The sequence below is a fragment of the Helianthus annuus genome, chromosome 11, assembly GCF_002127325.2.
Source record: "Helianthus annuus cultivar XRQ/B chromosome 11, HanXRQr2.0-SUNRISE, whole genome shotgun sequence".
In the NCBI taxonomy this organism is placed as follows: domain Eukaryota; kingdom Viridiplantae; phylum Streptophyta; class Magnoliopsida; order Asterales; family Asteraceae; genus Helianthus; species Helianthus annuus.
In genome coordinates this window covers 31,131,886-31,203,974 of record NC_035443.2, presented here as the reverse complement: position 1 = coordinate 31,203,974, position 72,089 = coordinate 31,131,886, and the positions used below count along the sequence as shown (strand labels likewise).

Genomic DNA, 72,089 nt, shown 5'->3' with positions numbered 1-72,089 from the left:
ATGCTGAACCAGTTTACACACATTATAGATCAGCACATATAACTTTGGATCAAGCCATGTTGTGCTAGCAAGTCGTGTAACAAATTGGTGCTAGTGTTTTGCTTTCATCTAAAACCGAGTGTCAAGAAAATATAACTTTTACACAATTTAACAATGTTCTCGCAAAATTTCCTGACATGCCTACTTTGGCACTTACACTTGTAAATATGTGTATATATTCACTATATACATTAAAGAATACATAGAAAATATGAACCATATTATCATCAAACTGTATGACCATAACAAAAAAGCCAAAAATATTACAAATTATACCCGACTCTGCAACTCCGATAACAATTTCTGCATACTCTCCAGTTTCTGCGCAAGTTGTTCTACACTATCAAGGTGTTGTTTGGAAGATTCAGTTCTGCTTAATTCGGCAGCAAGGGCTGCGCAATTCGATTTTGAATCTAATAAAGCAGCTTCAAGTGAACTTAGTGTTGGATCGGGGGATGAAGCATGTCGGTTATCTGAAGCCAAAAGAGAAGAGGGAATCAAACCGACACTAGAACCGTTACTGTATCTGTGTGAGAAGATGTTGTCAAACCCTTCACTTCCTGCAAATTTTCAGTTGTATTGAGTTACAAGTACTTTTTAATCAAAAGAGTAAAAAGTACACGGATGGTCCTTGCAGTTGACCAAAATTTTGGATTTAGTCCCTAGTTTTTTAAAAGTACACGGATGGTCCCTGTGGTTTGCACTTTGTGACGTATTTAGTCTCTAACTTTTGCCAAAAGTACACGAATAGTCCCTGTGATTTGCACTTTGTAACGCAATTAGTCCCCAATATCTAGTGACTAAATGCGTTACAAAGTGCATACCACAGGGACCATCCGTGTACTTTTGGCAAAAGTTGGGGACTAAATGCGTTACAAAGTGCAACCTACTAGGACCATCCATGTACTTTAAAAAATCTGGGGACTAAATCCAAATTTTGGTTAATCACAGGGACCATCCCGTGTACTTTACTCTAATTTTGATTCAAGAAAATTTGTTTTTATATGTTACTTAAGTGAATATTTATATTACCGAGGTTGCTTAGCTGATCCATTGCCGTCTGACCAACCGATCCTTCTAACTTTAACACGCGCAAAACACCCGCAGTTATTCGCCCCATTGAATCTACTTCTGACTTACATAGTTGAGCAACATGTTGCAGTTCATCCTTCGTTACAATTGCCTCAACCTACACAGTAGCCATTATCAGTATATCTATACTTGCTTGTGCAAAATAGCAATCAAAACAAGTGGTGGCCATTCTGATCCATTTATAAGTAAACTACTGGGATACCACCCGCGCTCCGCGGCGGTTTCGAAACATAGATAAAAAATAAGCAAATCGCGAATGTAACGATAAAAAAACGTGTCACGACCGTATATTTGAAAGTCATGGAAAAGTTACGTCATATAAGAAAGCCAAGTTATCCGAACAAAATTTACACCAAGCCGTGCATTACCGCATGTTGGTTTAAACGTAGATAAATAAACATGTCACAATAGTGTATTTAGAGATGAGCGCCGATCAGTTTAAAAAACCAAACAGTTTAAAAAAACCGTTTTAAACAACCAGTCGGTTTAAAAACAACTTACAGAAATTAAGGTCGATACGTAGATAAGAATAATATAAAAAAAACGAAACCCATAAAAAATCACGTAACAAAAATTCGTTAAGAACTCAAAATGAAAACTTTATTAAAGTTCAGGAGTTGTGTAAAATGGCTAAAGAACAAGGAAGAAAAAAAATCTAATTTTGTTAAAGTTTAGGGGCAATGTTAAACTTATCAAAGATCAAGGGTTGTAAATGAAAATTAGGCACTAGAAAACAAAAAAAAAAAAACCCACTATTCATAAGCACTCATAAATGTTATCTTAGTAATAATAATAATGGGTCAATGTGGGTTGCATTTTATATATCAAAATAGGTTAAATGGGAATTTAAACTCTAAATAAAATCATTAAAGCAAGTTCGGATGTAATTACCGGATGTTTCACGGAAAACTTTAAGCTTTCCACTACCCATTTGATCGCCCCATTGGCACCATCATCTTCATTTAACACTATGTCAGCTTCGAGATCAACCCCACCATGTGACTCGACAGCTTGTGTGTGCCCGTTTGCGAGTGCGTTTCCTTTTTGCTTCTGGGGTTTCAATGTCTTCAAGCCTTCAACACCGACCTACAAGTATAGTAAATTAGTAATATCTTCACGTCATGTATGCAATAGCGAACAAATGAGTCTCAAAGGGTTGTTTTAATATTCTATAGCTTAATATACCTATTTAGCATTTATAAAACCTTTTTATCAAAGAGTAAAAGGCCATTTTCGTCCCTGCGGTTTGGCCAGTTTTGTGACTTTCGTCCCAAAGGTTTGTTTTTCGGCATCTGGATCCAAAAAGTTTAAAATCTTGCCATTTTCATCTGGCTCGTTAGCTCCATCCATTTTTCTCCATCAAGTCAGGGTTATTTCTATCCTTTTTGTTAACTTAAAGGGGATTTCGGTCTTTTTCAGGGGTATTCGGCCTTTTTACATAAAGTGAAAAAGACCGAATTGCCCTTTAAGTTAACAAAAAAGACGAAAATATCCTTGACTTAACGGAGAAAAATGGATGGAGGTAACGAGCCGGATGAAACTGGCAAGATTTTAAACCTTTTGGATCCAGATGCGGAAAAACAAACCTTTGGGACGAAAGTCACAAAACTGGCCAAACCGCAGGGACGAAAGTGACAATTTACTCTTTATCAAATATTCATGAATAAACAAAGCTAAATTGACTAATGAAGCATGTGCGCACCGTCACTGATTCAACAGGATACTTCAATGCTCCAGGCGATATCTTTTTACTATTAACCGAGTGTTTTTTGCTGCTGTTTGCTTTAACTTGAAAACTGTCAAAAGTCGTGTGCCAGCACCTCTCTTCTCTATAAGAATCTTCGGAATTGTCGAACCGCCATTTTTCTGCCACCTCAGCACCCTCCAACGCAAATAACCAGTCTCTCAGTTCTAACGATACATCCACATCATCCGGTGGGCCCAACTGCAAGTAACCACTATGCTTCTCTTCCTCCATTTTTTCACCTAAAAACAAAATATATGAAAAATATTGTAATGATTTCTCTGACATGTTAATTAGATGAATGTATCAAGATGGGTGGGTCGTGTAACGGGTTGGGTCAGCCCTTTTGTTCATTTTTAAAAGGGTAAAATGCCATTTTCGTCCCTGAGGTTTGGCCAGTTTTGTGACTTTCATCCAAAGGTTTGTTTTTTCGCATCTGAATCCAAAAGGTTCAAAATCTTGCCATTTTCATCCGGCTCATTAACTCCATCCATTTTTCTGCGTTAAATCAGGGGTATTTTCGTCTTTTCTGTTAACTTAAAGGGCAACTCAGTCTTTTTCACTTTATGTCCAAGCATTTAGCATAATGTACTTAAAGTGTAGAAGACCGAATTGCCTTTTAAGTTAACAGAAAAGATGAAAATACCCCTGACTTAACAAAGAAAAATGGATGGAGTTAACGAGCCGGATGAAAATGCATAAAGTGAAAAAGACCGAATTGCCCATTTAAGTTAACAAAAAGACGGAAATACCCCTGACTTAACAGAGAAAAACGGATAGAGTTAATGAGCCGGGTGAAAACGGCAAGAAACCTTTTGGATCCAGATGCGAAAAAAACAAACCTTTGGACGAAAGTCGCAAAACTGGCCAAACCTCAGGGACAAAAAATGTAATTTTACTCTTTTTAAATTTATAATTTCATTATGACAATAATAATCCAGATCGTTGGCTGACTTCAACCCGTTTGACCCTTTTTCCTTTTAGCTACAACTTTAACAGACCATATTGAGATAAACACAATTCAAATAAGTCCATTTAAACAAATCGACCCATTTGTAAATCAATGGGTAAAAGCTTACTTTTACTCTCTAGCAGAGGTGATGCTTTAAAAAGCTTTGAAAACGGGCCAGATGATAAATGCTCCAAACCCTTAGAAAGCCCAACCCCTGGCCCACCATCCGGACCTAGAATTCCGAACCGGTGGAGCAAAGCTTCAGCATAGTTCATTCCACCAGCAAGACGTACACCTGCTATACACGCCGACACACTTAAACTATGACACTCCGTATCCCGTGCGTTATACGGAATAACATGTACCATACGTAAATCCAAAAACGGAAAATCCCTTCCATTTTGCACCCAAAATACAGCTCTCAGTTTATGATAGTCATTCGGCATTACACCATTTGCATTTATCGAATTTTCCTCAGTTTCCGTACAATCCACCTGGACCCGGTCCCACCTTAAAGTTGATGAAATAGCCATGGCCCCACCCAACGTCCTATGAGTAACTTCCATGAACAAATCATCACCAATAAACTGAACTAACGGCATTCCCTGAATATCCAAAGACGAAGATTCTAGAAACGTTAACATTAGGTCCTTAACCGATAAGCTAACAGCAGTATCACCAGGAACTTTTTCGATCAAACTTCCATCGGATAACTCACGTTTCACCGATTTTTTTCGTTTATCTTTTCCCACCTTGGCCAGTTTCTCGCTGACCGTTCCAAAATACGTATAAAGATCCAACACAAAGAATAACTGTTCAACTGAGGTGTTGGAAAGATATTGTTCACACGCAACTCCGACCCTAACAACGCCTCCTGGCGGAGGAACATCGGTTAACGGGCTTCCGTCTGCCGTTACCATCGCTACCTGAACGCAAACGTCTTTCATCTCTACACATCTCCAAAACTCTGAACAGTGTGAACGCGACCCGTTAACTTTTTTCGAGTTATTGTTATTATGTGTTTCTAGAGACATGTTTATAAGAGAAGCGCCAGCTGTCCACTTCCTTTGGCTGGAGTCAATGGGCTGGCCTTTCCATAGACAGAAACACGCCGGATCTTTATCAAGATTGAGTAGTTTGAGGCGTAGGGACGGCGAGTCTTGAAAGTATAGGTTCTCAATATGAAGCCGTGCTCCGGTGAAGGAGCTCTCGTTTACGAGTGGAACGGTGATGTCTAATCCTTTGACTTTGAATTCGAGTGAGCTGATAGAGAAGTCCGGTGAAATGTCACCGTGATTGACCAAAATTCCATCGGCTAGTAAGGATGATATTCTTAGACATGATTCTTCTTGAAGATGTATCTGAAAATGAACGGTGGCATTTCGGTAAATAATGATGTTGAATGTTTTTATTTGAGGTGGCATGTTTAGCGTGTCATTTTCAAGTGCGAGGCAAAACGAGTTGCGTCAGTTTGGGCTGACCTGAAAACACTTTTTCTCCATTTTCGTAAAATATTTTATGATTGGTAGTGTTAATTACAAAAACAAAATTATTGGAGTAAGGGAAATTGGCCTGTAATAATCCCACCTAGACTTTATTGGCCATTAATAATCCCACCTCAGAACATTCCCCCCACCAGTCCCACGTTTCACCTATTTTTCCTACAATGGTCCCCCGTTAAAAAAACTTAACGGAGTTAAGTTTTTTTTCCAAATTACAAACAGATTTTTTAGGGCTTTTGATTAGAACGACGATACGAGTCCATTGATGTAAAAGTTGCCTCGAAACGGTGTTCCAAACGATGAAAACGACACTTCAATTCGGATGTTTATATTTCCAATTAACCAAAATCAAGTCACTTGGAGCACCATTTCGAAGTAAGTTTTACATCAATGGACTCGTATCATCGTTCTGATCAAAAGCCCAAAAAATCTATTTGTAATTTGGAAAAAAGCTTAACTCCGTTAAGTTTCTTTAACGGGGGACCATTGTAGGAAAAATAGGTGAAAGGTGGGAGGAATATTCTGAGGTAGGATTATTAATGGCCAATAAGGTCTAAGTGGGATTACTACATGCCAATTCCCCTTGGAGTAAAAACAAGAGTAAATGCCATTTTCGTCCATGAGGTTTGGCCAGTTTTGTCCAAAAATTTGTTTTTCCGCATCTGGATCCAAAAGGTTTGAAATCTTGCCCTTTTCATCTAGCTCATTAACTCCATCCATTTTTCTCTGTCAAGTCAGGGGTATTTCCGTCATCCTTGTTAACTTAAAGGGCAATTCAGTCTTTTCAAGGGTATTCGGTCTTTATACATAAAGTGAAAAGGACCGAATTGCCCTTTAAGTTAAAAAAGATGACAGCAATACCCCTGACTTAACGGAGAAAACGGATGGAGTTAACGAGCCAGATGAACATGGCAAGATTTCAAACCTTTTGGATTCAGATGCAGAAAAACAAACCTTTGGAAGAAAGTCGCAAAAGTGGCCAAACCTCAAAAGGACGAAAACGGCATTTTACTCTAAAAACAACTTAAAAGGTAGTATGCGTAAAAAATAGACTCTGGGCGAATTTCAACCTGTTTTGACCCTTACACTCATTTGAGATAAAACAAGGCCCAGATTGACCCATCCATAACTAGATAACTCAAAATTGTCATCTTTAACTTTTACATAACAATATATAATACAGTACCATAAGAGGCTGGCAGTCGATGACAGTTTGTGAAGAGAAGGATGGAGGGGTAGGTGCAGGAATAAACTGAAGACTATGGAGAGATATGAGTGGAGCATGATCATTTAATCTCCATTGTTGATCCCCTAAAGGATATATCGGTGGACAAAAATTCTTGCCTGAAAAAGATCATAAATTGAATAAATAATTAATATTTTAATAAGCTATGAATGTCATGCATATTTAATTATTTATAGCTAATACATTTGGAATCATATTATACCAAAATCTGGAACGTGAAGCGGTTCCTCTGCAGCATCCTGCATTGATGGTTGCACTAACGCACATGGTGGGCTAGAGAATGTATCCCTGAATTTTATAAATGTTAAATCCAATTATAAAGCTGTAATTTTCACAAGAATATAAAAATAATTATTGGAAAACAAAGCATAGAACACACACACACAGAGGAGGGTTCAAGATAAATTCACAAAGAATGCGAGAACCGTTTAACACCCTCAGATTGTTTGATCAATGGTTAATCAATAACAGCATCTAACATTTTAAGAAGATTAAACAAATGAGCTAAAGAGAGTAAGTGAATTCAGCATACCGCAAAAACAGACCACCTATCATCACTCGAGTTAAGCATCTGGTGATTTCTCCATCAGAAAGACTTGCCTGCAAAGGCCAAACCGAATCATCATTTGGATCTAGAAGAAAAGACTTATTGCCGCTTATACAATTATAAACAGACAGCAATACATAGAGTCTTTTTAGTGTCACAGAAACCTACCCGAGAAAAGAAAAGTGACTGCATCAAAAGTTCTAACCGGAAATCTGCAAGTACAACTAGAACCATTAGCAGCAATTGATTATTATATACGCTTGTGCGATATGATAATATTGTTACTAACCAGTATCCTTAATGCAAAAGAATATATGGTCCACCATAATAGAGACCAGTGTACGCCCCGCAGCTTCTGCTGATCGCTGCCAGAAGAGTGAGTTGCTTATAGCCCCGGCAGATATAATAGTGCTTCATAACTTTTTTAAAACTAAGTGACCGTAAACAAAAAAAAAATAATAATAATAATAAATATACCTCTTGAGCATGTGGATTCACATCTCCTCTATTTAGACAGACATACAGTCCCGTAAAGAAGCGAAGAAGAGCTCGTAATCCTGCTCAGTGCTCACATTAAGTTATCGTAATACAAAAGGTTCAAAACACAGTAACTGATTAAGTTTCAAGAAATCCTATACTGACCCGGTTCACTCAAAGCTGGGCACACTGCTTCGGTAATATGTAACTGGAGTTCCAAACCCAGGGGACTATTAAGCTCTGTTCTTTGTATGGTAATCTGATTATAGAATCATTAGGATAATTATTAGCTACACGGAAGTTGCCAGATAACTAACTAAGAGGATTAAGTTTGTATTACGTAAGCTTCTCCAGATATTCCTTCAAGAAACCGCTCCCCACCAAAAAATACGCGCTTAGCACCGTCATCGTCCTTAAATGCACCTTCGGAAAATGCTGCAAACATATCGGGGTGCGGCAGGAGGTCGATGGATAGATGCTCCCATTCAAGTTTCTGGTGACCAAAACGGAAGTATTATCTGTAACATGTAAGTGACGTAGCATACGAAAAACATTAAAGAGTAAAATGCTATCTTCGTCCCTGAGGTTTGGCCAGTTTTGCGACTTTCGTCCAAAGGTTTGTTTTTCCACATCTGGATCCAAAAGATTTGAAATCTTGCCATTTTCATTCGGCTCGTTAACCCCATCCATTTTTCTCCATTAAGTCAGTCAGGGGTATTTCCGTCTTTTTTGTTAACTTTAAGGGCAATTCAGTCTTTTTCACTTTATGTACAAGCATTTAGCATAATGCTAAATGTAACCTGGCTAAACTGAAAAAAAAAAAACGAATTGCCCTCTAAGTTAACAAAAAAGACGAGAATACCCCTGAATTAACAGAGAAAATGGATGGAGTTAATAAGCTTGATGAAAATGGCAAGATTTTAAACCTTTTGGATCTAGATGCGGAAAAACAAACCTTTGGATGGAAGTTGCAAAACTGGCCAAACCTCAGGGACAAAAATGGAATTTTACTCAACATTAAAATTAAAACAAAGGTAACACCGTAACAACGGAAATTTACTTTAAACACGTAGATAAACTTCTTGTCATTTGAGAAGTCCCTCGCTTCCTTAAGGTTTACAACCTGCAGCAAGTGACATCCAGTTAGCAATGTTAATAAAATAAAAATATAAAATCACGAAAACTATGTAAAGGTTTATAAGGTAACCTGCCAGTTCTCATTTGTGGTATAAAGCAAGAGATTGCGAATAGTAATAGACGCCATTGGTGATGCCCTGTCAGCAAGAACACATGAATTCATGATGATTTGTTAGAGCCTAGAGGGTGTTTGGGATTGTGTTTTGGTGGAGATTATCTGATTATAGCGTTCGTAAATCGCAAATAGTTGGAAACTAGTGTTTGGCAAACCATCTTAAAAGTAATCCTTTGCGTTTTCTTAGAGAAATGCCAATGCAAGCCCAAATACAAGCTTTAATATACACCGTCAGATTAGTGTACACAAATGATGTAAGCATGTACCAAGGGTCAAGATTGACGAACCGGGAAGTAAGTCAGTAACTAAAACGTGAATAAGTTATATGCACCAACAACTTACCAAGTTGCTCCTCCACGACGTCTAGCACCCCCGTGAGTCTCAAGTAAAAGATTAACAGTCCGTACCTCCAATGTCATTCCATCTGCAATCTGATCAAATTAAAACTTCAGTGGCGGAATCCATAAAGGTCTTTAAAAAATAGTTAAAAGTTACTATTAACGCAACTATCATCAAAATCATAAACCATGGTCCATAAATGTTATATGCCTAGTTTTAATCATGTAATATCAGTAGAAAACGATAAAGAATGTGTGATAACTTCGACATTGTAGTAATAACATACAAAGGCATACGTACAACTCACTACCAACTAGAAGAAAGTAGCATCCTACAAGATGAGCTCTGCAAGCTAACCACCCACAAATATAACCAAAACATCCTTTAGTATTTAGAAATTTGAAGTGTAAGCTAAGCAGTCAATAGCGGTGCTATAGCGGTTAGCGGACCTCAGGGTGTGTAGTGGTCCAAATAGCGGTGGCCTATAGCGGTTCCGCTATTAGCGGCGCTAAATACCGTTAAATACCGCTATTTGGAAACCTATATAGCGGTTATAGCAGTAATAGAGTAGAATGAGGCAACACAGTAACGCAGGTAGGTGTTTGATTGTGTTAATTCTTAAATTATGTTAGATTTGCAACAGGTTTTTGATAATGGAATAATATTACTATGAATTTTGATATTACTATTAATATTTTTCAAAGATATATTTATATAGATATAAAAATACATAAATTATGCATGGTATAAAAATTACCGCTATATCACCGCTACACCACCGCTATAACCAATATATCATATAGCGGACCTTGACCGCTATTCGATTTTGGACCGCTATAACTGCATAGAGTGTAAGTTTCATGTAATAGTGGTTGTAAGTTCTTATCAACAGATTTTCAAAATAGTAACATTTTCTACATACATTTATGCAGCTCCAAAACATTATTTAATTTCACTTGCAATCAATTATCTTTCTCTAATGAAACTACTATTCTAACACTTTAACGGCTCCACTTAGCTGGCGTAGACTGAAAAAAATAAATTAAACAGTCATGTTGCTCCATTGAGGTGACATGCTGTCCAATATATATATATTTTTTTGCTGCATTAATTTCAGTACTATATGGTTAATCTCCTCCCCCTATTCAGTATCCACCTTGTATGCAAGCCTTTGCTTGAGATCATGCTTATAGTGTGTATAACACTACACTTAAGAAGACAGTCCGAAGAAAACAAAACAACTGACCAGCAACCCCATAGAAAGAGACTAACCTTGTCAGCAAACCCATACCCACTGCCTTTTGCGGGACTTGATGGCGTTTGAGCACTTCAAGAAACATACACGGAGAAGAGTAAATTAGGATATAGTGCTGATCCATTTACTCTTAAAATCATATATTCATATCAAACTAACCGTTACCTGTCAGCACTCCCGTACGCATCCAAATCATCATTTTCCTCCAACACCAAATCAAGCTTATCAATTTGCACAACAATCGGCTCGACTTGCACATTGCTAAAATACGGAAGCTTAAAAACACACCAACCATACTTCAATCAGATACATGAATGCGCGCATATAGAAACAAAATCTAGCAACCTATACATATAACTCTAAACAACAAACAACAAGAGGCCACGTACTATAATCTCTAACTTCCCAACTTTAGCAGTCGTCACATTCAACGCAGGCGGCAATCCGAGACTCGCGTGCAAAGCATCACCGTTTATATCTATCAAAATCAAATCCACCACTCAAAACAGTTAATTCACACACAATTTTGCATCTAAAGCATCAAAACTAGAAAACAGAACACCGAATCAATGAATCAAAGCCCTAAAACTACCAATAAAATACAGAATTACCGGATCTAAGCATAAAAAGTAGAAAAGAATCAACAAAAGTTTTGCACATTTGCGTTGAAATGAAGCAAGTAAGTACCTAAATTGGAGAGCTGAACGGTGCGTCCTTGTAGTTTAAACTGATCTCTGGTGAATGATTTGAGCCAGTATTTGAGAGTGTACTCCAGCGCTCTTGCTAGAATTGATTCCATAATAATAATATTGTGGAGAAAAGGTGCCGGAGGTGGCCGTGGACGCCACCGGAGGTGCAGAGCGTGACTGGTGGATCTCCGGCGGTGTGAGGATCAAACGGATCTCAATGATTTGAGAATGAGAATGAGAATGAATGAGGGTTTAATGGTTGGGAATGGGATCTTGGGTAAGTCGTCAGCAGCTGGTTTTGGGTTTTTTGACTGCTGGGAAATGATCTGTCTGCGTCTTTGTAAAGTAAAAGTTGTTCCTTTTTTTTTTCTTTTTTTTATTGTTCCTTTTATAACTGCTTTTCCTTTTTCTTGTAATGTATAATATAATATATGCTACATAGATCTTTTGCGTGATTCCAGTAGGAAAATGTATACTCTCTTCCATAATACAAATGGTGTTTTCGTTAATTTTATTAAGGATTAACCAAATGTTAAACAAATAGTTTGTGAATTATTTGATGGTAAGTTTGTTTGTGTTCGTTCGTTTAGTTAAATGAATGAATATGAACAAAAACCAGATTCATTCATTTATGTTCGTGAATAACCGGTAACTTGTTTGTTTGTGATCGACGGTTCATGAAGGTTTTTAGTTTTTATATTTTATTTAAATAGACAAAATTCCCATTGTATATCACATACTTGTTAACAATTTTGGATTTCACTTGATGATTGTTAGATGACTTCAAGTTTATTTTGGTTGGACTAAATGAAGACTTTAAGTTTAATATGAGAAATTTGTTTTTTTAGACGTTATATCAAGTATGGTTGATTAACTAGATTAATATATTTTTGGGTGGATTTACGTATGTTTACAGGGACGACCCAATAGGCTTCTAATGCCCCCAATTTATTGAAGAAGTTTATAATTGGTACAAGTTTATTATGCCTGATTCCCAAATAAAAACATGCTTAAGAAAATAAAAGGCCTAAATCGAGAACATGATTCATAAATGTAACACCCCGAAATTGGGATTTGGTAATTAAACCATGTTAATAATAATGAATGGGTAAAATACCGTTAGTGGTAAAAGTAAACCCGGTGAACATTAGGAATTAAATAAATAAACCTAATATTAAATAAAAAGTGAATAAAAGCTTTTGAGGAAATAAAGATTTTAAGAGGCCCGAGTTAACGGGACTTAAGATAAAACAAAGTAGTATTTCCCCCGAACCCGCTAAGTAAACTAGGAATGTTTAACCTAGTTAAAAAGGGGTAAATATTATTGAAAATAAGTAAGTTGTGGCCTACTTAATAACTAACTAAACATAAGGGACCAAAATGGAAAACTTGGAAGTTTAGTTATAAAAAAGAAAAGAAAACAAAACAAAACACACACTAAGTGTGTGTGTGTGTGTGTTCTGGAATGAACGACCAGGAGAAGCAAAGGGGTGCCAAACCCTAGTTCATCGAATAACATCAAATTGAAGGGCTAATCGGGGCTCAAATTCATGAATGAATGCGAATTAACGTCACCCAAGCTAGGGGATCGTAAGTTTGGCGCTTAAAAAGCGAGGTGGAAGCTTGGGGAGAAAGCGGGTCAAACGAATCAAGTTTGAGAAGGAAAAGAGCATAACCGGATGCAAGTAAGTGAAACTTACACCTTTTTGTTGAATACTTATTTATTCTATAAGTTATAAACTCGATAAAGATAATATTGGAAATACGGATTTCCGACGCGATTGATACGAGTCGGAACATACACAAAATTGATAAAAACCTTGGTTTATGATAAGAGGGGCGAAATAGTAATTTAGTCATGTAATGACTAAGAAATTATGAAATTTCGTTAAGGTTACCTTATAGTGTAACTAATAATGAGAAGAGGGACCTAATGAAAGAAAAATCCAAAATAGGTCGGATGGGCAACTTGGTAATTAAAAACCATGTTTTGATACATAAGTAAATGTTTGGTCATATAGGCTAAACGGGTCAAATGGTGTGATAACGCCATTTAACAGTATCGACTAATGTGGTTGTCAAGTTTTATGTTAACAGGAGCGATTAGTAATTCGGATAATTGCATTGCCATAGATTGTGTGGTAATAAAAGCGAGGTATAAATCGGGTCTATTTGTTGACCCGAGCCAGGTACGCTATATGGACTTATAGTTAAAAGTGCAATGTGGGTTGAATATTTAGTGAAGTCCTTCATAGTAAAAATGAAGGATTTTAAAAATGACCAAAAAGCCCTTGATGGGGGAACTCGGTAAACAACCCTTAGAGGTTGTTTAGAAACCTATATTATGATTTTTAACCCTTAGATGCGTATAAAAGTTGTAGGCATAAACTTTCAAGGGTTAAATGCCTTAAATGTGTCTTGCCGTAAAATAACATAGTCGAGGGATAAAACTCGGAATAAGTAGTCTATTACATTAAATCCATCACAATCATAGTTGTGGTGGAAGACCAATCAATGGGAATGGGTGGAATTATTAGGCATATAAGAAATGAGCGTAATTTATGCTTAAAAGTGCATAAATACCCTTAACGGGTCAAAATAAGATTATAAGCAAAAAAAATGGGTTAATAATGCATAGAAACCCGTGACGGGAACCTAACATGATAGAAAATATCGAAATTAAAAGGTTCATGAGAAATGAGGGGTCAAACAAACTTATTCGTTTGATAAATACACGAACGGGTCAAAAATTGTCATAATTGAATTTCAAGCCAAGAGCTTGAAATCTAAATTTTTGTGAATTCGGATGTCGGGTTGCCACTCCATGTGATGGAGAATTAAATTACGATCACGTAGGAAAAAGAATCGTGTAAACCGGATAAATAACGAGAGAGTTATGCACGTTTCGACAAAAATTAGTGTTGCTGAAAATATGCAGCTTTCAGCTGCAAACATTCTGGGAAAAAGAAGGGGTCGCGCCACGCGACGACAAAGGCAAGGGGCCGTTGCGCGACGCGACGATGTCCTTTTTGGCGAAAAAATTATTTATTTAATCAGTTTTGTTTCGCAAATCCGTTTAAACACGTTTCAAGCTACGTATGACTAATCTAACTCATGTTTTATGAGTTGCAGGTAAAATTTTAGTACCGGAGGACGATCAAGTTCAACGAAGAACCAAACACGTTCAAGATACAAGCTTCTGCACATTGTTAATCGTTATTTAAACGACGAATTTAGTCACATTATATGGTATACTTGAAAGTTGTAAAATTTTTAATTAATCCGTATTTTCCAACGTAATTGTAATTATAGTTATATGATTATGTTCGTGATTTAAAACAAAATCCGCTTAAAAATAGTAAGGGTGTTACAAGTTGGTAATTAGAGCTCATGGTTAAAGAGTAAAGTGTGTTCGGTTCGAGGCTTGATCGCAAATCCGGTAAGTACAAGTATGTTAATGGTTTAGTATGGTTAAAGGGTTATGAACGGCACATAGGGTTATTGTGTAATACACGTTACCCCAATGAAAATGATATGTATAGTTAACGAAATCACGTGCGTTGACACGTACAGTAAAAAGCCTTGTATTACAATACGGCCGTTTATTAATGTCGAAATTACTAACTTTTGTAAATGTTTAGTTGAAGGACACTCGCATCTAAAGATGACGAGAGTTGAACGAATTGTGGATATGATGGTGGAACGGTCCGAGGTATGACAAGCAGAGCATACTCATTAAGGACCTAAATCGCGTGACGATCAAGAACAAAGTTAACAGCAAGAGAAGCCTGTTAGGGCAAGCATTACCAGGTGCACGCTTTTAAATTTAATCGCACAAGTAGTAATATGCAACAAACACGTAGGGAATGACAGTTGCATATATATGATAAAGCCTGAATAGAATATCTATTCAAGATAATGTTACCAAGAAAAGTTTGATAGAAACATGTGTTATTCACGATGATGAATAACAAACAAATAATAGGATTAGTTCATATGGAAACTTGGACGGGGGGCAATTATCCAAGTGGAAAACTCTCAATATAATGCTATTGAGAAAAGTAGCGATCACATTAACGAATGTGATTATATAATAGTTTGATAGAAAAAAAAACATTTTATATGTTCAAATGTAAAACTAGTAAAACTAATGATTGTTGTTTTGCAATTAAATAAAGTTTTACTAAATGAAATCAGAGATATGAAATAAATAGAGGCGTTACTTACATAGGGCATGATGTGAAAACTATAAAAAGTTCATGTGTATCATGTGTTGATCGCTTACTCTGGCCAAGTAAGTAGTGGCATATGATACCATGAACTTCTTGTAGCGGACACATTTACGTCCGATGTAGTAAGGGCGGGGTGAATGGGACTAATTAAAATGGTACCCAAGTGAATCAAATAAATAAGATGTTTGATAGTAGACGTAAACGCAAGTTAGAGGACGAAAGCGTATTACGTTAGAATAACGAGCCCGCGAGAAGGGACAAAGATTAAAATAAATGAAAATACAGACCGACTAATAGGAATGCTAAGGCATATAGATAAAAGTTTGACTATCACAAGTGATGAAATTCACACGAACAAGTCAAATGAATTAAATAAAGAATAAAGGACTCGACTGAATAAAAGCGATGGATTTCGCTAAGACGACCAAATAAATTAAAATGATGTCTAAAAACCATATAAGAATGGTTACTTGCTGATGACTTCGGTAAGGATACCCGATAGATGGGTAGGATTTTGAAAGCATGCGTAAACCAAGAGACGGGAACGCGAAATAGAAGGTCAAAAGACTCGGATTAGGAGTCATGATAAAAGTCGATAAGAATTTATAAACAGAAATTTTGATAGCTACGTTCAACTATTTTAAAGTTGAACGGGTTGGATAAGGAGCGAAGTTTGACGTTCAAAAGTGATGAAATTCCACACGAACAAGTCAAACGAGTTAAATTAAGAATAACATTTGATAATGTAAGTAAGCGCGAACCGAATAAATAAAAACGCGAGATGTTAACAAATCTATATAGAAGGTTGAGGGTAAGCATAGAAAGGAATAACATAAACCAGTGAAACTGGAGAGTTAAAAACATTAAGATAAAGAACCCGGGTGACGGGCTGTAAAGAAATATAAGTATGAACCAGATAACGGTAAACGAAGAACAAACCGACGTGTAAATGACGGGAGAAGTCATAGAGTCGGAAGAATAATTCGAAAGGAACACATATGTAGCCTTAGACTATGGTCAAGGTCAAATGAAATACAAAAGCGAAAATGACTGATTCAAAACATAAAGAGGGTACCTTGACACCATCAATATATATATATATATATATATATATATATACACACACACACACATAGAATTGCGCTAAAATAAGAACCACCTCGAGTTGTAAGAACCGTGAGAACTATATACCGTTATCAAAACTACACACACGACATTTTTTTTTGAATTTTTTTTTTACAAATGTGTCTGTAATACACGCGTCTACGTTTATGAAAAAAATTTTGGTCCACCTCGCCCCGTACGGTGTAGTTCTCACGGTTCTTACAACTCGAGGTGGTTCTCATTTTAGCGGTCCCCTACATAGAATTGTGTATATATATATATACAGTTGAATAAAGACTCGAATAAAAGATGATCTACGAGATCATCATAACCTACGGGATTATAAGTAGTGTTAAAGTCTAACGGGACCAAAAAGACCTTCGGGTCACAAATAGAACGAAACGAATTGTAGGGGTCTCACCTTAAAAGGGTAAAAAGGTGAAAATCTAAATAAATTGCCTACGAGGCTAAGTGAAAGAACCAACGGGTCATATGGGTTAAGCGTGGGAATTAGTTATAATTCCCCGCATTAAATAATAACGGAAGGGAATGGATCCTCAGAAGTAACATTCCTAGAAATTAGGGAAAGATGTAAGACAAAGAGGAAACGTAAACTAAAAATTTAGTTTTAGTCAAGAGCAACGTCTTAACAAAACGTAAGTGGTGTGAGGTGATTTAGAAAATCTTAAACACACCTAAGGCCGATGATGGCAAAATAGTATACTCGGGCGATGGGGTATGAGGTAAAGGCGGCTAATTAGTCTATCCGGTAAAACCATTCGAAATCAAAAAAAATAAAGTTAGGAACTATGTAAAGAGCTCATCAATATAAGATTAGCGAGAAGTAAACATATTGAAAGACTTAGTGACCAGGTGATCAAATGACAACTCAGTCAAATAGACGACAAGGATAATAAATACATGATGAAAGTTACGGCCCATGAGGCCATACACATGAAAGACGCACACGTCAATACAAATGATAACTATAGATGGAAAAGAAGGAAAACCTTGAAAACGAAGCTAAGTTCGTTTGGTTTACCCAACGAACTACATAAGGACGGTTTCGGGGACGAAACCTCTTTAAGGGGGGTAGACTTGTAACACCCCGAAATCGGGATTTGGTAATTAAACCATGTTAATAATAATGAATGGGTAAAATACCGTTAGTGGTAAAAGTAAACCCGGTGAACATTAGGAATTTAATAAATAAACCTAATATTAAATAAAAAGTGAATAAAAGCTTTTGAGGAAATTAAGATTTTAAGAGGCCCGAGTTAACGGGACTTAAGATAATACAAAGTAGTATTTCCCCCGAACCCGCTAAGTAAACTAGGAATGTTTAACCTAGTTAAAAAGGGGTAAATATTATTGAAAATAAGTAAGTTGTGGCCTACTTAATAACTAACTAAACATAAGGGACCAAAATGGAAAACATGGAAGTTTAGTTATAAAAAAAAAAAGAAAACAAAACAAAACACACACTAAGTGTGTGTTCTGGAATGAACGACCAGGAGAAGCAAAGGGGTGCCAAACCCTAGTTCATCGAATAACATCAAATTGAAGGGCTAATCGGGGCTCAAATTCATGAATGAACGCGGATTAATGATCACCCAAGCTAGGGGATCGTAAGTTTGGCGCTTGACAAGCGAGGTGGAAGCTTGGGGAGAAAGCGGGTCAAACGAATCAAGTATGAGAAGGAAAAGAGCATAACGGGATGCAAGTAAGTGAAACTTACACCTTTTTGTAGAATACTTATTTATTCTATAAGTTGTAAACTTGATAAAGATAATATTGGAAATATGGATTTCCGACGCGATTGATACGAGTCGGAACATACACAAAATTGATAAAAACCTTGGTTTATGATAAGAGGGGCGAAACAGTAATTTAGTCATGTAATGACTAAGAAATTATGAAATTTCGTTAAGGTTACCTTATAGTGTAACTAATAATGAGAAGTGGGACCTAATGAAAGAAAAATCTGAAATGGGTCGGATGGGCAACTTGGTAATTAAAAACCGTGTTTTGATACATAAGTAAATGTTTGGCCATATAGGCCAAACGGGTCAAATGGTGTGATAACGCCATTTGACAATATCGACTAATATGGTTGCCAAGTTTTATGTTAACAGGAGCGATTAGTAATTGGGATAATTGCATCGCCATAGATTGTGTGGTAATAAAAGCGAGGTATAAATCGGGTCTATTTGTTGACCCGGGCCAGGTACGCTATATGGACTTATAGTTAAAAGTGCAATGTGGGTTGAATATTTAGTGAAGTCCTTCATAGTAAAAATGAAGGATTTTAAAAATGACCAAAAAGCCCTTGATGGGGGAACCCGGTAAACAACCCTTAGAGGTTGTTTAGAAACCTATATTATGATTTTGTAACCCTTAGATGCGTATAAAAGTTGTAGGCATAAACTTTCAAGGGTTAAATGCCTTAAAATGTGTCTTGCCGTAAAATAACATAGTCGAGGGATAAAACTCGGAATAAGTAGTCTATTAGATTAAATCCATCACAATCATAGTTGTGGTGGAAAACTAATCAATAGGAATGGGTGGAATTATTAGGCATATAAGAAATGAGCATAATTTATGCTTAAAAGTGCATAAATACCCTTAACGGGTCAAAATAAGATTATAAGCAAAAAAAAAAGGGTTAATAATGCGTAGAAACCTGTGACGGGAACCTAACATAATAGAAAATATCGAAATTAAAGGTTCATGAGAAATGAGGGGTCAAACAGACTTATTCGTTTGATAAATACACGAATGGGTCAAAAAGTGTCATAATTGAATTTCAAACCGAGAGCTTGAAATCTAAATTTTTGTGAATTCGGATGTCGGGTTTCCACTCCATGTGATGGAGAATTAAATTACGATCACGTAGGAAAAAGAATCGTGTAAAACGGATAAATAACGAGAGAGTTATGTAAGTTTCGGCAAAAATTAGTGTTGCTGAAAATATGCAGCTTTCAGCTGCAAACATTCTGGGAAAAAGAAGGGGTCGCGCCACGCGACGACAAAGGCCAGGGCCCGTCACGCGACGCGTCGGTGTCCTTTTTGGCGAAAAATTATTTATTTAATCAGTTTTGTTTCGCAAATCCGTTTAAACACGTTTCAAGCTACGTATGACTAATCTAACTGATGTTTTATGAGTTGCAGGTAAAATTTTAGTACCAGAGGACGATCAAGTTCAACGAAGAACCGAACACGTTCAAGATACAAGCTTCCGCACATTGTTAATCGTTATTTTTAACGACGAATTTAGTCACATTATGTGGTATACTTGAAAGTTGTAAAAGTTTTAATTAATCCGTATTTTCCAATGTAATTGTAATTATATGATTATGTTCATGATTTAAAACAAAATCCGCTTAAAAATAGTAAGGGTGTTACAATAAAATAAAAGGCCCAACTCAACTCTCCTAACATGAATATCATATTATTCGTATTGCACCCTGGACTCCTTGCAAGTCAGCAGTTTTAGCCTAGGCTTAATTAGGACTGCCATCATCGATCGGAAATATTCGACCTTTACTTTTGTCTTATCTCTAACTGTAATGCAAAAGATACTCAATGGCATTGGGCACATCTTAATTGGGGGAGAAGTTAATTTAATCAATAGCATCGCAACTCGCAAGAATAATCTAGGTAGGTTAACAACTAATTTTTATAATAATTCTATATACTAAAAATTTAGATTGTGAACATTGTAAATTTGGATTGGTCTATATTACTTTAATTTAGGGTGTTTTAATTTATTGAGTTAGAATATTATTTTTTATTTTATTAGTTAACGTTTCTAAATTTAAACTTTAATAGAGTTATCATATGACACCTAAACTCTAATAAATTGATTTTATAGATGATTTAAATATATACCTCTTAACTTTAATATATTTATCATACGGAAGTTCAATAATAATTATTTTCTATAATTGATTTTAGTTTTGAGCTCCAAACTATAATAAAGTTATCATACGGGCCTTTAATTATAATAAAGTTAATTTTTTTATACTTATAACAAATATTTGTTCTTTTATCTTTTTATATGTTTAATTCTTTTTTTATTGTACTTATTATTTGTTTTACTTATTATATAGTTAAAGCTAACTTTTAACTCTACACGTGTTTACTTAATCGTGTTGCTTGGTATTAGAATGATATTAGAATCATTGGTTATAGTGAACTCAGTTTTATTTTTTTTTTAAACCAGACTATAACCTTTTTTGTCACACCCCAACCGATGGCGGAAACATCGGTGCATGGCACTGAGCGACACAAATTGTCCATGAGTATCGATAACAACTATTCATTACCAGATAATTAAACGTTATGTCCCATACCACAACATATCCAAATAAAAACAGTTATTACAAATAATTGTCTCAAAAACAAATACTATTCCGACGAATCAGATTTAAGCGTGACATAACTAGATCCCTAGCTTGATTCACCAAAGCACAGCAATTCCTAGCATCTTAAGCACCTGCCACATACGTTAAAATAAAGGTCAATACACATAGTGTAAGGGTGAGCATACAAGTTTGATATTAATAATAGAGTTCGAAATCATTTACGCATAACCAGCATGAAACATGTATAAAGTGAAGGCTAGTAGGTTATCGATAGAGAAATATGCACAGACGTGACTACGAGTTGTAGAATGCGCAACACATATCCCCACTGGGACACGTGAAGTAAAGCCCTTAACAACCCATGTCCACGACAGGTGCTGAGTCCAAACTATAGTACTATTGTTGCTAAGATGTCAGACAACAATCAGCGTGTTAACATAACATACAAGCATTCATCGAATAACACGTAGCATGCAATATCGGTCAGCGTATAAATAGTGTTTGCGTTGTGTGTCGATGGTGTTTTGGAATAAGTAACGTATGTAACACCCAAAAGTGCGTAAAGCAAAAAGGGATCGAGTATACTCACAGATTGTGTTTAACAAGTAAACACTCTCTTGCATTGAAGGGAACGCTGGAGAGAGATTAGCCTGAACAGTTAACGATAACATAAACGATGAGCGGCGCGTAAAACGGTGCAAAAGTGGTAAGTGTCGGATGGTAATCCGATCGGATCGCAATCCGATCAGATGGCCAGTCGATCAGATGTCAATCCGTTCGGATGGTCATCCGATCGGATGGCCATTCGATTGGATTGACATCTTGTTTGGTAAGAATGTGTTTGTGTATGATCGCTTTGAAGTTTTCGTTGTAGCATTTTGAAAACAGAGAAGTATCTCTACCTTTCAGGTCGCTCGATCGAACGGCGGTCCGATCGGGTGGCGATCCGTTCGGTGAGGTATTTCTCAGAGAACAAGTTCACAGCAGGATTGTCCCTCGATCGGATGGTCTACCGATCGGGTGGCAATCCGTTAGAACTGACTATGCATTGAACATGTTGAAAATTGTTAAGTGTTGAAGTTCCAAACATCACATGGTCGGATGGTCGTTCGATCGGATGGGTATCCGATCGGACGACAATCCGTTCGACGTTCAGATCCTTGAAAAGTTGAAATAAAAGTTTAAGTGTGGAAACAAGTGTAAGCCGATCGGATGGCTGTTCGATCGAATGGCAATCCGATCGAACGGCAATCCGTCCCAACGACCTGATCGTCTTTGACACTTCATTGTTTTGAAAGTTTTGCAGTTTTGATCGAGACGGTGTGATAACGTGCTAAACAACAGGAACCCCATCATGACCTAAGTGATCCGATCGAACAGGAATCACCCTAATCCGATCAGTTAACTGTTTAAGACGGTCGTTCATGTTTAACCCGAAATCAGTAGTCTCTCAGATCTTGAACCGACACATTACTAAGAAAGAGTAGAAGATCAGAACGAGCTCCGATTCTATCGGTTTTGAGAGCATTGAGTGTAAAAGAGTTGAAAGAAAGTTGGAAGGCCATCTTTCAATCCTTTTAACCATGAATATGTGTAGATCTATGCGAAAACATTGTTTAATCTTGTGGAAATCCTTCAGATCTGAGTTGTTCTTGGCGGAATGAGGCCAAAGCTTGAAGTTCATAAGAACTCCATGATGACATCACCCTAGAACACCTCAAATCCGTTGATTTCACGGTTAAAAGTTAAGATTCAAAGGTGAAAAAGGTGAAGGAGAGCGTGTAGATCATAGAAGTACAAGGTTTAGGTTGAAAACTTACAAGAATCGCGAGAAATCGAGAGAAAAGAGTGCTTGAGCGAGCTGGTCGAGTGGAGGAGCTGTCACATCACAAATGATGTGAGAGGAGAGTATTTATAGGGTTTCCAAAAGAGGAAAGTGTGCAGGTCAGATTGGTCACCAATCGGATGGCAACTCGATCGGTTGGCCACTAGATCCTGGTGTCCGGCGCGTTGAGTTTCGTCGTTTCGATTCGCGTGTTGAGCGTTGCGATGCGTTTCGAGTGAGTGATGCGATAGATTAATAATAAACACACAAATACTATATCTAACAGACAATCATCATAACTAACCGGCGTTTAGCGTTTGTGATTTGATTGCGGTAGAGTTGCGATTGCGTTTCGATTAATCACCACAACATAAACATAATTAAACATGCACAAGTAACACATAAAGAGCACACACATGTAAAACAATATCCAGAACGCATAATTCGGGTTGCGAATGCGATTGCGATGCGACAAGCGATAAAACATCGATTGAACCTTGATTATTCACAGATACTCCACATAATACAACTAAAGTAAATAAAATACAAGATTCGATTACAAGTCAAAGAAGTCAAAACAGTAGTTAAGCGAGGAGTGGCAGATCGCAATTAGCAATCTTTTCTTCCTTTGACTTCAATCTTGATTTTGACTTTGACTTTCGAAACACGGGGTGTTACATTTTTGCTCTTGAGAAACCACAACGACATGACACGACACTCCAAACTTTAAGTTGCATCATTCTCATACATTAGTACACAAACAACTTTGTAGCATATTTATATATCGTGTACGTAAATCCATAAATTTATGAATAAATAAATCATATGTCATTGGAAAAGATGTTATCCCCTAACTCTAGTCCTGAACCGCATCATGCACCTGAAAAGGAGCCTAAAACTTTACCTATCTCCTTTAACGACGAGGACCTTAAGGAGGATCCTTACCCTCCATCCGATCCGGAGGAAGACTTGACTAACCACGAGTGGGCGTGGTATCCATAATTACTAAACGAGTGGGTAACCAAGATGAAGGTTCCTGAGAAAGTACCAAATCTCTGGGATAGCTGGGAAAGGACTTTTGCTGGATTGGTGAAGCATGTCAACGGGCAATTAGAATGCGCGTAAACATGAAAGATATACAAAAAAATCAAAACTTAAAAACATGTAAAATCAATACCTTAGAAGCTTGCACGATGATTGGTTTGTTCAAATCAGTATGTTCATCGTGCAAATAGATCTGAAAAATCAAATATGTTAGCATTCACGTAAAAGTGAAAAAAATCATATATGCATTGCTGCGATATATCAAACTGAAAAAACTGAACCATATCAAAAACCAATGGGTCGGTTAATTCTTTTTTCGAAAACCGAAAGTAGCGGGTCGGTTATGGTTATCAATGTTTTCATACCCACCATAACCAAACCAAACCGACATGTAATAAAATCTTTGTCAGATCAATGACTTTTCACCATTTTTTTAAAATTTGATGTTATTGGTTGAACATATTTAGTATTTATAGGTTATTTTATGTCATTTTAGTTGAATTTTTATTTAAATTTATGGAATATATCATATCACTTTGTTTGAATATTCGGTATCAATATTCTTGATTATATGTTATAACATATATAGAAACATGTAATTACAATGTATTCCATGTCCAAAAAAATTGAGCTATTTTTAGCTCGGCCTAAATTCAGGGTTAACCACCCATAACCGACCCGCTATAACCATCAAAACTGATAACCAAAACCATCATAACCGATTGGTTATGGTTATGATTATCCATTAACCGACATCAACGGTTATGGTTTTGAGCCAAAACCGACCCATGCACCCCCCTACGTTCATCTATATTCATGAATATCCGGTAACTTGTTTGTTTGTGAGTGACGGTTCACTAAGGTTGTAGCTTTTATATGTTATTTAAGTAGTCACAATTCCATTGTATATCACATATACATACTTGTTAACAATTTTGGATTTCACTTGATGATTGTTAGATGACTTCGAGTTTATCTTGGGCAGACTAAATGAAGACTTTAAGTTTAATATGAGATTTTTTTTGAGATGTTATATTAAGTATGTTTGGATAACTAGATTAATATATTTTGGGTGGATCTACGTATGTTTGTGATGAAAGACAGGGCCGACTCAATGGACTTCAAAGGCCTATAATTTGTTGAAAAGGTTTATAATTGGTATAAGTGTATTCGGCCCGATTCCTAAATCAAAAACATGCTTAAGAAAATAAAGGGCCCAAATCAAGAACATGCTTTATAAAAAAAGCCCAACTCAACTCTCCTAACATGAGTATCATAATATTTGTATTGCACCCTAGACTCCTTGTAAGTTAGTAGTTTTAGCCTAGCCTTAACTAGGGCTGCCATCTTCGATCGAAAATAATCGACCTTTACTTTTGTCTTCTCACTAATTGTATCGCATAAGATACTCAATGGCATTGGGCACATCTCAATTGGGGGAGAAGTTAATGTAATCAATGACATCGCAACTCGCAAGAATAATCTAGGTAGGTTAACAACTAATTTTTAGAGTTAATTACATAGATGGACTTTGTGGTTTACAGCTAGTTTCGCCTTTGGGTACTAACTTTTTTAACAGATTCAGGTTTCATGGTTTCAATTTTGTAACACCTTGGGATACTAACACCAAACTTAGTTAATTTTATCAATATAATGACGCAAATACCCTGGCATTTTAAAAGGACCATTTATGTCATTACTCTTTTTTTTAATTCCAAGGACCATTTCTGTAACAACCCGACTTTTTGAAGTCAAAGTACAAGTCAAAGTCAAAGTCAAAGGAAGAAAAGAATGCTAATCAGATCTGTCAGTCCTCGCTTAATTATTACTTATACACTTGAATCTCGCTAATTGATACTATAGTTTACGCTGTTTTAGTTGTATTATGTGAAGTAACAATGCAATAAACGCAATTGAACGCTAATCTACTTAACGCTATCTCATCGCTATCGCATCGCAACTCGAATCGCAGTTATGGATATTGTTTTACGTGTGTGTGCCATTATGTGTTACTTGTGCATGTTTAATTATGTTAAAGGTGTTAATCACAAACGCAATCACAACTCTATCACAACGCAATCTCATCGCGAACTGGAAACACAAGATTTTTTATGTTGTTGTATGTTAGTTATGTTATTTGTGTAACTATTATTTAAAACTATCGCATCGCTTATTCGACACTTGCTAAAACGCATCGCAACGCTCAATGCACGAAACAAAAGTCGCAAACCAACTCATTCGAGCCATCCGATCGAATGACCCTTCGAGACACTCGCTAAAACGCATCGCAATGCTCAACGCACGAAACAAAGTCGCAAACCAACTCACTCGAGCCATCCGATCATATGACCCTTCGATCGAATGGTCATCTGACCGGATGACCACCCGATCGGATGGCCATCCGATCGAAAGGCTCTCCGATCGGATGAAATCTGAAATTGATCTTCATCAGGGAAAAAGAACCGAGAATTCTTTTAATTTTTTCTTCAATTTTATGTAATTTCTTCATAATTTCCCAACTGGGAATTTAATTATTTTCGTTTTTTTTAATGATTTATACCAGAGTTTGAAGATGATATAAAATCAACTTCCTTTATTAAATTGTTTTCATTTTTTATATAAGAAAAACACAATTATAGTATACAAAATCAATGCCTTTAAAGTTGCCCTAAAACTTGAAAATAATTGGGTACCCATCTCGCTATCTGCTAAACATTATATATCTGGAGCTTAAAATAAGACCCAAATAAAATTAACTATAAATGACACAAATAATTTTAATTAAAAATTCTTTGTAAAATTGATTTAAACTCAAATAAAATTAACTATAAACGACATAAATGGTCCTTTTAAAATGCAAGGGTATTTTTATCATTATATTAACTAGCTATAAACCATATGTCCATCTATGTAATTAACTCTAATTTTTATAATAATTCTATATACTAAAAATTTAGATTGTGAACATTGTAAATTTGGATTGGTCTATATTACTTTAATTTAGGGTGTTTTAATTTATTGAGTCAGAATATTATTTTTTATTTTATTAGTTAACATTTCTAACCTTAAACTTTAATAGAGTTATCACATGACACCTAAGCTCTAATAAATTGTTTTCATATATGAATTAAATATATACCTCTTAACTTTAATAGATTTATCATACGAAAGTTTAATAATAATTCTTTTCTATAAACGATTTATGTTTTGAGCTCCAGAAAATAATACAGTTATCATACGGGCCTTTAAGTTTAATAAAGTTAATTTTTTTATACTTATAACAAATATTTGTTCTTTTATCTTTTTATATGTTTAATTCTTCTTTTTTATATTACTTATTATTTATTTAACTTATTAAATAGTTAAAGCTAACTTTTAACTCTACACATGTTTACTTAATCGTGTTGCTTGGTATTAGAATGGTATTAGAACCATTGGTTATAGTGAACTCAGTTTAATTTTTTTTTTGAAAAACCAGACTATAACCTTTTTGCTCTTGAGAAACCACAACGACACGACACGACACTCCAAACTGCAAGTTGCATCATTCTTATACATTAGTACACAAACAACTTTGTAGCATATTTATATATCGTGTACATAAATCCATAATTATATGAATAAATAAATCATATGTCATAAGAAAAGATGTCATCCCCTAACTCTAGTCCTGAACCGCATCATGCACCTGAAAAGGAGCCTAAAACTTTACCTATCTCCTTTGACGACGAGGACCTTGAGAATCAACCTAGGAGGTCATCTAGGGCGAGAAGGCCTACTAATTTTGATGATTATGAAACCTACCTAGCTGAAGCCGTATCAGATGATGGAAAGTTTACCGATCCTATCTCTTACAATGAAGCCATTAGTAGTGATCAGTGAACAAAGCTATGATTGACGAGCTTGACTCCATGAAGAAAAATGACGTTTGGGATTTGGTTGAATTACCTGATGGCGTTAAACCCGTAGGATGTAAATGGGGTTTCAAAACAAAACTAAATTCGGATGGAAGCGTTGAACGATATAAAGCAAGATTGGTTGCAAAGGGCTACACTCAGAGAGATGGAATAGATTATCAAGAGACCTCTTCATCTGTCTCTCAAAAAGATTCCTTAAGGATCGTCTTGGCCCTAGTAGTTCATTTTGATTTAGAGTTGCATCAAATGGATGTCAAGACTGCTTTCCTCAATAAAGACTTGTATGGAGACGTGTTCATAAAACAACCTGAAGAGTTCAAACCTGAAGGTCAAGAACATCTTGTCTACAAGCTGAAGAAATCCATATACGGTTTGAAACAAGCATTACGTCAATGGTATCTTTAGTTTGATGAAGTCATGAAGACGCAAGGTTTTATGAAGAACCAAGTGGATCAATGCACCTACCTCAAGATGAGTGGGAACAATTTTACTATACTTGTCCTTTACGTAGATGATACACTATTGGCAAGTAATAGTTCAGATATGTTGCATGAATCGAAGTGCTTACTCTCGCATAACTGTGACATCAAAGATCTCGGAGAGGCTTCTTACGTTATTGGCAACAAAATACACTGAGATAGAAGTAATGGAATTTTGGGCTTATCACAAAAGGCTTACATTGATCGTGTCCTTAGTTGATATGGCATGCAACATAGGTCTCCCTCTGTAGCTCCAGTAGTTAAAGGAGATATTTTCAGTCAATTTCCGAAAACGGAGGATGAAAAGGCGAAAATAAGAATGATACCTTATGCCTCAGTACTTGGGAGCCTCATGTATGCTCAAGTCCGCACTCGTCCAAATATCGCTTATGTTACAGGGATGCTAGGCCGTTATCTGTCTAATCCTGGCCTTGATTACTGGAAAGCAGCGAAGAAAGTACTTCGAGATCTTCAGGGGACGAAAGACTATAAACTGACTTATAGAAGAAGTGACGTTTTGGAAGTGGTTGGTTATTCTAATTCTGACTTTGCTAAATGCAAAGATGACAAGAAATCCACTTCAGGGTATATCTTTATGTTTGTCGGGGCGGACCTATTTCATGGGGGAGTCATAAACAACAACTAACTTCAACATCCACTATGATGGCATAATACATTGTTGTATATAATGCTACCTGTCATGGAATGTTGCTAAAGAATCTGATTACTGGACTCAAAGTTGTTAATTCCATATCTAGACCGTTGAAGCTCTACTGTGATAACTCAGCTGCCGTTAACTTCTCGAATGGTAACAGTTCGACCGGATCTGGATTATATCTTGATACAAAGTATTTGTTCGTACGTGAACGTGTTGAGGAAAATAAGCTTTGTATTGAGTATATAAGTACGAAAAATATGCTTGCGGATCCGATGACTAAAGGTCTCCCACCTAAAGTATTCAAAGAACATGTTTTGAAGATGGGCTTTTGTAAAGACCTTATTTAAATGCATATTGTACTTACTTACGTTTTAATGATAAAAATTTCCTCATTTGATTTGATTGTCTCTAACTACGTTTCGCTAGCCTAATGACGTAAAGACTATTATTATACAAATCATCTTTTAAGGGCTTACTTGTAAATTGATCCTTACTTTGCTTAGGTTTTAAATTTGGGATTGTAATATGATTAATGGGGGTCCTGAGTTGAATAACTGACTCAACGACTGTATTTTTCTGCTACAATTTTGGTTTAAAACTAAAATGAGTATTAATTCCTGATCAGGCTTACCTAATACTCATAATAAATGATCACTCGGTCAAGTGGGAGAATGTTAGCGTAAATTATTTAATAAATAATTTATGGTGCCCTTATTGATCATTTATCTAATAACCAGATCAATTTACCTTAATATCCCTATAAAATTAACTGGGTTTTGTTTGATGGACGTAGAGGCCCGTACTAGTTAATTAGGGTTTCCCCTTGGGTGAAGCATATAAATACAGGTTATTGGGGAACCCTAAATATACACACTCTAAATCTCGGCCCCCTCACTACAATAACCGAATTCGTATTCAACTTGTGATCTAATTGCTATCATCATCCCTCTCCATCCTAACTGCTCACCCTAAACGGGAACCAATCAAGATGACTTCTTCTTCTTCTTCATCTCTAACCACTACTAGATTATCAGGTATATCAAGATCCCTACAGTATTTTCCATTAGATCTTAAAAGAACTGATTAACATTTAAACCTTAGATTAACAAACACATGGAATTGGGTAGAGTAGTGTGAAAGTCTCATTCATTTTGTTTAACATTGCTTATAAGCTAACATCATTTTTTAATAGATTAGTATATTCAACAAGTGATCAACATTAGACGTAAAAAATCATAGACTTCAATCAAATGATGAAAATATTTAGGTCAAAATGATTACCTTTAACGATTGGCAATTGTAAAATATGATTTTGAACTTACTAGAAAATTGAAAGTGTAAAAGCCAAAACTGAAATAACCTTTTTGTTTGAATTGAGATCCTAAATTTAATCATGCTCATTCTAACTACAAGAGCTAAATGAACAAAGCTAGAGGGATTTTTTTTGGTGTTTTTCGCGGCTATCTATTCGTTTGAAACAACGTGTTCTCCTGTTGTTTAAAAAAAACCCTCAATTAATGTGGTGGGGCAGTGAAATTCCAAGGGTAATTAGGAAAATGAGATGGGTGCCTTATCTATTTTATTAGTAAAAGATCAAACATTTTAATACAATTGGGATTTTTTGATGGTGTTTTGGGCCCTTGAACTCTAGTAAAGTTGCCATGGACGCGAGCTAATGCAGTCTCGGGTTAGTGGGCCGAACGAAAGTAAAGGGGTTGTCCAAAAGAGTTATAGTTGGATTATGTTAGGTAATTAGATAATTAGGTATCATTGTTAGCCTCAAATTGATATATAATCCTGATCAAGCTGATGATCTGGGGTTAGAATGTTAATTGAGTTTTGAGTTATTTTCTTAGTTAATAATTTTGGAGGATTATTCCAAATTCGTTTTCTTGATTGTGATTTTTCGGTTCGGTGACCTCAAATTTGTAAACAACCATGGTATGAACAAGGAAAAATAACACGAACACCAAATATAACGACAAAACGTGGAGAAAGCTCTTATTAACCCAAACCAAAATGATCCCCCCCCCCAGAAACCCTCCGATCTTACAACTTGTAAGATCTGGAATGAACAAGTGTTCAATACAATCAACTGATGGCACAATCAGTTGACGAACATACACAGAAAAGCAGAATCATGCAGGATTCAAACAAGAAGAAAACCCTAACCATTCAAGAAAGAACCAGACGAAAAAAAAAAAACCGAAAATAACAAACTCTCTAACAGCGAAACCCTAATGCTTCGCTTATATACCTGGACACAAATAACTTACACTTAGGTCCCTTCAATATTACACTTAGAACCTTGAACAATAAGCACAGATGATCACAGTCCTTAGACTCTTTTCTCTATTCCACTTAAGTCCCTCCTGATACTTTACAGGTTGCAGTTAAGTCCTCCAATTATAAGACCTGTACAAAAATAGACTTAACCAAACATTTGTAAAAAACAATAACTAATTCTCAACATATGAATGACTTATTTCATTTTAACATCCACCCATCATTCATATGGGAATGGGAGAACCAATTAACCAACTTTAACTTAGTACATATTAGCTCATGCTGAGCAGTACTTAACCCCCTTGTAAAAATATTAGCTAATTGATTCTCAGAACCAATTTTATCAGGTTCAACAACACCTTCAACAACTTTTTCACTCAAAAAAGTAGGTCAATCTCAAAATGCTTGGTACGTTCGTGAAACACAGGATTTTCAGCTATGGAAATAGCAGACTGACTATCACAAAATACCTTTATAGGTAATTCACAAACAACTTTTAATTCTTTTAAAATATTTACAATCCATAACAGCTCACAAGTAGCAGAACACATAGCCCTGTATTCTGCTTCAGCAGTTGACCTGGACACAACGCTTTGTTTTTTACTTTTCCAAGAGATTAGTGAATCTCCTAAAAAAATACAAAAACCTGTCACAGACTTTCTTGTGACTAAACATTTTGCCCAGTCTGAGTCAACATAACATTCTAACTTAAAATTTTTACCTTTCCTAAAACACAAACATTTACTAGATGACAACTTAAGATATCTCAATAGCCTTAAAGCAATCTGCAAGTGAGACTCTAAAGGAGCATGCATAAACTCACTCAAATATTGAACATCATAACTGATATCAGGTCTAGTTAGAGACAAGTAAATTAATTTACCTATAAATTTTTGATAACCAGTTACATTCTTTAATTTTTCTTGATTCTGACTTGTTTTAAGAGTAACAACATGAATTTGTTCAATAGGCGTATTAACTGGCTTACAACCTAAATAACCAAACTCATTCAACAGTTCCAAACAATATTTTCTCTGATTTAAACAGATTTCAGACTTATTATACAGAACTTCTATTCCTAGAAAGTATCTTAATAAGCCTAAATCTTTGATTTGAAAGTTTTTACTTAACATTTCTTTTATCTTTCCTATTTCAGTCTCATTATTTCCTATCATGACAATGTCATCAACATAGACAAGTAAAACAATAAACATAGAATTTTGAGACAAAATAAACATTGAATGATCACATACACTTTGCACAAAACCCATACGAAGTAACACATTCGTCAATTTTTCATTCCATTTTCTAGGGGCTTGTTTCAATCCATAAAGAGATTTAACAAGTTTACAAACTTTTGTTTCATTCTCAGAATAATAACCTTGCGGCAAAGACATGTATACATCTTCAGTAATAGACCCATAAAGAAATGCATTGTTAATATCTAATTGAAACAAACTCCAACCATTTTCAACTGCTAGACTTATAACAGTTCTTACTGTCACCATTTTAACCACCAGTGAAAAAGTTTCAGCGAAATCAATACCTTCTCTTTGATTAAAACCCTTTGCAACCAGCATAGCTTTATACCTCTCAACCTCACCATTAGACCTGTATTTTATTTTATACACCCATTTACACCCAATGGGTTTTCTACCAGCAGGTAGATCTACCAGATCCCAAGTCTTATTTCTAAATGAGGCTTCCATTTCTAGGTTCATTGCCTCAACCCACTTGGGATCTTTAACCGCCTCATTAAAGCTAGTTGGTTCAACAGATTTATTTAAGCTACTCACATAACACATATTGTCAACAGACAAACAAGAATAATTCACAACTCTATCAATCCCATATTTAACTTTTCCATCTAAAACAAAACCATCTAACTTCTTTGGAACAGACACAACCCTAGAAGACCTTCTAATACTAGGTATATTTCCCTCAGACGGGTTGGTCTCAGCATCTAAAGTGTTAGTGTCCTCAACCCTGCCATAATCCTCATCACTACTACTCACTACACTAGACTCTAAGGTCTGACCCTGGCTAGAAGTGGCAGCTGTTGACGAATGATCAGGTTGTTGATCATCACTAGACACTTCATGAGAACCTAAATCCCTCTCTTCATCATTGGGAATACCTATCCTAATACTTTCAGAATCATTCATTGGATGTTAACATTTCATAACTATAAAAAAAATTTAAGGTATTTAAACCAGACTTAACAAACACTTCTGTGTCATTACTAACTTTAGATTTGAAAGGGTATATATTTTCATAAAACTTGACATCTCGTGAATAGAATTCAACTTTATCATCTAAATTCCACAACTTATACCATTTCTTAACATTAGAATATCCAATTAAAACACATTTATTTGCTCTATAGGAAAACTTATCATTTTCATTTAAAATAGTTCCAAAACATAAACATCCAAAATTCCTCAAGTGACTAAGAGAGGGTTTGAAGCCATGCACAAGTTCATAAGGACTCTTACCTAGAAGCACAGAGGATGTAATCCTGTTAATTAAGTAAACTACAGTTAATATACAATCTGACCAAAATTTTAAAGGCAACCCCCCTTGAAACAACACTGATCTTGCCATGTTTAAAAGATGCCGATGTTTTCTTTCCACCACACCGTTTTGTTGCGGTGTATAAGTACAAGTAGTTTGGTGCATTATACATTTTGATTTACAAAAACTGTTCATTTGTGAGTTAATAAAGTCAGTTCCATTGTCACTTCTAAAACATTTAATTTTTTATGAAACTGAGTGAGTAACAACTCATAGAAACTTACAATATTATCATAAACCTCACTTTTTGTTTTTAACATATAGCACCAAACAGTTCTAGAATAGTCATCAACAACAGTTAAGAAATACTTAAATCCTTCCCTACTCACAACTCTATAGGTCCCCAAACATCTAAATGAATTATTTCTCCAACACTATTGGTTTTATGTTCACTGAAAGGAAAAGGAACCCCACCTTGTTTGGACACATGACACACTTCACAAGACAAATCCTCAATAACACCACTTTCAAGACTATCTTTTAAAATGCCTAGAACTTATTTTGAAGGGTGACCATGTCTACTATGCCACAAATTAGTATTTGTCAAACTATTAAAACACATTTTTTTTGAACGACAAATTTGGATCAGTGACGGACCACTGGAGTATCATCGTGCCACCAACGGAACCACCGGATCATTTCCATCTCCACTAGGCATAATGCCTATACACCAATTCAGGAGGAAACCCAATAAACATTGAAAAAACCCCCCTTGTGGGAATCGAACCCAGGACCTATTGGTCCCAAAATCTTATCCCACCCCCAAGATGCCACTAGGCTATAAAGAAAAAAAAAATTAAAAGACATATTTGAAACATTACCATTTCTATTCACAAAAAAAAAACAATCCATTGTGTTGTCTACCAATCACCAAGACTTTCCTTGAATTCAAATCTTGAATACAACAAGTGTTCTCATCAAACTTAACAATTAACTTATTATCCCTAGCAAGTTTATGAACAGATACAAAATTCACATTAGAACTAGAAATAAAAAACACATCATACAAAATAACTCCTTCTGCAAGTTTAATATTTCCAATTTTAGTAACTTTAGCACTTGTTCCATTAGGGTGAGATACTTTAAGATCATATTTAGACACATCAACACAATCATACATGTCTTTATCAGTCATAAACATATGCTGATTAGCACCAGAATCTATGACCCAATTAAAACTAAATTCATGATCAACTACACTAGAACAATTCACACTATGAAAAACAAAATTATTTTCCACACTAATAGACTTACCTCCCATATTAGACACTGGAGGATCAGACACACTCTTCTCCTTTTCATTGACCAAGTTAAGAAGTTTTGGAAATCTGTTCAGATGTAAATGGCATGACAGGAACACTAGAAGTAGAATTAGACTTTCCATTATTAAAGTTATTATAACTAGTATTACCCATGTTCCCTTGATTTCCAACCCTTCTTTTAAAACCCTGTGGATAATCTATTATCTCAAAACATCTATCAACAATGTGGCCCAACATATTACAATTAGTGCATTTTAAACTTGGATTGGGACCCCTAGTTATCCTCTTTTTTGAATCATAAGACTAAATAGTTCTAGACACAAAAGAAACATTTTGACCCTTAGAACCATTGCTAGATAACCTATGAGACTATTCTCTGGATATGATTGAAAAAGCAACCTTGACAGACGGAAATGGTTCTCTGGTTGACAAATTTATCCTAACTGGTTGATATACATCATCTAAACCCATTAAAAACTGCATTAACTTTATCAAAGTGGTAAAGTCATTATAATCTTTTACTGCTTTACATGAACATGTGGGTAGATGTAACACCCCGTGTTTCGAAAGTCAAAGTCAAAGTCAAGATTGAAGTCAAAGGGAGAAAAGATTGCTAATTGCAAACTGTCTCTCCTTGCTCAATTTCTGTTTTGACTTCTTTGACTGTATATGGTCTATTTTGTGTTTTACATTAGTTGTATTATGTGGAGTAACCATTAAAATCGCAGTAATCGAATATTTATCGCTACGAATCGCTTTACGACTGTGAATAATAGGAAGTAACAATTCGATAAAGTTAATTAAACGCTAACTAATCTAATCTAATCAACAACGCGCTCGCAAACTCGAACTACGCATTTTGGTGATTATTATACGTGTGTGTGCGCCTTATGTGTTACTTGTGCGTGTTTATTTGTGTTATGTGGTAATCAATCGAATCACAATCGAACTCATCGCAATCGAATCGCAATCGCAAAACGAATACGAAATTAAGGATGATCATATGTTGATATAGCATGATAATTAGTGGAGAAGAGACAGTGCTCGATATGAGTAGTTGGGATTAAAAGTAATTTGAATAGGAAAATCTATCGCATTCTCATCACTCGCAATCGAAATCGAAATATCAAAAATCGTCACGCCGCGTACTCGAACCAGATGCTAGCCGGCCGGATTGCCATCCGACCGGGCTGCCATCCGGTCGGTGTGCCATCCGACCGACCTAACATCCGGGTGTGGTGTCATCCTACTGACCCACCCTTTCCTCTTTTGGAATCCTATAAATACCCATGTCACTTCAAACTTTCTACTTTTGGAAATCCTCTGTCCGAGCAGCTCGTGTTCTTCACCTTTTCTTCGATTTCTCTCAAATCTGGTAAGATCTCGCTCTAAATCTTGTTCTTCCTTGATCTACACGCACTCCTACACCTTTCTATCTTTTAGCTTTTAACTTTTAACAATGAAATCACCAAGATTCGAGTGTTCTATGATGACGTCATCATGGTGTTCTTCAAGAACTTCATGTTTTGGCCTCAATCCTTCAAGAACAACTTGAATCTAACCGATTTCCACATAAATAAACAAAGATCTTTCATAGATCTAAACATATTCACGATGAAAGGGATTGAAAGAAGGTTTTCCAACTTTCTTTCAACTCTTTTACACTCAACACACTCAAAACCGGTAGGATCGGATCTAGTTCTAACCTCCACTTGTTCTCAGTGATGTGTTGGCTCAAGATCTAGATCCTATCCACGAGGCTACCAACTTCGGGTTAATCGAGAACGACCGACTTGAACCGGTTAACTGATTGAACGTCGGGTGATTCCTGTTCGTTCAGGTCACTAGGTTCGAGACGGGGTTCTCTTGGTTGAAACGTTGTCAAAACGTCTCGATAAAACTACAAACAATCAAAACGACCAAGTAAAAGACGAATGGAACGACCAGCACGGAGTGCTATCTGACCGGACAGCCATCCGAGCGACTGGCCGTCCGAACGACCGACACTTTGGGTCCGACACTTAATCAACCTTATTAAAGATTGAGTATTGAATGAATTGCTATCCGATCGGACTACCATTCGACCGGATTACTCTTCGAATCATGAGATACTTGACTTTAACACTTAATCGATTTTCAACATATTCAATGCACTAGTGATGCCACCCGACCAGACTGTTGTTCGATCGAGTGACAACCTGTTGTGAACTTGTTCCCACTAAAGTGTCAACTTATCGGGTTGCTGTCCGATCGAACAACCGTCCGATCGACCGACCTGAAGGGTAGAGATACTTCAATGTTTTCAAGCGCTACAACAAAAACTTCAAAAGTCAAACCATCATACACAAACATATCCTTCTCATGGGAAGAAACAATCCACTCGAATGGTCATCCGACCGGAATACCACCCGACCGGATAACCATCCGAACGGATCATCATCCGCACGAATTGGCCGTCCGATCGGATTACCATCTGACCAAACTGCCATTCGACCCATCAACACTCATTTTCGTTTTACGTGCCACTTACCATTATGCTATCGAACTGTTCAGGCTAACCTTACTCTCAAGCGCTCCCTTCAATCCATCAACCGCTGTGAGTATATTCGATCCCTTTTTGCTTGGAGCACTTTTGGGTGTTACGTACGTTACTTATACGAAATCACATCAAACACACTACGCAATATTTTAAACGCTAACCGTTACCGCATGTTATACGTGACTTAATGAATGCTTGTTTGTTATGTTTACACATGGAATGCTGTCTACCTGCCTTAACGACGATAGTACTATAGTTTGGACTCAGCACCCGTTCACCCGGGGGTTGTTAAGGACAATTATTTGCATGGATTACAGTGGTGATCCTGTATTACGAACTGCCTTGGGCAGTCAACCCGTAGTCATTGGTATCGGTAGGTTCATGTCGATAATTAACATGCTTCGTTTTCCTTCGTGTACGTGCTGGTTGTGCGTAAACTATTTCGAACTCTATGTGCTATTATCAAACTTGTATACTTGCCTTTACACTATGTGTATTGACTTTTATTTTAACGTATGTGACAGGTAATTAGGATGCTTATCTGCTAGGAAAGCGAGGCTAGAATAAGCTTCTAGAGGCCAACAAACAGTTATCTGTAGATCTGAAATCAAGAGTCTCTAGAAGCAGATAAACAATTGGGTAATTTTGTAAAATCTGAGTTGACGGAATAGAACTATTTGCCTAGATTTTGTCTGTAATAATTTGTTTACCTTTTGAGACATGGTATGGGACATGTTACTTTAAATTGATTGGTAATGATAATTGTTATGGAAACTTCTGGACAATCTGTTTCGCTCAGTGCCATGCCCCGATGATTCCGCCATCGGTTGGGGTGTGACAGTAGATGCAACATAGCATCAAATTGTTTCCACATGGTAGTTAGTTTATTATAATGTTCAGCAACAGTAGAACCATTTTGTGAAATATTATTTACTTTTTATACAAATCATATACAACTGCACCATCAACCTTATCATAGGTCTCCTTCAAATCAATCCAGACTTCAGAGGCAAGTTTTGAAAAAACTTGCCCCAAAAACAATTCTTCTGAAACAGAGTTTAATAACCATGTAAGCACTACAGAGTTACACCTATCCCACTGCTTAGCTAAGACATCATCATCCTCAGACTTAACACATTTTTCATCAATAAAACCATACTTATTCTTAGCTTCTAATGCCAATTTCATAGCACTTGACCACACAGCATAATTCTCAGTTCCTTTTAGTTTTATATTAACAATGGTTAATGCACTAGAGTCACTAGGGTGTAAATATAACGGGTTACCAATATCTAATTCACTAATAAGAGTGGCAGAAGTACCAGTATCATCACCCATAATGACCAGATAACAAGTAAACAAATAGAAGATCAAACAAACAACAACAGCCAAGAAGACCAACAAACCAATAACAGATAAGAAGACTTACAACCAGCAAACAAACAAAAGAACAATCAAACAACAGTCAAGAAGACCAACAAACCAAAATCAGACAAGAAAATCTACAACCAGCAAACTGTATCAGAGGCCAGATTCCTGGTTCATCACTCTAAAGGTGCCAGGACAAGCATAAGACATGTGCCAACCACTAACAACAACCAACAAACACAATACAATATGAACAGATAAAAAATAGGAACAACAACAAACACATAACACAACTTAACAGCAAGCAAAAACACAAATAAATCGGTCCTTTTTACCCCTGCATCAACTAAAAACAATCAACAACTAAACCGGTCCTTTCTACACCGACATCAACTAAATCAATAACAAAATACACAAAATAAAGAAGATAAGAGTTAGAAAGATCTCACAAGAGCGTTTAACTCCCTCCAAGCAGATCTGTCTCGTAACCTTCTAGGGTTACAAAGAACAAATCAGAAAGAAATCCCACACTCCTGGTCAGTTTGCCCTGAAATTTAAAATTTCAGAGACCAACACAAAGAGTAGAAGCCCTCAGTCCACAAGATCTTCTTCCACAAGAACCACCAAACCCTAGCTAGGGTTTCAATCACACCAGATCCGTTCCGGCACACCTTCCAATCTTCAGATCCATAGAGTTCTTCAAGATAAAAGAACCCTAACAATCTGATAAGCAGATTCAACCCAAAATCACGCAGCGGATAACCCAAGAACAGACACAAGAGCTCTAAGATAGCTCTGATACCATGTAAACAGCCATGGTATGAACAAGGAAAAATAACAGGAACACCAAATATAGCGAAAAAACGTAGACAAAGCTCTTATTAACCCAAACCAAAATGATTCCCCCCCAGAAACTCTCCAATCTTACAACTTGTAAGATCTAGAATGAATAAGTGTTCAATACAATCAACTAATGACACAATCAGTTGACGAACATACATAGAAAAGCAGAATCACGCAGGATTCAAACAAGAAGGAACCCCTAACTATTCGAGAGAGAACCAAACGAAAACAAACAACGAAAATAACAAACTCTCTAACAGCGAAACCCTAATGCTTCGCTTATATATCTGGACACAAATAACTTACACTTAGGTCCCTGCAATATTACACTTAGAACCTTGAACAATAAGCAGAGATGATCGCAGTCCTTAGCCATAGCCAAGGTAAGGGCCGTGCTTGAAGTGCATACCCGCAGGGAGATATACCAAGGATAGGCTGTGGGCAGGCTGCTCACGGCTGGGGTTTGCATGCTAGCGGTGGTAGTAAGCATGTGCTCATGATTCTGTTGAAGCATCTAGTTCTTAGTTATGAGAGTTATTCAAGACTAGTCATGAAGTAAGCGTTCCGAAGGACTAGATGAGGGTTCCAACACACCACTAATGTATAGCCGGGCAAAGAAGAAATCAATGGCTAAGGGAGGTGGTGGACGAGTAGCGCTTAGTGTCAAAGATCAAAATACCATAACTCTGAAGTTGGCAGATGTCGACTGCAACTAATTACAACATCTGGGCAATCTGAATTAGGGCAGTATTCAAAGTGCATGTGATACTTCAAGCACTTGAATCCGGAGCCAAACAAGTTGGCACCAAAAAGGATGACATGGCAGTATCTTTATTACTTTAGGTTATTCCAGAAGAACTCGTATTTGAGTTGGCTAAGTTTGTAATTGCGAGAGAAAACTAGGAAGAGTTAAAGACTTGATACATAGGGGTGGATTGAGTACGAGAAGCTAGAGTTAAACAGTTAGAGGTCGAATTCGATTAACACGTTTGCAGCTAAAATCAATCTACTAATTACCAAGACCACCAGCCTTGGAACCACCCACGAAGACAAGAAACATATAAAAAGTTATTAGGTTATGTACTAGGTATATTCTGATTTTGGTATCAATCGAACAGTCTGCAAATTGGAAATCTATGACGTTTTAAGAGGCAATCAATGGAATGAAAACATTCAAGGATAGAAAATCAACGGTCTTGAGTCTTCATCAGAAAACCATAGTAAGTTGATATTTACTTGTGGTGAACCGACCTTAAATCACAAACCCTATGACAATACGGGTGTGTACGAGGTGGTTTAAGTAACCAACCCGTTTGACCCCTTCCCTTATCTTGCCACCTTTATCTTATAGTTTCAGTTTTTAATTCCTCAATATTTCCCCAAATTTTATGCTAAAAAATTGTGATCCTATGTGAGAGTTTGAAACAAATGAAAGTTAATTAATTTTAGCAGGCATGTGGTGTATGAAACTGAAATATAAAACAACTCTGTCTTATTAATGTTTTTTTTTTATTAATAATATCAAATCAATGCCAACTACAAAGAGTTAAAAAGAAATTAACAAAAAGCAATGGCAATGCTCTAAATAACATTCTTACTTGTATTTTCTCTTTCTTGTGCAGTTCTCCCCAGGGCATGATTGAAAGTGTTGCTGAAAGAAGTTCTTTATTTCATCATCATCCCATATTAAACTATTCCACCACTTAATATCACCTTCAATCTTTTTCAGGCTGCAGGCTTTGGAGATTGATAGAGGAAGATTCTTTAACCGGGAGCAATGAAAAACTTTAATCTGCTGCAACACTGGGCAAACTGATGTACCAACACAGATAGACCTCAAGTTGACCATGTTGCTTATCTCTAACACCCTTAAATTAGGCAGAGTTTCTGTATGCTCGCCAGATTCGATGATGCAAGACATATTTTCACAACCACTTACCTTAATTTCTTCAAGTTTTTTCACATGACGAAGCATTGAATAAGATACCACTCCTTTTAACATTGGGCAATCCAAAACTTGAATTGTTGTCAGATTCTTTAGGCATTTGCCTCTTGGGATGATCCCCTCAACAATTGTCTCTAAACTTCGCAAATGATCGAGAACCAAGTGCTGCAGATTTGGAAACATTTCCTTGGAACTTCTTTCCTTGCTTATTAAACGTGTTATATCATTGCAATTTGATATAGTAAGTGATATCAAAGATGATAGGCTAAGCAAGTGTCTCCGATTCATGCCTACACACGTTAACACAGACAGAGAACTTGTGTTGTGTAGAAGATCTCGAAGGTCTTCTTGCAGGAGATCAACTCCTCTAAGAACCAATCGTTTTTCATTGTGTTTGAGAACGTGATGGTTTGAGTCATGGCTCCATGGGCTAATCTGGATGTTGAATCTTGTTAATTTCTTAAGCCAGAAAGATGCAGATTCAAGACACTTAACCGAGTCCAGTCTTATTTGAAGGACTGATAGGTGTTCCAGTGATAATAACTCATCAAATGTTGCTTTTTGATCTGCATCCGTCTTTGGGTTCCAGTTATAAGAACTAAAAGACATATCTAGAGTTTCAAGACTTGATAGCCCTGATATGCTTCCAGCTACTATTTTATTCAAAACGGGTGTGCCTGACAAGTTTAGCTGTCTTAAACTATGTAAACATCCAAACCCTTTAGGAAGAGCTTTTATTCGGGTGCTAGAAAGGTCAAGAACTAAGAGTTTACAAAGAGAGTCAAGAGAAGGGAGGTTTTTTATAGAACAGTTTCTAAGAAAGAGAGAACGCAGTTCACAAAGGCACAGAAAAGATTGGGGCAAAGAAGTAATTCGAGTATCGCTTAAATTCAGTACCCTTAAAGAGATAAGATTGTAAAAGAACCCATCTGGGATTTTCTGTATAGGATTGCCTTGGAGAAAAAGGACAGTCAGCTGGGAATACACAGGAAATTCTGGCAGCTTTTTGATCCCGCAACGTACGAAAGAAACTCTTTTGGAAAACTTGTTTGGCATCTGATAAAATGGATGGTCGGATTGAGTGTGAAACCCATACGACAGTTCTTGACTCTGAGACAGAAGAATGGCTAAGTCACGAAATATGTCATGCATCTTCACGGTTCCTTCTGAGTCATGATCCAGTAGGCACGAGTCCTTCAGGTATTCAACCGAAGCAACCCCATCATAGTATGCCTTCTCGACACTTTGGTTTTCATTGATTAAACCATCAGATACCCAACATTGGATTAGTTCACCAACATCTATTGAACAGCTTGCTGGGTATAAAGAACAAAACAGAAAGCATTGCTTTAGAATCTTACGTGGTAATGAGTAATAACTTGTTGCTAGAGTCCCAAATATCTCTTTCTCAATGTTCTTGAACAAGGGTGATGAGCATCGCCACATAAGATGCGCGTTTTGCCACAACTGGATCTGAGGTCTGTCCCTCATTGAGTTTCCAAGAGTCTTGATTGCCAATGGTAACCCATTGAAACCCGCAACAATTTTCCTTGCCGCAGATTCTATACAGTTTGAATCAAGTACTGGTCCAGCACTTTGAACGAAAAGATTCCAAGCATCTTCTTCATTCATAAGATTTAACTGAAAAGGAACATCAACAGCCATGTCCCTGCAAACTTCACGAGATCGAGTAGTTAAAAGAATCGTACAGCAGGGATCCCATGATGGAACACCCACAGCATCGAGATCAATCTTTTCCCAGACGTCATCAAGAATCAGGAGGGTCTTCCTTCTCAGCTTCAGTCTTCGAAGAATTCTGCTAGCTATGACGTGAGTGGTGTCACCTGGGTCCACTTTTAGATGAATTCTCTTGGCAATCTGAGACTGAATTGTGTTCAAATCCACTGAACTGGAACCTTGAACCCAGATGACAATATCAAACGAATTTTGGGAGGAAACACGCAGCTCATTGTTCAAGTTCTTGACCAAAGTTGTCTTCCCTATGCCACCCTTCCCCCAAACAGCAATCCTTCTTACATCATCCCTGTTCAGGATTTCCAAAAGCTGCTTCAAATCGGATGCTGGCCCCTGTCCGACAAGTGGTGGCACTGCCATTTCCACCACGGCTTTCATTGGAGAGCTTCTTTCAGGGGCGACTGAATCAAAACTAACAGAATTTAGTTCTCTTACCGCATTGAGTTTCTTTGCCACTGCCCAGCGATGCATCATTTTGGAGTCCCGGCCATTAGCATATTGATCAGCCGTCTCTAGCACTGACCTTACATCATCTTCTGCTCGAGAAACCTTGCTCAACCATTCATATACTTGTGGTTTTGGAACTTTCTCTTCCAGTTTCGCCAAGGTGACATCTTCTTCAATTGCCATCTTTTTGGTTGTGAGGTTTGCATACTCTTCCCGGAGTTCAACAACGTTTTCTTCATATTTGGAAACAGTTATTATTCTTGAACAGATGAACTTAAAAACTGATTTTGCACCATCAACCACAAGACCATCCATGGATAAATATCAACTTAACTGTGTTTACAGTTATAAAGCTAGCAACCGGAGCCCCAAACAATGGCAGTGAAGAATGACTATATAAGGGGACATAGTTTGGTACCAATTTGAAGTTAACAAAGGACACATCATTCAGACACATCAAATTTTGTTTTTGACCACAAAAACAAAAAAATGGCGTTTTCTCCATGTATAATTATACCTTAAATTCCTAGAAAACTCCTACACATATGGAAGATGTTAAACGACGGGACTGCTGGTACTCTTGTTCTTGTTAATCTATATACGTTACAATTAATGGATTCTGAAAAAAAACAAATTTTGCATATTCTAAGCAAGAATGACACTACAGAAGCTACATGGATCCTTCCTCCCATGACTTCTATTCGCTGCATGACATCGAAAACTTAAATCAAAGGTCTAAAAATGGCGATACAATTTCCTACCACTACAGAGGAATCTACGGATAGAAACCATATAGAATGGAAATTGAAAAAGAAATGAAATGAAATGGGCAATGCATATCACCATATAGAATGGAAATTGCACCGTTACTAGTGCGCCATAACCGTAACTAAATTGCCGCAAGTATGTCTGTCTGTCGCTTTAAATGGCTTGTTGGGCTGGACCGCAGATTTTCCAATTGAGCCGTAATGGACCCTTATCCTATTATAGGTGCACACTTCAGGTTTTTTTTTTCAACTGAACCCAGTTTCATACTGTTATTTAATCGGTTTTGGCTCGGTTTGGTTTCGGTTCATAATCCACTTCTTACGCATAAGTTTTAATAAGACACACAATAAATTTATCCGTGCACACTTCAGGTTGTTTTTTCAACTGAACCCAGTTTCATACTGTTATTTAATCGGTTTTGGCTCGGTTTGGTTTCGGTTCATAATCCACTTCACGCATAACTTTTAATACTTTTTTAAGACACACAATAAATACATACAATTCAACTTTTATTAATATTTATAGTTTTCGAAACTAGAAAATAGAGAAATGAAATACAAAAAAAAACATAATTCTAAAAATTATTATTATTATTGCAAAAAACATAATTTTGTTCTTATAATGTGTTACCGTTAGGTTTTTTCAAATTAAAATATAATTTTTTTTTATAAATTAAGTTAATGAAATTGGGTTTTTACGTGCTTTGTTGACTTTCCTATATAATTTTTTTGTTGCATATAAAAAAAGATCATGATCATATTTGTTGAAAACACAAATTAAGTCTTCACTTATTGTCGCATAAAAGAAGATCTTCATGATTCAATGTCGCATATATACTTAACAATTAATGTTCAGGCATCCAATGGAGTAAACAGATCTTTATGTGGGTGTTCATCTAGGAAAAATTGACCCGATAACCGACCCATTTAAAGTTCGGGTTAGTCGGTTTTGGGTTATTCGGGTTCGAGTTAGTTCGGGTCGGGTTGTTCGGTTTTTGGGTTTATATGTAAAATGAAAAATTAATATTTTTTTACAAGATATCATGAAAATTCATATTGCTACTTTAAAAATATCATCAAAGTTCAAACATTATTTGACAATATGCTATTATAATATTTAAAAGTCTCAAAACTTAATGTTTCATATATTAAAGACTCCAAACCAAAACACCTCTATAATAAAAAAACAATAAATGTTCAGGTTTTTTTTTCGGGTTTCGTGTTTCGGGTTTTTCGGGTCGGGTTGTTCGGGTTTTTGGTAGGGAAAAAGTAACCCGATAACCGAACCATTTAAAGTTTGGGTTGGTCGGTTTCGTTTTTTTTCGGATATTCGCTAATTCGGGTTCGGGTGGCTTTGAATTCGGGTCGGGTTTCGAGTTTTGGATAAAAATGAACAGCCCTATGTGTATGTGTACGTGTATGTATATGTGTATGTGTTCAATGAAATACAAAAACAAAACATAATTCTAAAAATTATTATTATTATTGCAAAAAAACATAATTTTATTCTTATAATGTGTTACCTTTAGGCACTACAAGACACGTGCACCTTTAGCGGCGCCAGGTGTCACCGCCATTGCCCTATTTTGTCGCCACTATTAACCTTTAGCGGCGACATGTGGCCGCTAAAGGGTCGCCGGTATAGATGGGCCGCTATTGCCCAGTTTGGCGCCGCCATTGATGTTGTCGCCGCTAATGCCTCTGCCGGAGATTTTGCCTGAAAGTTTGCCGGAGACGGATTTCCAGGTTACAAAATGATTACAAACGCCTGCCTAATAAATTGGGTATTTTTTTGAATGATTTATGATTGAAGACAAAGAAGTTACAAAAATTAGACAAAATTATACATTATAAATGTTTTGGTCAAAAATCACACAAGGATAATGTAACCAACTCTGATTTTTGTGAGGTTGGATGCTTGGTTAAATGGACAAATGTATGAACAATAATTGGATGAAAATAGCAATGAACACAAGGATATATACGAGAAAAAAGCCCTTGATCAATGAATGATCTTCGACATAAAAAACATCGGATAGTGAGAACTATCACTATCAACTATATTAAACAAAAAGGTTACAACTTTGGATGATAACAAGCTCAATACAACGATTTCTAGTGTGTTCGTGTGTGTTTTCGCCAATATGTTTCAAAGAGTTCGAATAGTGCAGTTGTGTTCAAAAAATAGCTTATTATCCCCTTAAAGAATAGAAAATATTCTGATAACTAACTCTCCGAAAATTAAGCATACTATCCACGATCACCATAACGGTCATCAGCCCCACTCACATGCACAAATAGAAGCATATTCCTCCGAGATTCCCTCAATGACTCAGTCCACAAGAGCCTGCAATCATAAACTAAAAACACAAGAGAGAATTGTTAAAAACATAAATAATAGTAAGGATCCTGGATCCTCAGACTTCCTGCATTATCCGTTAAGGATCCGTGATCCAGGCCAAGTCTCAGGATAAATGATCCTTAGTGTAAACTTCATGCCCTAACAATTGCCCCCAAAATATGAGGAATTGAATGCAACTGAATGAGTCATATTTTCTACTTGAATCCGAACGAGTTGTTAGCGAGAAACTAGCCGTTACATCAGGACTAGCCGTTATGAGAGTGACATCAGCGATAAGACCTCCTGCAATAATCATCATTATAAATAACATTAGAGATAAGGATGGAAATTGCATTTAAATTCGACATCCTTCCCCTTTAAATCCTCATTCGAAGATCACATCAGGTATCTCCTCTCTCCTTCTCTCTAAGTTTCTTTCTTCTGATTCTCTGTTTCTTCAAGATCTCATGGCAAAGATGACCACTCGATCCTCCCCTGCCAAGCATCCTGAGCATAACAGCCCTCCGAAGAGTCAGGGCCTCACCAAGAATCCTTCCATGGAGCTTTGTCGTTTCACTGATCCTGAAGTTGATCAGTTGCGTCATTGCTTCCCGGATGGAACTATCTTCCGGCCATTCGACTCTTCAATGAAGAGTGGTTGTTAAGAAGTCTGGATCACTTTCCCTGCTGCTCCATTCCAGATAGGTTTCATATACCCTTTCCCGGCGTTCACACAGAGCTTCTTCACACTAACTGGTCTGTGCTATATTCAGGCCATGCCAATGGTGTGAAGAGTTCTGTACACACTCGATCACATCATAGAAAACGAAGGAATAGACATAGGTCTTTCTGAGTTAAGCCGTTTGTACAACTTGGTCAGCCACGGGTCTCACCGTTTCCTCTTCAAGCACAAGCCTCAAAAACCCCATCCATTGCTGAAAGTCACCAAGAATGATAGTAACTGGAGAAACCAGTTTTTCTTTGTGAGGAGAGATTCCAAACCAAATGGAAATCACTTTCCTAAGAAATGGAACACCCAGGGTAGGATATAGGATCCTTAGGCCAGGACCGTAGTAAGATCTTCCTTTTTGTTGAGGATAACTGATCCTTTTTCTTTTTTCTGTGCAGCTATTTCCCTGTCACACATACAAGACTCACCTGTTACCGAGGATAACTAATATTTTGTTTCGGTTTACCCCTATACTTCCTTTACTTAAAAGCTATTTTTTTACGTGCATATTGTTCTACATCCCGATGTAAACTTTTTTCATAGACAAGTCAGGTAAATATAATACGTTTTCGTTTAAAGAAACCATTTTTACGTGAATATTTTTATGTACGTTTTGGTATAAATTCAAGTTGTTCTACGTTTCGACGTAAACTTTTTTGGGAAATGATTCAGGTCAAATATCGTGTTTATTTTATGTATGTTTCGTAAAGTTTGTTTCGAACCGAGTGGAGTCAAGTTGTGGTTTCTTTTTCTCCCCTTTTTTTGAAAGCTCTAATTAACCCCTTTCGACTACATGTGCAAATTTTCCTTCATACCCGTTACGTTTTCTATGTATGAGTTGGGTCACATATAATACGTTATGATTGTTCGATATGAATTTGATTTACTTTACGTTTAATCCAATCACAATGCTTATACATGTTACATTAAGTTCAACTGGATACGTTGAAATATGTGTTTTCATATGGTTAGTGCATCATATAACGTTTGGACCAATCCATTCAATGTTTACACGATGTATCCACGCCGCAACGCGTGCGGGTCTTAATCCTAGTTTAATTTAATTTGTTTTGCTTGATGTGTCCGTTTTAGTTTCAATCTAAGACACTAACTGAACTCTTAGTTTAATAAAATTATTATGCTACCTACTTATTTATTTATTTATTTATTGACACACATGATTTAATAAATAGATATAAGCTGTAAATGTTTTCTTTTGAAGAAAGGAAAAACTTTTGGTATCTTTAATATATAGAACTGTTAATAATTTTATAAAAAAATATTTTAAATATAATAATAATAATAATAATAATAATAATAATAATAATAATATTAAAATAAAAGAGGTAAGAAAACTAAACTATGAAATAAAAGAATAAAAGTGAGGTTTTGGGGTTAAATACATAAAATCTAAGGGTTTTTTTTTTCAAAAACTAGGTTTATCTTTTTTTTTTTTCATAAAAAAACGATAATTTTCAATGCGTAAAGCCTGTTTATGAATGAAAATATAATAAATAGTAAATTTCAAAGTTCGTCCTTTATGTATGTCTAATATATCAAAGTATGTCCTTTATCTTTAATAACCTTAGAAAACATCCTTAATGTTTGAAAAACCAATCAGGTTATGTCCTTTACCCTAAACCTTGTTTGTTTTCCCAGTTAAATCAGGTCATGTGAGAAGCACATGAGGGTATATTGGTCTTTACCTTAATAAAAACCCTAAACTCCACCATCATCTTCTCCATCTTTCAATCACCTCCATCTTTCAATCACCTGCACATCAACATACCCCCTTCTTCTCTCTATCTAACAATCCTACCACCACCACAACCTGGTATATTCAAGAGAGAGTGAGAGAGAGAGAGAGAGATCGAGCAGAAGAGGAGGCAGGAAAGAGAGAGAGAACCGGCGGAGCCGGTGCCGTCGTCTACGGCGGCGGTGGTTCCAGCGACCCCGGAGATCCAAACTAACCATGACCGGAAACAGCCCGTAAGACGCCGGAATCTCGCCGGAAAATTCATTCCACGACAAGTTAACAGTTCCGGCGAGGCTAGTAAGGTTTCGAAAAACATTAACATTTTGAGGTTTTTAATTTTTTCCGGTAAAGGTCCGGTGAGGGAGTTGTGTGATAAATCAATGGGTAAGAGATTAGTGGCGTTGAATAAATGATCAGGGATGGGTTTAGAGAAGTTGTTGTTAGAGAGAGTGAGGTGTTTTAGAGAGAGAAGGGCGCCGAGTTCTGAGGGGAGGTAGCCGGTGAGGTTGCGGTGAGGGAAGAAGACGGCGGTGACACGGTGGGCGGAGTTGCAGGTGATGCCGGACCAATGGCAGGGGGTGGAGTCGGTTTCGGACCAGGTGGTTAGAGAGTTTGTTGGGTCGGTTGTAATGGCGGATTTGAGGGCTAGTAAGGAGAGGCCGTCGGAGGTTAAGGATGATGAAATGTGGGTGAGTATGCAGAAGATGGATATAGAGATAGAAAATGTGTATGTATTCATGGTGTTTGGATTCAATGTGTGAAGATAATGGTGATGATGATTATGGATTCATGATGTAACGAGATGTTACGGTGGAGGAGATGTGAGAATTTGAATTTTTATGATGGATGGGTGGATTAATCGAGGTTGGTAGTGGAGTAAGATGAGATTTAAGGAGTTATTTTGAATTTTGTTAGGGTTTTCTTTGGTGTTTTGTAGAAGAACGTTGGGATGTGGGCTGTAGATCAGTTACGTTGGGATGGAGAAGATGATAGTAGAGTTTAGGGTTTTTATTAAGGTAAAGACCAATATACCCTCATGTGCTTCTCACATGACCTGATTTAACTGGGAAAACAAACAAGGTTTAGGGTAAAGGACATAACCTGACTGGTTTTTCAAACATTAAGGATGTTTTCTGAGGTTATTAAAGATAAAGGACATACTTTGATACATTAGACATACATAAAGGACGAACTTTGAAATTTACTCTATAATAAAAGACTAGTCAGAAAGTGTCTTTAAAACCAAGATTCGTTTTATTTAGAGAAAAGGTTATAATTTTAATATTTAAAAGTAATTGTTATGAAAAAGAAAGAGTAATAAAAAACCTTATTATTTTTTTCGTACAAAAACGTTTTTTAACCTTTTGGGGAAAACATTTTAAATATAATGATTTGTATGGCGATGAAACATGACATGACAGGTTTTTAAAATGATACTTTTAGAAAGGAGGTATGAAATTAACTTATTCTACAAAGGAGTTAAATGTCATTTTAGTCCCTGTGGTTAGGGCCATTTTGTCTGTTTAGTCCAAAGGTTTCATTTTTAACCTGTGGGTCCAAAAAAGTTTCACAGTTGCCATTTTAGTCCACTGGGTTAACTTCATCTGTTTTTTCTGTTAACGAGAAGGCCAATTCGGTCATTTTATATGTTTGAATTGCCCTTTTAGTTAACAGAATTACATACAAAATGACCAAATTGGCTTTCTCGTTAGCAGAAAAAATGGATAAAGTTAACCCATGAACTAAAATGGCAACTGTGAAACCTTTTTGGACCCACAGGTTAAAAATGAAACCTTTGGACTAAACTGGCAAAATGGCCCAAACCACAGGGACTAAATTGGCATTTAACTCTTCTACAAAGATTCTTAAAAATAAGAAGTGTACAAAGACATAATGGAAGGCACATGATAACACAATGTTGAGCAAAATATAACACAATGCTGAAAAATATAACACAATGTTTAGGAAAAAAAAGACACAATGACGCAAATATAGAAAAAAACATAATGATAAATAAAAGACACAATGATAATAAACAAAAATTCTAAAATCTACAACCTATAAATCTAAAAGTAAAAACCTAAAATCTCGCATCGTAGAGTTCGATGAGACGAGACGGTTACAATGCCGCTTGAATGATATTAACCGGAGTCCGTTTGATACCATTTGTACGCCTTCTTATTTTTAAAAGCCTTTGTATTGGATCCTAAACCATATAAAAATAATTTACTTTCCATAGATATTCATTCAATAGTACAATCCCTCTTATAGATCTCTATAATCCTGCTTTCCTCAATGAGATTTACTAGTAACGACAAACTTCCCGTGTTTGTGTTTATCTGATGCTTTTCCGAAGAACTTTGGAACTTCTAACCAAGTCTTTGGATGTCTTAGATCTGCAATGAAGTTTTGAATCAATGAAACCACAAACAAATGTTGTCTAGGTGTACCAACAAAGTGTTTTTAGCTCAGCCTAGTCTAATTTCGACCCATTTAATTATGATTTGGTCGATTTAGATTGTATTTTATCTCAACTTAGTCAAAGATTCCTTTTAATGTATACAACTTCATAAATCATTTAATTTGAAGATTTAGATGAATACTATTGTAATTATATTACCTTTATTTGATAACTAACACATTACATTTTAAACAAATCAGAACGTGTTAGTGAGTCGAACCAACCCGACACAAGTTGAATTAAAAATAACATGTTTCCACTGAATTCATTTTGAGCCATTACCCATTCCACCCCCATCTTGTCACTTTAACCTTGTAAATAAACTGATTAAACACAAACACTTGGCTTTTTTGTTGGTGTTTGTATAATTATATTCCTTTATGTTTATTTGTTAACATTCTAAACAAACATAAAGGAACAAAAAAAAAAAAAAAAACCAATCCTAATTGAAAAGTCAAAAGTGAATTAGGAATTAGTGGATTACGCAAGGGCCAAGGCTTGGTTCTAACAGGGTTATAGTGTTAGTGGGGCAGTTATTGTCACTAATAACTAATAAATAAATTTAAACAAATATGTAAATGAACCTTAATGCATGAACAAAAAGAACGTTTAACGAACATAAATGAACTTTCATGAAGTAAATGAGCGAATGAAACATGTGTTTATATTCGTTGGTTTAATCAAATGAACAAAAACAAATTTTCATGTCCGTTTGTTTATTAGATAAATGAACTTCTAGTCGAACGGTTTAATGAATGTTCAGTTCGTTTACCAATATTGTTTCTTTAATTCAGATTCTAAAAATATTTATTGTTGTACAAAAATTGTGGCTTGAAAGAAAATAGAGTAAACTCATTCTACCAGGTCTTTGGTCTATCAAAAAGAAATATAGCTTTTTATGCTTTCTTAAAAAAAATCAAAAATCAATGCTAACAACACCAAGTTATAAGAAAATGATAATGTTCAAAATTATAATCTTACTCGTATTTTCTCTTTCTTGAGCAGTTCTCCCTTGGGTTTGCTTGAAAGTATTGCAGAAACATGTTCTTAGCATCATCATTCTCCCATCTTAAATTGTCCCACCACTTGATCTCACCTCTAATCTCTTTCAAACTGCTTATATTAGAGATGGACAGAGGAAGTTCCTGCAACTCAGGACAACAAGAAACTTCAATCCGCTGCAATGCTGGACAAACTGATGTACCAACACAGATTGACCTCAAATTGGCCATGTTGTGTATCTCTAAGACTCTCAAACTAGGAAGAGTTTCTTCATGGTCACCTGAATCAATGATACATGACATGTTTTCACAACCACTTGCCTTAATTTCTTCGAGATTTTTAACATGACAAAGCATTGCATGAGATACCACTCCTTTTAACATCGGACAATCTGATACTTGAATCGTCTTCAGATTTCTGAAGCATTTTCCTCTAGGGATTGTTCCCTCAACAATTATCTCTAACTTTTGCAAATGATCAAGAACCAAGTGCTGTAGATTTAGAAACATTCCCGGGGAACTTCTTTTATTGCTTATTAAATGTGTTACAACATCACAATGCGACAAATTTAGTGATGTTAAGGATGATAGGCTAAGCCAATGTCTTTGGCTCATGCCTACACATGCTAACATATCAAGCGAACCTGTCTTGTGTAACAAATCATTAAGATCTTCTTGCAGGAAATTAACTCCTCTAAGAACCAACCGTTTTTCGTTGTGTTTGGCGACATGATGGTGTGAGTCATGGCTCCCTAGACTAATCTGGATATCAAATCTTGTTAATTTTTTAAGCCAAGAAGAAGCAAACTTAAGAAACTCGACCGAGTCCAGCCTTATGTGAAGAGATGATAGCTGGTCCAATCGTAATAACTCATCCAACGTTGTTCCTTGATCTGCTGCACGGAGATTCCAATTAAAAGCACTACAAGACATATTAAGAGTCTCAAGACTTAACAATCCTGATATGCTTCCTGTTCTTATTCTCGCTAAAAAGTGTGTGCATGACAGATCTAATTCTTTTAAACTCTTCAGACTTCCTAACCATTCAGGAAGAGCCTTTATTCGTGTTCCAGAAAGGTCTAGAACTACAAGTTTACCAAGAGATACAAGAGGAGGTAGCTCTTCTATAGGACAGTCTCTCAAAAAGAGAGAACGCAACTCACTCAGGCAACGAAAAGATGGGGGCAAAAACGTAATTTGAGTTTTGCTTAAATTTAGAACTCTTATGTACTTATGTTTGTGAAAGAACTCATCTGGGATTTTCTTTATAGGATTATCTTGGAGAAACAGGACAGTTAGCTGAGAAAATTCAGGAAAAGTTTGCAAGTTTTTGATCTTGCAGCACATGAAAGAAACTCTTTTAGATGACTTATTTGGTATCTTATAGGATGGAGGGTTGGATTGTGAATGAAATCCCAATAATTTTTCTCTCTGAGACAGACGAATGGCTAGCTCACGAAAAATAACATGCATTTTCACAGTTCCTTCTGCTGCATCTAGATATAGTCCCAAGTACTCCAAACTTTTAATTAAAGCAAGCCCATACTTAAAAGTTTCCTCTACAGTTAGGTTTTCAATGATTAAACCATCAGACACCCAACATTGGATAAGTTCTCCAACATTTATTGAAAAGCTTTCTGGGTATAACGAACAATAAAGAAAGCATTGCTTTAGATCCTTACTTGGTAAGGAATAATAACTCAGTGCCAGATGTTGAAAGACTTCTTGCTCGATGTAACTGAACAAACGTGATGAGCACCGCCAAGTACGATGTGCATTTTGCCACAACTCTATTAGTGATACTCCCCTCATAGAGTTTCCAAGAGTCTTGATGGCCAATGGCAGCCCATGGCAACTTGCAGCCATTTTTCTTGCTAGAGATTCTATCCCATCTGAATGTACCACAGGTCCAACACTCTCAACAAAAAGTTTCCAAGCATCTTCTTCATTCATAAGATCTAGCCGAAAAGAAAGATTAACGGCCATGTGCTTGCATACATCAAGAGATCGTGTGGTTATAAGGACCGTGCAGCATGGATCCCTTGATGGAATACCTACAGCATCAAGATCTATATTTTCCCATACATCATCAAGAATCAGGAGGATCTTCGTTCTCAGCTTCAGTCTTTCAAGAATTCCGCTAGCTATACTGTGAGTTGTGTCACCTGCTTCCACTTTTAGATGAATTCTCTTGGCAATCTGAGATTGAATTGTGCTCAAATCCAATGATCTGGAACCTTGAACCCAGATGACAATATCAAAAGAATTTGGAGAGTTGATGCGCAGCGTATTGTTCAAGTTCATGGCCAAAGTCGTTTTCCCTATGCCACCCTCTCCACAGACAGCAACCCTTCTAATATCATCCCTGTTCAGGATTTCCAAAAGCCGCATCATATCTGACGCTGCCACTTGCCCCACAAGAGGTGGCACTACCATTTCCACCACTGAATTTATTGGAGAGCTTCTTTCAGGGGCAACTATTTCAAAATCAGTGGAATTCAGCTCTTTCACCAGATCGAGTTTCTTTGCCACTGTCCAGGACTGGCGGTACTGGTGTGTCATCTTGTCAGCCATCTCTAGCTAGCAGTGGCTTTACATCATCTGCTTCTCGAGAAACCTTCATCAACCATTCATTTACTTGCGGTTTTGGAGTTTTTCCTTCCATTTTGGCTAAGGTGACATCTTTTTCGACAGATGTCTTTTTTTTCATGAGCTTTGCAAACTGGTCCCTGAGTTCAACAATATTTTCTTCATATTTGCAAAGAGTCGTAATTCTTGACCAGGTGAACTTAAACACTGTTTTAGCGCCATCAATGACAGCAGAACCTATAGCTTCCATCTTTTTTGTGAGAACAAAGGATGGAATTGGATGTCAAGCAACTTAACTTTGCTTGTGGCCATAATCAAGCCTTAAAAATATAGAACACATCGTTCCAATATCTATGTCATTTTGTTCTGATTCTAAATTACAAAAAATAGTGGCTTTACATCCCGGAGTATTAGAAATTCTTAGTAAGTAACTAACTACTAAGGAGCTTTGGAAAACCCAACACTTGTTTCATTCAGATCTTTCGTAAACGATAGATATTAGAGAGAATATATTTGGCCTATTCCATGCATCCACCAACAAGAATTCAACTATACAAGAAACATGAACCCCCAACTCTCACGAATCCTATGAAGGCAAAACAATCCATACAGAAATCTGAAACTTAACATAGGTCAAAAATTTGAAAATAGCGATACAAATTCCATTGATTACAAAAGAGTCCAAGGATTGTATTCAGTCGATTGTAGCATTGAAATTAACAAAAAAAAAATAAATAAATAAAATAGAAAACGAAATGAACTGAAAGCATAATGCATTTCAGAAAGAAAATCTGACCATTACTGGTTGCATAATTATCCACTCAAATATCACCACAACTGCTGGGAGCTGTTTATTAAATCCAACAGTATCTTGTAACCGTTACACAAACTGTAGGTCCCTCGGAGGATGAGGTCAAACCTTAACCTTGTTATGTGAAACACACTAGCAAGTGCGGAATCCAAGCTAGAGTGCAAACCGAGATGAAACAAGCGCAAACACAAGACACACAATATTCACCGATTAACACCACTTGTATTAATACGTATGAAAGGTTCGGTTACAAGCTCAATGTCTACAAATCTGTTTTGCAAACTCTCTAAGTGTGTGTGTTCTCACAGAAGTGTCTCTCTAAGTGTCTGGAGTGTCTCACTTGTCTGTCTCTTATGAAGTGAACACACTACATGGGTATATATACCCAACACAGATCGTCTGGTCGAAGGATCAGATAGATTGATCGAAGGATCATCTATCGACCTGAAGCCTGTCGAAGGATCTACATATACCTCGAAGGATGATCTATCGAGGTCCATCAACATCCATCGAAGGTTCATCTTTCGAGCTCATCGAAGGATCTAAACTATCCTTCGATGACTCATCCTTCGACGCAGACATATGATTATCATTTTCTAACTGTTTGGCCAAGTCAAACCAGGAGGATGGTTGACTTGGTCAAACTTACAAGACTAACAAAGGACATCGTTTAATATCGTACAGAATACAGACAAAGTACAGACACAAGTGCACCAACAAACTCCCCCTTGGCTGTAGCTTTGTCTCGATCTTTGTGTCTTCAAGTCTCTGTCGTCCTTTCAAGTCTTCAATGTAATAGGATCTTCAAAGTCTTCACGTCTTGAAAGCAGAAAGTGTATCAACAAACTACTCGTATCATGTAGGAAGTGTGTTGACAAACTCCCCCTTAACATAAGCTCCCCCTTGAGTTATGCTCGTGAATGACTTGATCTTTATAGCTTGAGATCCTTGTGGTGTTGATGATGGTCAGCGGCAACTCGATCATGTTCATCTTTTGAGTGCCTTCACGTCGTGTCTTCATTCCGAAGCTTGTCATCGACTATGTTCTCCTTGCCTTAAGAATCTGCACATGCAAGAAATCTAAACGCGTAATGAGAACAACTGCTTGGAATATAGTTAGCATAAACAAATGACACACGTATGACCATGTTACAATCAAACACCGTCCGACAGTTTGAAAGTTTAATAAAATTTGTCAGTTTTAGATTCTAACTTTCAAAACTTGCAAATTTCGACCGTTTATGAAGATTTAGTCAATTCGGTTTTCGTTCAGGTTTCAGGTAACGAAGACTCGAGATCCAACATCGTACGATCGAAAATAAAATAGAAATAAAATCTTTTTGGCTTTTAGAAAGTTTATATTAAAACAGATTTTAGGTGTGTTTTAATATTTCGAAATGTAAAGACTGAAAGCAGTAAATAAATATTTACAGACATTCTTTTTGCGAGTTTCGAGGGTAAGAGAATCATATCAGTGTACGGTCATGCCAAAACGCTCTTGTTGTTCAGTTAGTTAACATTAAGATAAACATCCTATAACAATTATCGGTATTGTTGTCCACTTAAGCTCAACTTATCAGATGTAATCATGGCGAGGGGATACGTTAAGGTATGATTTATACTTACCGACCGGTGTTCATCCACATCACGACACATTCCCGTATCAAGGTATGCACGAGAGTTCATCTTACCGGTGAGTATACCGATTATCATCTGTTTGACCGTATATGATGTGAGATTCTCACTTATTTTAATTTGAAAACAAGCCCTATGTGATATAATCACTTATTGATGAGGAACTTGATTTTCATATGCATGAGGGCACAGGAGCAAGTCCGTGAACAGGTCAGTACTTTCGTACAGCAGAGAGACGAACTTGACTTCCGGATAAATGTGATATTTTATCACTTATTTGTTTGGACATGTGATTGTTTATCACTTATTGAGGTCGTATGCAATATGTACACGTATGTATAGTATCATGGAAGATCTAGACTTGCGTCCCCGTTATTTTTCGGTAAAAGATACAACCATGATACCCAGATGATAAGCAGCATAAAGACCGAATATCTCAGAACCTCGGCAATCTATCAAACGAAATTTCGGTACTAAGACCATATGCCAATGAATGGTTCCCACCTGGTCTTCAGTCGATTTAAGTTTATATCACCCTGCACACTTTAAAATGATTGTGAGCCTACCGATACATCTTATATAGAGCTGCTTATCGTTTTTCATTTAAGGTTTAAAGAGGTTTGGATAGACCACTGATGTACTATCATTTTCTCTTTTGCTCGCCAGGAAACTCATTTTTGTTTTTCTATTGTTTTTGTGTTTTTGAAAATTTTTCGATGTTTTTGGATTTTCAGATTTTGGATTTACTCCCCCTAAAATCAATAAACTAAGATAAAATTTGAAAACACAAAGGTATTTACAAAAATGATTTTCCGATGTTGGTTTTACTCTTGCTTGACCTTAATGCCGTTTACCAATAATAAAAAGTCAAATCTTGATTTGTCAAAGGCTTTGGTAAAAAGGTCGGCACGTTGGTCATCGGTGTGGACCTTAACAACATCGATTAGCCTTTTCTCAAAGCAATCACGTATGAAGTGATATTTGATTTCGATGTGTTTGGTCTTTGAGTGCTGCACAGGATTTCTAGTGATCTGTAATGCAGCAGAATTATCAACGTAAATAGGAGTAGTTAGGAATTCAAAACCGTAGTCGCGTAATTGCTGTTGGATCCAAAGAACTTGGGAGCAACAACTTGAGGCAGCAATGTATTCAGCTTCGCATGTTGATGTAGCGACGCATGTCTGCTTCTTGCACTGCCATGTGACTAGGCGATTTCCTAAAAACTGACATCCAGCCGTTGTGGATTTGCCGTCGATTTTGCATCCTCCAAAATCAGAATCACTGAATGCGATCAAGTCAAAGTTATTATCCCTAGGGTACCATAGACCGGTGTCAGGGTAACCCTTCAAATAACGAAAAATCCTTTTGACAGCTGCAAGATGTGAGGCCTTCGGGTTGACTTGATATCTGGCAAGCAGGCACGTTGGGTACATTATGTCTGGTCTTGATGCTATGAGGTACATAAGAGATCCGATCATTGCGCGATAGTATGAGGGGCTAACAGCTTCACCCTTCAAGTCTGGAGTAATTCCGTGATTTTGTGGCAGTGGGGTACCAATGGGTGTTGCATCAGACATCTGGAACCGGCTCAAGATGTCACCAACATATTTAGTCTGATGGATGAATATCCCAGACTCAGTTTGTTGTACTTGTAGGCCCAAGAAGAAGGTCATTTCCCCCATAGCACTCATCTCGAATTTATCCTGCATAATGCGCTCGAAATTCCTACACAAGACATCATTAGTAGAACCAAAAATAATATCATCAACGTATACCTGTACCAGAAGAAGATCTCCATCTTGTTCTTTGATGAAAAGAGTACAGTCGATAAGACCTCTTCGAAAACCGTTCTCCAGCAGATAGTTAGATAAGGTTGCATACCAAGCTCGCGGTGCTTGATGCAGACCATAGAGAGCTTTGTTGAGCAACCAAACCCGATCGGGATGGATAGGATCTTCAAAACCTGGAGGCTGTTCGACGTACACCTCTTCTTCAACCACACCATGTAAGAATGCACTTTTGACGTCCATTTGGTAAACCTTGAATCCTTTGAATGAGGCATAAGCCAGAAAGATCCGAATTGCTTCCAGACGTGCAACAGGTGCATAGACTTCGTTGTAGTCGATTCCTTCTATCTGACGAAAACCTTGAACGACTAAACGTGCTTTGTTCCGGATAACAACTCCGCGGTCATCCTTTTTGCATTTGAAAACCCAACGGGTACCAATCTTCTTGTAGCCAGCAGGTTTCTCTACTAGTTTCCAGACACCAAGCTTCTGGAATTGTTGCAGTTCTTCCTGCATTGCTTCAACCCAAGAGTTATCTTTCATGGCTTCTTTCCAAGTTCTTGGCTCTTCTTGTGAAACATAACACGCGAAAGACCAATCGTTTTGTTGTCCGGATTCTCGAATAGCTGCATACAGGCCTGCATTGTTGTTGTTTCGCAACATGTTTCTTGTTTGAATGCCACTTTGCACATTTCTGATGATGTTTTGTTGAGGATGGGTATTATGAATCCTTGTTTCTGGATTATCTGGAACTGGAATATTTATACCCAGATTGTTAAAATTGAGATCAACAACTAAATCAATGCCCGGAATTGACGAAGAGGATGATGCAGTAGCTTCAGCTGTTCTATGGGTATCCACTGGAGGAGTACCCTCTGAAGTACCATGTACTGCTGTTGTTGGAGCTTCTTGATCTGCATCTAGAAATTCATCATCCTCTGAAGATTCGTTCAATTCGGTTGCATCATGAAAATCCTCATTGTCGAGAGTATTATTGTTCACCGAAGAAGGTTCTTGATTGACAAGAATTGGACGAACCACCGGTGAAACTGTTGCATTGTCACTCTCGAAAAACATCCTTGCCGCAGCACTTTCTTCAACGGCTTCAACATTGATCGAATTGAAAAAGTCATCGTACTCAAACATCCAAGGCTGACCAGGACATTTGACTGGCAAAGTGTGCCTTTGTACTCTGACCTCAGACCATTCCTCGACCCTTTTAGTCTCCAGATTCCAGACTCGTAAGTTAGGGGTGGCATACCCAAGAAAGTATCCATCAATTGCTTTTGCCCCAAACTTTCCATTAGGATCGATGATTGTACATGGAGCTCCAAACGGTTCAAGATAAGACAAATCTGGTTTCCGTTTTTGAAGAAGCTCAAAGCAGGTCTTATTGTGCCTTTTGACTGTAAGGACTCGGTTCAATGTATAACATGCAGAGGCCACAGCTTCAGTCCAGAATGGAATGGGCAACTGCGACTCTACCAACATAGTCCTAGCAGTCTCGATCAATGTGCGGTTCTTACGTTCAGCGACGCCATTCTGTTGAGGAGTATAAGCTGCACTAAACTCATGAAGAATACCTTTTGAAGTGCAAAACTCCGCCATGGCATGATTTTTAAATTCAGTACCATTGTCGCTACGTATCCGTCTAACCTTCAACTTATACAAATTCTCAATCTGAATGATCAAGTTTTTGATAATACCAAAGGTTTCACTCTTGTGTGCCATGAACGCCACCCAGGAAAATCTTGAATAGTCATCAGTAATCACGAGACAGTATTGATCATTCCGAATACTCTTGTGCTTGACAGGACCGAACAAATCCATGTGCAAATGTTCAAGAGGAACTGCCACCGTGTTGATCTTCTTAGTAGGGTGTCGTTTCTTTGTTTGTTTCCCTTTCTGGCACGAAACACAGACGTCTTGAAGATGGAAGTTTTTGAGGGGAACACCATTCACCAATTCATTTGATACCAAATGATTCATTTTGCGTAAGTGAATGCGACCCATTCGCCTGTGCCAAGAGATAGAGTCTTTTTCTGTGGCTTTGGAAACGAAACAGGTTGCTTGTGCAGACGTAGTAATAGCTTGGCTCATATCAAGGACGTACAAATCATTTATCCTTGGAGCTGACAAGAGAATCCATTCTTTTGGAATTTTGAAGCCGGGTTTCAGCACATAACATCCATTAGCATCAAAGTGTACTGAGAATTGCTTATCACAAATTTGAGAAACACTAAGAAGATTGTGATCAAGTTGTTGTACAAAGTTGATCTTGTCAAAGCTGACAATCCCGTTGGATATCATTCCTTCACCCGTAATATAACCACCCTTATCTCCAGCAAAAGCAACATAACCTCCTCTAATAGATTTGACGTCGTAGAGAAGCTTCATGTCGCCTGTCATGTGCCTGGATGCCCCACTATCAACAATCCAATGACTACTGACAGTTCCTCCTGGAACACCCTGCACATGAACTCAATCAATTAGTTGGAGATGGGGACCCAAGCCATTGTGGTCTTGGGTCTTCCATTTTCATCAATAACAATAACTTCTTGTCTTTGATGATTGGTAAATTGTGATGGTCCCCCTGATTCAGTAACCGTTTTTGGTTTCCAGGTCTGTTTTGTTTTACCAGTGTTGTTCTTTAAAATTTTAACTTCATGGTTGTCTGAAGTTTTTGAATTTTCTGGTTTGACAGAAACAGATGTTTTGTTAACCACATCGGTCTTAATCGCCTTTTCAATTTTCTTGACCTGTTGGCGTTTCTGTTTCTTTTCCCTTTCTTTTACAAGGCGGGGATCTTGTTTTACCGAAACAGTTTGCCTGCGGTCAGTTTGGTCATGGGGAGCATCAACTTTTCCTTTTTGTTTATGAAGATATGGACAATTTCGAATTATATGTCCAATTGTTCCACACTCAAAACATGATCTTCGTTCAACAAACCCCGAAGTATCATGTAATTGTCTTGCCGATGATGATGAACTTTGTGATCCCGAGGTACTAGGTTTTGAACTACTTGGTTCATTTCTTTTCTGTACAGTTGCTTTCTTAACAAAATCTTGTTGGGTTTTTTTCACATGTTTATCAAAGTAATTTTATCCAAATAAAATTAAAACGCAGCGGAATAAGGATTTAAAACATGTTACTTTGCAAGATTTAAAACCATTTTTAAATGCAAAACCCAAAATCGGATCCATATATGAAATGCATGCTATCAAAATACAACCATAGGGTGTTTTAGAATACTACCTTTCCAAGAGCAAAGTGATATGAAGTAGATGATATTCTTGAATGGTAGCTTCCAAACAAGAAAGCCTCAAGCTAGTATACCCCAAGCTTCCAACGAACACCTTATGTTGCTAGGATTTCTACACTTGAAACTCAAATGAAACACCCTCTTGATCAACCCACCTTGGCCGAAAATTTTAGAGAGTTTTTGAGCTCTTGCACTTGGAAAAACTTGTAAAAGGATTGATTAGTTACAAGTCTTGGAACCCCCTTTTCTTAAAAGGATGAGAGAGAGAGAGAGAGTTGCCACCCAAAATGGCCAATCAAGCTTCATCTAGATATGTAAAATGCATGCAACATGATTGGACCAAAAAAACTTGTGTGAGTTCCCATGGAGGGGGCGGCCTAGCTTTTATTTATATAAAAAAAATTCAAAATTTTTTCTTATAATAACAATTTAAGTCTTATATTATTTTATAACTTTTATAAAATATAACATCTCATGTTTACAAGACTTATGTAACCTTTTTAAAATTGTTATTTAACCCATTAAATAACAAATAAAATATTCTCTCAAAATAAATTATCCATATAATTTATTAGTTTGTCAAGTGCAATTATTTAGAAAACCGATTTCTAAATATTGTAAGTGTTAATATTTATTTGTTTGATCATATCATAAACAAATATTATAGGTGTTTGTCTAGCTTGTTATTGGGTATGACCCGACTTGGATCATAACGTACTAGCCACATCAATTTAATATGTGTCTTGGGCATATAGAGTCCAACAATCTCCCACTTGCACAAGATACATAGAAGATTGATGCAAGTAGTAAATAACGCCTAACAACGGTTCACTACCCCTAATACGTATGACGAAGTGCCATTCAATAACATCATCCCCTTCAAGTCCCTTACTTGAATATGATTTAGGTGAATCTATCATTTATCCTTTCGTTACAGATGTCATGTTAGATCCAGAGACACAGTGTGATCATTCTCTGTTGATTTAACTTTAACAGGCCTTAGACATCTTACTCTCAACGAATAAGAGGAACAAATCCCTTCTTGACTACATACGTCTCTCACAATCACCTCGTACCACACCTGAGCTTAGCCTTGTGTACTGTCTTATTACAGACAGCGAAGAACTAAGTCAAGGTACAATATTTAGTGAATATCAAGACCCAATATGTATCTCAGGTCAGAGGATACTATGATATTCGCCTTTGCTCAAATTTACTTATGATCAATCATAAATGATTCCATGCAGTAACATTTGAGAGCGGGTCAGTCCAATATTTGTATCCCACAAATATCTATGAACTTTGGCAGCAACACTTTGCTCTATATTCATACCTAATGAATATCCACCAATCCAAGTTCATAATAGTCTTACATTCATATTTGTTCCCACAAGTATGATCGACTACGGACATTTAGAATAATTAATTTATTCACGGATTTAAACATGCTAAAATGGAACATAACTCAAAATACCAAAAAAGAGTTAAAATAACAATTGTTCCAATATCCAAATACAAAATAGATCAAATCCAATCACTAGAATATCGAAGTCCTAAGGCACAAGTATGACCCTCATGTTTTGGCCGTTCAAGGAGTTTCGTGAGTGGATCCGCAATGTTTTGATCGGTGTGAACTTTGCGAATACATATCTTTCCTTTTTCAACTTCATCCCTTATGTAGTTGAATCTCCGCTCAATGTGCCTAGTCTTTTGATGTGCACGAGGTTCCTTGATTTGAGCAATCGCACCCTCGTTGTCACAAAAGATCTCTAGGGGGTCTTGAATGGTAGGGACTACCGATCGGCAATGAACTTCTTTAACCACGCAGCTTCTTGTGCTGCCAATGAGGCGGCGATGTATTCTGATTCTGTAGTGGACAATGCTACAACATCCTGCTTCGAGCTCTTCCAAGAGACTGCAGCTCCATTCAAAATGAAGACATACCCAGATTGTGATTGAGAACCATCTCGATCAGTTTGGAAACTCGCATCCGTGTAACCTTTTACAACGAGTTCCTCTTCACCAGATCCATATATTAGAAACATATCCTTAGTCCTCCTAAGGTATTTCAATATGCTCTTAACAGCCATCCAATGACTGTTACCTGGATTTTGCTGGTATCTGCTTGTCATGCTTAAAGCGCATGACACGTCCGGTCTAGTACATATCATTGCATACATTATGGATCCTATAGCAGACGCATATGGGATTCCCTTCATTCTTTCTTGCTCGTCCTTTGAGCTTGGACATTGAGTTACATTCAATATTGTCCCCTTTTGAATAGGTACCAAACCTTTCTTAGAGTTCTCCATCTTGAACCTTTTCAAGACCTTGTCAATGTATGCACTTTGGTTTAAACCTATCAAGCGCCTTGATCTATCCCTATAGATCTTTATTCCCAAAATATAGGCAGCTTCTCCAAGATCTTTAATGGAAAAACATCTTCCAAGCCAGGCTTTTACACCTTCCATGGTTGGAATGTCATTTCCAAATAGTAGAATGTCATCGACATACAATACTAAGAAAGTGACGGTGCTCCCACTAGCTTTCTTATACACACAAGCTTCATCGCCGTTCTTGATGAACCCAAAATTCCTAATCTCTTCATCAAAACGGTGATTCCAACTTCTCGATGCTTGTTTCAATCCATAGATTGATTTCTTTAACTTGCATACTTTGTTAGGATGTTTTGGATCGACAAAACCTTCAGGCTGGACCATATAGACATCTTCATCAAGATATCCATTGAGAAAAGCCGTTTTGACATCCATTTGCCAAATTTCATAGTCATAATATGCAGCTATGGCAAATAATATCCTGATCGACTTTAGCATCGCCACTGGCGAGAAGGTCTCATCATAATCAACCCCTTGAGTTTGAGTGAAACCTTTTGCTACAAGTCTCGCTTTATAAGTATCCAAGTTACCATGCATATCTGTTTTCTTCTTGAAAACCCACTTACTTCCAACTACTTTGGAGTTAAGAGGTGGCACAACCAATTCCCAAACTTGGTTGTCATACATGGATTGCATCTCTACGTTCATGGCTTCAAGCCATTTGTCGCAATCAGATTTTGACATTGCATCATGGTATGTGGTTGGTTCATCTGAATCTACCACATAGCATCCATCCATGAAAAATCCATATCTTTCAGGTGGATTACTAATTCTACCAGATCTGCGAACGTTTTGTGTATGTTGATCAACCATTTGATCATTTTCAACAACCTCTTGTTGAGTGCTAGTATCAACCAAACGTGTATCGGGTTGTGGTTCTTGATCCTCATCAAGTTCCACTGTTCTATTAGTTCCTTCCATAAGGAACTTATCCTCCAAGAACTTACCCTTTCGAGCAACAAATACCTTTTGCTCTGTTGGATCGTAGAAATAATATCCTATATCATCTTTAGGATATCCTACGAAGATATACTTAATGGATCGTACTTCTAACTTGTTTGGGGTGTATTGCTTTACATAAGTATCACAACCCCATACCTTTAAATATGATAAAGATGGAACTGTTCCATGCCATATTTCAAAAGGTGTCTTATCTACTTTCTTGGTTGGGGCCATATTTAATATACGAGCCGCGGAGAGCAAAGCGTAACCCCAAAATGATAGAGGCAATGTGCTTCTAGCCATCATAGATCGAACCATATCCAATAAAGTTCGATTCCTCTTCTCAGACACACCATTATGTTGTGGTGTTCCAGGTGGAGTAAGTTGTGAGATGATCCCACAACTCCTAAGATGATCTTGAAAAGCATCGCTAAGGTATTCACCTCCTCTATCGGAACGAAGAACTTTGATTGTCTTGGTGAGTTGATTCTCTACTTCGTTTTGGAAGATTTTGAACGTTTCAAAAACTTCATCTTTGTGACTTAGCAAGTACACATAACCATAACGACTAAAATCGTCGGTAAAAGTTACGAAGTATCTTTCACCATTCCTAGTCATTGGCTTAAAAGGACCACATACATCTGAATGTATGATGCCTAATAAATCTTTTGCCCTTTGGTTTGTGCCACTAAAGGGTTTCTTGGTCATTTTTCCTTGTAAACAAGATTCGCATGTATCAAATGAACCAATTTCATTTGTTTCCAAAAGACCATTCTTTTGAAGTGTTTGCATGCGATTTCTGTTTATATGACCAAGACGACAATGCCAAAGATAGGTCTCACTCAAATCCATTTTGAGTTTCTTGGTGTTTGCTTGGTACATCGAATTATCAAATGATGTATTATCATGAACCAATTCATAAATACCATTTGAAGGCGTAGCTTTAAAGTAGAACATGTCATTCATCAAAGCATAAATTTCATTGTTCACAAACTTAAAATCAAATCCATATTGTCTTAAAAGGGAAACAGAAATAATGTTCCTAGTCAAACTAGGAGCATACAAAACATTTTTCAAACATATTTCCAAACCACTTGGAAGTTTTAAAATATAGTCTCCTTGGGCTTCAACTTGAACTTTCGCTCCATTGCCCATGAAGAGACTAGTATCTCCCTTCTTGTAATGCTTATTTCTTTTGAACCCCTGCAACGAATTGCAAATATGAGTTCCACATTCGGTATCTAATACCCATGTGTTAGAAGAAATAACATTTAGATCAATATGTATCATAAAGATTGTACCTGAGGTTTGCCCTGCATCCCTCTTGTTTTTCAACTCTTTGAGATAGGTTGGACAATTTCTTTTCCAATGTCCTATCTCTCCACACTCAAAGCATGGATCGCTTGTGGCAACTTTTGCCTTCTTCTCTTTTGTTTTTGGTGGTTCTGCTTTTGCCTTTCTTTTTCCCTTCCCTTTGACGTGTCCCTTTCCCTTGGCAACATTTGCCTTGGAGTCGGGGTGATGCCCTTTCTTGCCTCCCTCATTGATTGTTAGAACGTGTAAAGCCTTTTTACCCATTCCCGCTTCGGCCGTTTTGAGCATTGCATGAAGCTCACCAATGCTCTTGTCCCATCCATTCATGTTATAGTTCATAACAAAGCTTTCAAATTTCTTTGTTAAAGAGTTGAGGATCAAATCCGTAGCCAACTCTTTAGAGACGGGACAATTGAGCCTCTCGAGGCGATCAATGTGGCTTTTCATCTTAAGGACGTAAGATGAGACTGATTGGGTTTCCTCCATTCGACATGCATGAAGCTCTCGAACCGTTTCGAAGCGTTCTACCCTTGCTTGTTGTCGGAACATTTCCTTCAATTGGGTAATCATGTCGTATGCTCCATGATGTTCAAAGTCCTTTTGAATCTCGGGAATCATTGTTCCCAACATGAGGCATGAGGCTTGCATGGAGTCCTCGGTATACTTAACCCAATCATTGTAGGCTTCTACATCTTCCTCGTCAGGTTGGTCGGGAATAGGATCGTCCAACACATAGGATATCTTTTCTTGCTTGAGAACAATTCTCAAGTTTCGAAACCAATCCATGAAGTTGTTATGGTTGAGACGATCCTTTTCAAGGATGGTTCTTAGTGATAGGTTACGGACGGTTTGGGTAATCGGGTTTGCATTGTTAGCGGCCATCTACAAAATTTAACAAAGTTCAATTTTAGTATTTTCGATATTATAAAATTTTAATTATTAATACCCTTTTAATGTCTCATAGACAATTAATAATTAAAATCTAGAATCCAACGTTACATTTAAATATTGGTTAGGTGACCTTTATCCCATTATTTAAATTAACAAGGTAGTCAACGTTTGACGATTGCAACCCTTTGCAACTTCTAGCTATATGGGATCGGTTAAACATCTTTATGTTTAGTTGGCATGTTTAATCCCATCAACACCTTTGTTCCCCATGCTTCGGTGACCCTAAGTTCATGGTTTCCAAATCAAGTCGTCCAACTTATACACACGTGTGAGTTTACACACATAAGTGGTTAGGTGACCTTTATCCCACAAACATGGTGAACCCACCTCAAATATACAAGTTTCCTCAAATGTGGTTAGGTGACCTTTATCCCACAAAGAGTTCCCAAGTAATTCGAGTGTTGTATAAAAGGATGGTGTTTGACTTGTTTTATAAAAGGGATTTTATTTTTCAAAATTCTAGTTTAGAAAAATTTTATGTACCATATATTTGCATGCATTCAAATCAATGGTACTTTAGTGAAAACCAATTTTTCAAGGTTCTTTTAATAAAACCCATTTTATTATAAAATCATTAATTTTTAATAACCTTTTATTAACCTCTTTTAAACCCATTTTATTATAAAATCATTAATTTTTAATAACCTTTTATTAACCTCTTTTAATGATTTTTAAAGAACCAATTTTAAGCTTGTTGTTGATTTTTAGTTTGTTAAGCATGCATATCCAAATATCATCCAAACAACATAAATAAACAACCACACAAGCACAACACACATATCAATAGGTGCATAACCATAGCCAACTATTTTGACCACACTTGTTAGCCGAAACAAGTGTTGTCAAAAGGTCCTTCCTAAGGGTGAATATAGACACAAATAATGTGTCGTTGAACTCCCACTTGATCCCGCATCCAAATGCTTCAAGTCTTCATCTTGTGTTGTGATTTCTTCACATTCTTTGAGCTTCCAAATGTCTTTAATATTCAGCTCCAAACTCCTTTGGACTTCAAAATGTGTTTTGGTTATCGGGCTAAAATCCCGTTAAGAACTATGAAGTCCTTTATGCCCGAAAATGGCAAAACCCAAAACCGCATTTTTGTGTGCATCTTCTTTTACATAAAAGTATCCTAATACATTTTTCTAGTAAAATAAAATGCATCTAATCTATTTACTTACATACCAAATGAAAATAAATAAATTACATATTTTTACAAATGGAAGACAAAAATAATAATTATTACAACCCATTGAATAATAAAATCACAAACACAAGTATATTCACACAAGGTCATGGCTAGGTTATGAACACCAAAATATATATCCAAATATATATAAATTTCAAGAGCAAAATGGTTTCCTTTTACAACCTATATTTTTCGGCCAAGAATGAAAAACCGAAAAATGTGGGTTTTTGTCCAAACAAAACAAATCATCCATATGACATAATTTTTTCAAGATTCCTTTATGCATGTAGGAAATAAATCTTGAAAAACAAAAGGAAAACCATGGACAAAATTTCGGCCATAGGGTTTCTACAAACCCGAAAACCCGAAAATTTTTAAATCCGATGAAGCAAGCACTCATATAAGCGGCTCTGATACCATTGTTGGGTTTTTTTCACATGTTTATCAAAGTAATTTTATCCAAATAAAATTAAAACGCAGCGGAATAAGGATTTAAAACATGTTACTTTGCAAGATTTAAAACCATTTTTAAATGCAAAACCCAAAATCGGATCCATATATGAAATGCATGCTATCAAAATACAACCATAGGGTGTTTTAGAATACTACCTTTCCAAGAGCAAAGTGATATGAAGTAGATGATATTCTTGAATGGTAGCTTCCAAACAAGAAAGCCTCAAGCTAGTATACCCCAAGCTTCCAACGAACACCTTATGTTGCTAGGATTTCTACACTTGAAACTCAAATGAAACACCCTCTTGATCAACCCACCTTGGCCGAAAATTTTAGAGAGTTTTTGAGCTCTTGCACTTGGAAAAACTTGTAAAAGGATTGATTAGTTACAAGTCTTGGAACCCCCTTTTCTTAAAAGGATGAGAGAGAGAGAGAGTTGCCACCCAAAATGGCCACTCAAGCTTCATCTAGATATGTAAAATGCATGCAACATGATTGGACCAAAAAAACTTGTGTGAGTTCCCATGGAGGGGGCGGCCTAGCTTTTATTTATATAAAAAAAATTCAAAATTTTTTCTTATAATAACAATTTAAGTCTTATATTATTTTATAACTTTTATAAAATATAACATCTCATGTTTACAAGACTTATGTAACCTTTTTAAAATTGTTATTTAACCCATTAAATAACAAATAAAATATTCTCTCAAAATAAATTATCCATATAATTTATTAGTTTGTCAAGTGCAATTATTTAGAAAACCGATTTCTAAATATTGTAAGTGTTAATATTTATTTGTTTGATCATATCATAAACAAATATTATAGGTGTTTGTCTAGCTTGTTATTGGGTATGACCCGACTTGGATCATAACGTACTAGCCACATCAATTTAATATGTGTCTTGGGCATATAGAGTCCAACAAATCTAAGTTAGATTTGTTTTCAAACGTTTCGATTTTGTCCGTTCCCGTCGATTTCACAAAGTTTACATTTTTGTTCTTCTTTTGATTCGGCTTCTTTTGTACTTGAGCTGGTGATTTTCCTTTTGGCTTGGTGTGATTTTGCTGTTTTTGCACTGTTGGTAATTTCTTATTGCCAAATTGTTTTCGAATTTCGGCCTTTGGAATAGGAGGACACTGTGTAACTGTAACACGTGGTCCTGACTTTCCTAAAAACTTACTTGTCGAATTTTCAAAGACTTTACTTATTAAAGATTGATTAACATTCTTAATAGGAAAATCTTTGTCAGAGTAGATTTTATCATCATCAACAAGAGTGTACAGCAAGTTCACACTCTCTGACTCTTTTGCAGATGAGGACTCGATTGCAATAGTCTTAGCGGGTTTTGCAGAAGGCTCACATAAAATGTGATTCTCAAGAGGTATGTCCTCATCTTTGACTACCGTATCAGACTTTGCTGGGACAGCATCATCAGATTCATCATCAGAAGAATCAGCATCCTCAGTAATGACTGGAGAATCCTGATTCAGTTCAGCAGAAGACACACATGTATCTGCTGATACATCTGAATCTGATGATACTTCTTTCTTGTATCCGAGCCCTGTAGCAAATTCCTTTACATCTAGAGGAATAGATGGTTCAAAGAACACTCTATCCTCCTCATCAGGCATTGCATCATAATTGTGTCTCACTGGTGGTGGACATTTCTTGTATCCTATGCATGTGACATCCCGTTTCTCTTTCTGAACGTCAATGATGTGATCCAACACATAGCTAGAGCTCAAATAACTGTCTAGCTTAAGTTGGATCGCCTCACTTTCTGTTTTCACACAAGCCATCTCTTTTTGCATAGTCTCAAGGCGAGATATATACAAATTAATGTCAGTTTGTTTTCTGGAAACCATTTTAGTTAATTCGGTTTTATCTTTCTTTAATTTTTCAATTACCGATTTAAACTCCTTTTC

The 72,089-nt window shown here is 36.7% G+C and overlaps 4 protein-coding genes across 5 annotated transcripts; all 4 read right to left on the bottom strand.

Annotated features, from left to right (window-relative positions):
- Positions 1-112: 112 nt before the first annotated feature.
- LOC110889966 lies at positions 113-11,451 on the bottom strand. 2 transcript variants are annotated; one of them, XM_022137535.2, is made up of 20 exons: positions 11,133-11,451; positions 10,835-10,923; positions 10,611-10,720; positions 10,463-10,517; positions 9,194-9,282; positions 8,807-8,873; positions 8,660-8,722; positions 7,940-8,092; positions 7,765-7,858; positions 7,600-7,679; positions 7,412-7,487; positions 7,291-7,334; positions 7,108-7,175; positions 6,778-6,863; positions 6,516-6,673; positions 3,955-5,188; positions 2,834-3,117; positions 2,023-2,217; positions 1,072-1,228; positions 113-599 (listed from the first exon to the last, which is right to left on the bottom strand). In XM_022137535.2, the coding sequence occupies exons 1-20, from the start codon at positions 11,242-11,244 to the stop codon at positions 310-312; spliced, it is 3,504 nt and encodes a 1,167-aa protein (XP_021993227.1). In that variant the 5' UTR covers positions 11,245-11,451; the 3' UTR covers positions 113-309. The 2 variants fall into 2 exon arrangements, with proteins under 2 accessions (XP_021993227.1, XP_021993228.1); XM_022137536.2 differs by lacking the exons at positions 10,611-10,720; positions 10,835-10,923; positions 11,133-11,451 and adding an exon at positions 9,491-9,542 and having other exon boundaries at positions 10,463-10,487.
- Positions 11,452-41,226: 29,775 nt separating this feature from the next.
- On the bottom strand, positions 41,227-44,094 carry LOC110888029 (disease resistance protein At4g27190). Its single transcript, XM_022135575.1, has one exon. The coding sequence runs from the start codon at positions 44,092-44,094 to the stop codon at positions 41,227-41,229; it is 2,868 nt and encodes a 955-aa protein (XP_021991267.1).
- Positions 44,095-46,796: 2,702 nt separating this feature from the next.
- Positions 46,797-50,112, bottom strand: LOC110888030 (probable LRR receptor-like serine/threonine-protein kinase At4g37250). The gene is made up of 3 exons (XM_022135577.1): positions 49,524-50,112; positions 47,107-47,190; positions 46,797-46,906 (listed from the first exon to the last, which is right to left on the bottom strand). The coding sequence occupies exons 1-3, from the start codon at positions 50,110-50,112 to the stop codon at positions 46,797-46,799; spliced, it is 783 nt and encodes a 260-aa protein (XP_021991269.1).
- A 2,699-nt stretch (positions 50,113-52,811) lies between these two features.
- Positions 52,812-55,397, bottom strand: LOC110888031 (disease resistance protein At4g27190). The gene has a single exon (XM_022135578.1). It carries the CDS (start codon positions 55,395-55,397, stop codon positions 52,812-52,814), a length of 2,586 nt encoding a protein of 861 aa, XP_021991270.1.
- Between the last annotated feature and the right edge of the window lie 16,692 nt (positions 55,398-72,089).

What these genes read in the sequence shown, in the direction of transcription:
- LOC110888029 (XM_022135575.1), bottom strand. Translation starts at nt 44,094, where the DNA reads ATGGATGGTCTTGTGGTTGATGGTGCAAAATCAGTTTTTAAGTTCATC.
- LOC110889966 (XM_022137535.2), bottom strand. Translation starts at nt 11,244, where the DNA reads ATGGAATCAATTCTAGCAAGAGCGCTGGAGTACACTCTCAAATACTGG. An exon ending in TTGGGAAGTTAGAGATTATA is followed by an intron (nt 10,721 to 10,834) that starts GTACGTGGCCTC and finishes TGTGTTTTTAAG; the next exon opens with CTTCCGTATTTTAGCAATGT. An exon ending in CCCAGCTTTGAGTGAACCGG is followed by an intron (nt 7,680 to 7,764) that starts GTCAGTATAGGA and finishes AGCACTGAGCAG; the next exon opens with GATTACGAGCTCTTCTTCGC.
- LOC110888030 (XM_022135577.1), bottom strand. Translation starts at nt 50,112, where the DNA reads ATGAATACATACACATTTTCTATCTCTATATCCATCTTCTGCATACTC. An exon ending in CGACGGCACCGGCTCCGCCG is followed by an intron (nt 47,191 to 49,523) that starts GTTCTCTCTCTC and finishes TGATTATTGCAG; the next exon opens with GAGGTCTTATCGCTGATGTC. An exon ending in AACAACTCGTTCGGATTCAA is followed by an intron (nt 46,907 to 47,106) that starts GTAGAAAATATG and finishes TTGTGTTTTTAG; the next exon opens with TTTATGATTGCAGGCTCTTG.
- LOC110888031 (XM_022135578.1), bottom strand. Translation starts at nt 55,397, where the DNA reads ATGACACACCAGTACCGCCAGTCCTGGACAGTGGCAAAGAAACTCGAT.